This window comes from Centroberyx gerrardi, chromosome 15 (assembly GCF_048128805.1).
Source record: "Centroberyx gerrardi isolate f3 chromosome 15, fCenGer3.hap1.cur.20231027, whole genome shotgun sequence".
Lineage (NCBI taxonomy): Eukaryota > Metazoa > Chordata > Actinopteri > Beryciformes > Berycidae > Centroberyx > Centroberyx gerrardi.
The window spans coordinates 3,179,474-3,251,562 of NC_136011.1; the positions used below are offsets into that span (position 1 = coordinate 3,179,474).

At 40.2% G+C, this 72,089-nt stretch overlaps 2 protein-coding genes across 3 annotated transcripts in view; one reads left to right on the forward strand and one right to left on the reverse strand.

Moving 5' to 3' along the window:
- The first annotated feature begins 3,722 nt into the window (after positions 1–3,722).
- Positions 3,723–52,989, forward strand: hspa12a (heat shock protein 12A). 2 transcript variants are annotated; one of them, XM_071901922.1, is made up of 12 exons: positions 3,723–3,823; positions 22,543–22,619; positions 23,395–23,522; positions 29,612–29,798; positions 31,155–31,259; positions 32,780–32,896; positions 38,124–38,295; positions 44,564–44,650; positions 45,949–46,053; positions 47,309–47,567; positions 49,433–49,536; positions 52,358–52,989. In XM_071901922.1, the coding sequence occupies exons 1-12, from the start codon at positions 3,781–3,783 to the stop codon at positions 52,987–52,989; spliced, it is 2,016 nt and encodes a 671-aa protein (XP_071758023.1). In that variant the 5' UTR covers positions 3,723–3,780. The 2 variants fall into 2 exon arrangements, with proteins under 2 accessions (XP_071758023.1, XP_071758024.1); XM_071901923.1 differs by lacking the exon at positions 3,723–3,823 and adding an exon at positions 13,149–13,170 and having other exon boundaries at positions 22,540–22,619.
- A 16,080-nt stretch (positions 52,990–69,069) lies between these two features.
- The window catches only part of LOC139913795 (inactive pancreatic lipase-related protein 1-like), a 12,309-nt gene continuing 9,289 nt past the window's right edge, over positions 69,070–72,089 (reverse strand). The window contains exons 11-12 of the mRNA XM_071901925.2: positions 70,894–71,061; positions 69,070–69,139 (exon numbers count right to left, since the gene is read on the reverse strand). Of these exons, the coding sequence (XP_071758026.1) occupies positions 69,070–69,139; positions 70,894–71,061 (238 nt within the window). The remainder of the gene's footprint in view (positions 69,140–70,893; positions 71,062–72,089) is intronic.

Below are 72,089 nucleotides of genomic sequence, written 5' to 3' on the forward strand. Positions count from 1 at the left end.
GTTGTTCTGCACTGCCTATGCAACTTGACCTTTATTCTTTTTATGCATTTTAATTCTTTATTTAATCTCTCTCCTTATACACTTTATTTCTCTTATTCTGTATTAGCTAATGTCTTATATACCTTGTGTAAAGCACCTTGAATTGCCTTTGTGTACTAAATGTGCTATATAAATATATATTTGTCTTGCCTTGCCTTAAGGTAAGGTTATGCCCTAACTTTTAAAGGGATTTTGGTTGGCAGCATTGATCCAGTCACAACTTCACAACATAAATATATCCTTTCATCAATGCTGGGGATCAAACAAGTGACCTTCTGGCTTCTAATCCACTGTTATAAACTTAAACTGAACATAAACATGAAACCAGCCATTGCACCAGCTTGGCTTGATTTAAAACAGAAACAGAAGAGGATTCTTGCCTGGCTTGTACAATATACATTGTCTAAAGTCGCTACCATGCAGCATATTCTGTATAGTAGAAGGTCAGTCTCTTCTGTAGCTTTTGGGAAAGAGTTTTTCATGTTCAAAGTATTGATTTGACCATTCTAGAAAAAGTATATGAAGTCTTGCATGGGGTCATGAAACTGAAATTGAAAAAAATGAAACACCGCAGCGCAGTTGGTCAATTTCTACTAAGCATGTAATTGTATCCACTAGAAGTAATTATGTTGGTCAGTCTGTTTTTGCCTTTAGGCTGACCAGAGGCAGTGGGAAAGGCCAGATACTGAATAACCACTAGATGGGGTAAGACACTGATCAACTGGACACCATAGGGTGGAAAGGGGGAACTACAGTACATGACCTCATACATCCTCACCAGTTGCCAAGGTAATGGAGTATTTAGTCCCCCACCCAATATGACACTAGCATAGATTAACCAGTTCTTCAAGATATTATTGAATCCTAAAATAACATGAGCTAATTCCACTTGTTTCCATTTCAAATCAACCTGTTGGAAGAATTCTGCTGACATCACATGACATTTTCTTGAAACAAGTGGAGTGATCTGCCTTTTTCCATGGTATTGTTGTATTCTTGAAAAAAGTGGAACAGCAATGGAAAAGCAATGAAATTACCTCAACGCTGTTGGCAGATGTGTTTCACTTCTTTTAGGACAGCTAAGATTTTAATACTCAGTACTAGATGACATTTTTGGGCCTTTTCAGTGCACTTTCTGGCGGTAGGCAAGTTTTCCTTTGGTTTAGTTGACTGATCCTTGCTTCTCTGTGTGAAAAGATGAAAGTGAAGAGGTTTGGTAAAGGAGGACCTAAGCTGCCTGGCTCTGCCTTTCTGACACAGGCCTAGAAAAAGACAAAAAGGGATGGAAATTATAGAAGTTTTGCTGCCAAATTCTGATCAATTTGGTTTTGGCCGGTAAGTGTCAATTCTACCAGCCACTGTAGCGTGTAAAATTATGTGTTTTTTATACTCTAAAATATTCATTGGCTGGCCACTGTGGCTGTCCGACCGAAAAATTGTTTTCATGCCTTTGCCCTTTGGCTGCATGATACAACCTGCAGCAAATTTGAGGTCATTTCTGTTTATTAGACAGACTGAATCCTGTTCCTTTTGCTGCTGCAATGACCTAATTTCCCTAGAGAGATCAATAAAGTTTCCTCTTATCTTTATCTTATCGTGGGCTTGATTTGAAACCCACAACATTGTGACCGCATGGACACACGCCTCAGCCTGCCAAACCACCTGGATGCACCAACTAACACTTTTCTGTGACTGACTGAGCTTCCCTGCCACAAAGGAACTAATTTAATTAACTGAAAACTGCCAACCCAGCCGGCAACACCAGCCAAGCTGAGGCAAACACTCAAAGCAGCTGAAAGTATTTCTCCCACATTGGACCAGCAGTGTAGTCGAGGGTATATGAAGGGTATACTGACTATGCCAACTCCTTTTCTGGGTATTCACTAGGTATAAACCTAGTTGCTATTAAAACATATGGGCCGGTGGGATCACAATATACCTATCTCCTCCACTGCATTAGCTCTCTGACTGGAAAAAAAACATGGCCAGGCTCTAGTGGTCACCCAGTTTCACTTACAGTTACGTTTTTAGGCATTTAGCTGACGCTCTTATCCAGTCAGTACAACAGTAGAATGAGTTTGAACTTAACTACAAGCAGCCTCAGGTAAAAAATACAAGGGGCAAAGTGGGTGCCGGTTGCCTGGTAGTTGGCTACTAACAGTTGGTATTCCCTACAAAGAATAAATGTTGCTTCTAATGTCTTTCACTAGAGGAGAAATGTATTGCTGCTGTCGTGTGAAAACCTGGTAAAAACTAACATTTTTGGTGATTTTCATTTCAATTTATTGCATTGTCCTCAATGGGTTGAGAAAATTCTCCAACCTTTCGGAGATACAAGGTTTTCACCCGCCAGGGACAACATGTGACTTCATGAGAAGTTTGCTGGGCTGCAGGGTGAAGTTTGAGTTGGGTCAAAACCTATGAAGATCTGTTCAGATATTTGCCTCTAGTCTGGAGAAACCAGTTATCCATGATTTACATTTTCAGAGCCTTCGGTAAATTCTCTACAGCAGGAGTTCCCAAACTGTTTCATGTCCCTGGTCCCCTAGATAGACATGATGTAGACCATAGAATCCCATTACATAAAGGTCTTCTCCCCATCTCCCCGAAGATTTTTGTCGTCTGGCTATACTGTAGGTTGAGACCTCTGATCAAAATAGTCACTCTTATACATTCTGTCATTGTGCTAACTTCTAGAAATCACAGTGAAATTTAACTATTCATAAAAATTCCTATGTTACATGCAGTTTCACTGCATGTAACTGGGCTAGTACATTTTGCAGGAGCTTGGTAGTAACAACTAAATTAGTGTTATAGTGATTTTAATAGGTTATTACTTTTTTGTCATTTTGAGGTGTACACATGATTGATGACATTTTCTTACAAAGTAGTTTGAACTCCTTTTTCTAAGTAACTTTAGTTAACAAAACTGTATTTGTCTTGAGGGTAGCTTTAATGTAGTTCAACTTCATCCAATGTAAAGTGACTGGAAAACTTTCAAAGTAGCTCCCCCAACACTGCTGAGCTCTGGCCAAGTCCCTGCATTGAAAATCATTCACCGCCATAATATCCAAATCTGCCAATATTCATTACATTTCTGGGGACAAAGTGGAGCAACAACTGATGACTGACAAGATATCATTATGTGGTCAATGTGAGAAATTATTAGATCACCAAACTATCAGCTTAGAGGGAACATTCATCCTGATGTGACTTTCCCATTTTAGATATGGCTTCCAAATAAATGCCTGGCCATTTTTGCTTGATCTTTGAAATCTTTTGAAATTTGGACTCAGTCAAGGGTGCCCGTTAGACACCCATGTTTGAGTGGTGGAGACTGCAGCATCCCTATGTCCTGAGCAGAGAGAGCTGCAGAGGAATGGGCAGCATTCCTGGTCCGGACAGCCGTGGATGTGATGTGATGGGAGGGGCGGACGGAGCGGCAGTCTGGGGTCCAACATCCTCTCTGCTGAGGCACACACTGGCCCCCCTACTCCAAAAACCCTCCGGACCCCAAACCCTGTCAATGTGTTTTTTTGTAAACGCACCGTCCGCAGAAAGGATCTGGGCAGCGGGAGCTGAAGTTTAAGGGGATACCGAGTAAACGGTGACGAGGGTATTTTGGGTTTTTTTCTTCTTCATCTTCTTTTTCTGGTGGCCCGGTGTTCCCTGTAAACCAGGAAAATTGCTTGGTGTAGCTGTATAGGAGAGAAGGCTCGGGAGGAGGTGAAGCTGCGGGATATGATGACTGAGAAAGAATCGGCGACAGAGAACATAATATCAGGTAAATCGCCTCGTTTTGTAATACCTTAACAATTTGTTTCGGAGTTTTTACGCATTGATGTTCTCTGGTCGCAATTAATGCGTGGTGTGGTCGTCGGTGTGACGCGTTCATGTGCACTTTAGAGGGGGGCTAATGGGAATCATACATGTGGTGAGGAATGTTGCAACAACAGCTTATTAGTCCTATTATTCACTTTAAAAAATGACTTTGCACGACCTTTGCTGTGGCGCAGGGTTGTAGCATGAAAAGCCTTCGCTTTCCAAGGGCAACTGCGATGTAGCGGACCTCGCCTATCGCCCTGCAGTGAGCGAGTCTGCACTAGACGATACGACGGTAAATTAAACGTTTGCCTGTCTGTCTGATATGTTCCTCGCGCATTGCTGAGCTCGGTGTGTCAGGGGTGTTCACAGTAGGCTGGGAAACCAATCCTGGCAGCTCAGTTGGGTCCTCCATAACGGTGCAGAGTTTGGTCACATGGCCAGTCCCACCGGAGGTCTGACTCAATGCAGCAAAAAAGTCTGCACCATCTCCTCAGGTAACGCGGTGTTGATGTAGCCTCCCGCCCAGAGACTCGATTCTGTGCTTGTGTTCGGCCGAGCTAGCACACAGAGGTGCTATGCGTTTGAAATAACGTTTATTTTCCATAGATGTGTCTTTGCTTTTTGCATTATTAAGTTCTGGTTTTGTCCCCTCCTCGATGGATGCATTTTTTAACATACCGACGACACGCTGCGTTCTTCCCTGCATGTAAAGGACGCCTCGCCGATCTCCATTGAAAAATGTGGTAGTTTAAGTTTCCTTGCTTACCGGCAAACACACACACACCGCCTAGAACATTACTTAAGACCTTCGTGCAATCATTAGAAGCCACTGTTCAATTCGGCATACGTTCAAAACATCAAGCAGCACGTGGTTTAGTAAAAAAAAAGCAACTTTTAGAATTGGTTCGCCTGTTATTCCCATGATCTTTTCCCACCAAAATCCACAGCGGAGAGCTGTAGCGAGCAGTGTGAACCACTTCTAAAAGTTCAATTTATATTGAAGCCAAGTGCTGCTTGGTGAATCACTTGTATGCCGAATATTCCAGTGGCTCCTATTGATTAATAAAACGTCTTAAGTCTTGTTCTATGAGGTATGTACCATTGCCAATAAGCAAGGAAGTTTTAATTAGCATATTTTTGAATGGAGTTTGGTGTCAAATTCTTTCCATACAGGATAGAATGGAAGGTACAGGGGCTAATTTTATCAGGTCCTCGGCAGGGCTCCTAGGTTATTTAACATAAGTGATTAGCCTACTACATATAGAATACTATAGTTTGAGACTGCATCACAGTGACATCCTGCAGGGAAGTCCTGTACACTGTGTGCTTTGAACTCCTAAACCAAAAGAAAAGGGCATTTGTGGTAGAATGTCAAGTTGGTGAAAGGAGAATGCTTGTAAATTTCCCCTTTCCAACCTGGGGGCTCATGCTGCATTCAGTTCGTATGGGAAAGATGGTAGATAACCAGCTCTGTACCAGAAAATACCGTTCACCTCAGCTTTCAGATGGTAAATACTACTACAACTCTTAAAATGACATGGCAGGACTCACAGTGTCTTGCTGGATTTTTCACTTGTGGTTTGATATTGCAGTGTTTTGGATTGCTGTAAAACATGAATTAAAATGTATCATTCACAACCCAAAGTCTTCAGAAAACTTCAGTCACAGCTTCAAAAGAGTTCAAACACTTCAAGCCATTGCTTTGAGCCGTCAAGTCGTTCTGATTATTCCCACATGTCCTGAATGCAGCATCACTTTGCTAATGCCCTGCTGTGCTGCTCACCCCCCACTGGCAGTCAAACCAAGTCACATAATTTGATGCAGGATGTTGCACAAGCTTGTTATTTGTTAAATGAAGACGCCCACACCCTGTTACCATATGTTATCTGATGTGACAATGAACTTGATCGATTGGCTATTTGTCTGTCAAAACACTGAGTCTGGAGATTGCAGCACCTTTTATACTTGTACCTTTTCCTACACAAGGGCGTCAATTCACTAAAATCCCAAGCTATGGTAAAGTCCCTGCATCTAGTATAATTTACCACCAAAACTTGCAAACTCGCTTAGATCAACTACATTTCTGGGGACAAAGTGGAGCATTGAGTGGTGACTGACAAGATATTATTATTTGGTCAGTGTGATGAATTATTAGTCACCAAACTATTAGAGGGAACATTGGTCTTGAATGCTCCAAATAAATGTCTTGCAATTTGTGCTTGATCTTTGCTCTGCATCACAATGATAAAAACGACAAGATCAAATTTGGACTCACTTAGACTAAGTGCCTTGCCGTACCCAACTGACACCCCATGATCCCACACTGTTGTATATAGTTTTTATTATTGTAGGCGACTCGACAAACTATCTTTGGATCCAGTTCTAATTTGTGTTTGTCTTTGCATTCCCACGGTGGCACTGGGAGGTTACTGATAGAAGGGGCCCTTTGTTCAGGATTCATGCACGTTGTTGTGCCGGACAGCTGAACCCTCTGTGGGCCAACAAATGTCAGAATGAACGAAAAGCAGGCATGCTGTCAGATGTCAAACATGAAAAGGGTCAAATACTGGTGCTTCGTTCACATCTCACCATCCAGTTCTGTACTGAGTGGCTATGGGCCTGTAGCCATGTTGGGCTTAGGTTAGTCATGCAAAAGATACAAAAGCACATTTTTAAAGTGCCGAGGAGTGAGGAGTGATTGAGGAGAATTGGTCAACTTTCTTCATCAGATATAGGGAAGAGACATTGGAGTAAAGAGATGGTATGCTGTGATAGGTATGCTGTAGGGATGGGACAATATGGGACATATCTCACGATACGAGTCGATCCGCGATGTGGGGTTCACGATTCAATACAACCACGATACGATGTAATAAATAAAAGTTCTGTGACTGTGTTCAACAAAGTATGACTGTGCAGAATTCTGTTTATTTCTGAGCCACAAATCCTTCTAGCAATGGCACTGGCTAGATAGGATGTAAACAACAATTGTAAAATGTCATTACAAATCGCAAATAACATAATTTGGATGGCGAGATTTTGAAATTGTGATGTCCTTTGGGACAGCAGAGAAGGAGGGGTCTCATTGCTGCAGGAGAGTTAGAAAAAAGCCATCCAATGGAGGGATAGCAGCTAATTTCATTAGCATCCAAAGGCACAGGCGCTGGTGAATCGATCCATGCACACGGGAGCTGGCACAGCGCATCAGGACTCAAGTCCCCATACTGTGTAAGGCATGGCTCTAAGCTGCAAAGGCCTTTTCCTATTAGGCACCTGTCTTTTTCAGATTATTGATAGATTCTCCGATGGTATTAGGCGCTGCAGTTGGGCGTAGTGCAGGGAGTAAACATGGCAAATTGACGTCAATTGGAACACAACTCATCTGATTACCTGAACCATAAGGAACATTTCTCACCATGAGAGGTTATTATTGGCTGATCAATGACTCAAGTGCTCCATCGAGTGTGTTGATTACACATTGCAGGCATATCGAGATCTAGAGATCTTCACTAGAGCTTGTTGACACACCCAAATATAGTAGACACTGTTGAAATTATGAATACTTTTAATAATTGAGCTAGCAAGCCTACGTTGTTGTACCATTGGTGCGTCTCCTCAGCATTAACTCAGATGTGAAAAATGAGAGGCAGGGTTTTGGAATATTTCAGAGCAGAAACTGAGGCCAAATGGGAACACCCAATTACTAGAGAAACAGAGGGAGACTACATATGTTCCACACGTTTAAAGTCAGATTGGGGTTGAAAGTAATAGAGAGACCACTAAAAGGTTTACATTTTTTCAAAGATTAAGCATTTAAAATTCCAAATTACTGAGTAGTATCATCTAGTTTACATGTAAATATCCTCACACAACAAATTCTCATATCACACGAATGCAGCCGCCACATATCCTATCCAATTATTCCTAACATCCATTCAAAAGTAGCCTCATCAGTGTGTAGGTTGTTTCACACTAACTCTACAGCTCCTTAAATGCACGTATAATCCAACATGATACATCCCAAGCTTTTACCGTTGATCATCTTAGCTGTACAAGATGTTCTTCATCACTGCATCATGTTCTAGGCTCTCTGTCTAGCCAGCTGATCTGTATCCAAGTTTATGTTTACAGCCTCTACACATGGGTCTCTGGTCAAATTTTGTGTGTGTGTGTGTCTTGGTTTACTGTCCCAAAGCAATCAGAGAACAGTTGCAGAGTCATTTTGAGGTTTAGGGTAGTTGAAATGGAAGTCGGCCAACAGGTGACACTGAAATTTTAGAAACTTCAACCAGCTGCAGCGAGTTCGCAAGTCCTTACAAACATTTGCCAGTTTCATCCAATAAATGAATCACTGTGATTAAATCCACGTTCAACACTGCAATTTCACTCAGATAACACACAATCAGTATATTGAGTAGCATAAAATAGATGTCAGCACTCAAAGCTGGCATGTTTTAGTGCTTACAAATACTCTGCTACAGTAACTGTGGGCTCCAGTCAGTGTGGTCCACCTCTGATATGATGGAGGTTCCTCCCTGACCACAGCTAGCGAATGTTTTTAGTATTATTATTTTTTATATCAGATGTTATATCAGATTTTATTTATTCATTTAATCGTTAAATAAAGTTTGTTTCTGCAAATTAATTCTTGATTTAAAGGCCTAATGTATCCCAGAATTTCTACAACCATTGAATAGGTGGGGTGGGTCACCTGCCAACAAGAAGAAAAGAAAAGAATTTCATTACTATGGGTGTCACTGGAGAGTTTTAGTGTCCCATGATGGTCTAGATGCTGTTTCAGGGGCTTTACAATCCTGCCAAGACTGAAATTATGGGGGAAACACTGAATCCTTATAATTTTTGGAATTTCTGGCATGAAAATGGTCAAATGTAATCAGCACAAAACATTGGTTATGGGCAGCTTTAATGCAAAAATATCTGTATCCTTATGGCCTTCAAAAGCCCATATCGGCTAAACCCTGGCCACAACCTACAACCCCATTCCAAATGACTTTCTTGGTTGAAAATTCCTGACTACTGAACATTGCTGTACTTGCAACTGAAACAGTTGTAACGCCTCAATCAAATTACTCACAATCAACAACTTTCAATTTGAGTCCTTAGTGTAGACAACCAAAGGCTCTGTTGGCACTTCATTTACTTACCTGTGTTCAAGCAGATTCTCTCACTTGCATTCATGGTTGTCGTCTATCTGTGAAGTGTGGGGGGGTGGGTAGTGGTGTTAGATCTGGGGGGTTTGGTCGGTGGGGGGTGTCCAGGGGGTTGGGTGGGCTAGGTTGGTGATTTAAGGCCTTGGTCATTAACTTCTCTGTTTGAGGTCAACCCACTGACTCTGAGCTAGTCTTTATCAGAGGCTGAAAATACCACAGTATCCTACTTTAGTAGAAGTACTGCTACAGTGCTGAAGTTTTACTAAAGTAGACTAAAGTAAAAAACAGACATGATCTTTAAAAAAAATGCTAAATGGATTAGAGGACTGTTTTTTCAAATCAAAATCAACTTTAGGAAGTAAAGTGCATGAACAAAGTAACACATAACACAACAGTTTAGGGATGCGCTGCATTAGCAACTTTGATTACAGTCAACTTGACAAATGTACTATTGATATTGCACTTGCTTTTATGGATTGTGATAAGCATTCTAAAATGAGGAATTTGAAATTCATGTCATTATTCAATCTGTGATTAAAAACCCTGAATATACCCATTTGCATTATTCAGTAACATTACTATATTGATGTTTCTTTTGCTATCCAACTAGCTAACAAGGCTCGCAAACTAGCTAGACAACAACCAGGCTAACATAAACCAATAATACTTTAACTGGAGGGATTAACTAAGTTATTTTATGGATAAATTTGAAAATTTAATATTTCAGTTAGTTAAATTAGTTAAATTTGATGCAAGTACAATTACGAATAACCATTTTCTGAAGTACACAAAGCCATTCAGTTACAGAAGTGAGAGCGAAGGTAATTCATTACTTCCATCCTTGGTCTTTATAACTTGTCGTTCAGAGACCCTGTGTGTTTGTGTGTGTGTGTGTGCACGCGTGTGTGTGTGTGCAGGAAGTTGTCAGTCAACGCTGTAGCATCCCAGAGGTCACAGTTCAACCCTCCACAACTAGGAGACCACACCGAAATACAGGTCTGACCTGTCAATCCAAAGGACCGTTATCGTGCAAACTACCCTCGTGAAAAGCTCCAGTGTTGACTGAATCTCTTCTGAAAATTTGTTGCGCACAACCCTGACCTTCACCTCTAGTTTGACTCAGTATGTGATGAAATAAACTAGTATGGAACTATATGTACTTGTATACCTAAGTATTTATTTCTAATTATGTCACATGGAATATCACACTGAAATAACAGAGCATAGACTAGCATAGACCTCTGTTTTAAGAAGTCAGAAAAAGAATAGGGATTTCATTCTCATTGTTTGGCAGAAAAGTTTCAGTAATTAACTAGCTTAAATACACAATAAATGTACTCAGCTGCTTAAAATTGACTATGACATTGTTGCACAAATAACACTGTCAAACTTCTGCAATATGTAGTTAGATGTCTGCCATTTTTTATCTGTCAATTACATCTATACCCCAATTATGAAAACCTCATCTGGAGTGAATTTGGTGACGGTTTCCAAAAGCATTTTCTAATTCAGGTGTTGCATGAAGTCATTTGTGGGATTGAGAGGAATATGTGATGATTAATAACTAATCATAGAGGAACCACTGCTCTCAGACTTATTTTGTGAACATGATGACCTCACGGCACACGTTTAATCGTTTAAATTGGCCTGATCTCGGATCAGCCGTTCTATACTATTTCTATACTACTGATAGGCTACTCATAAATATTGACAGTGGCAGCTAAAGAGACTTTGTTTCAAACAAAATTTAATCAGGCAGGCACAGCAAAAAAAGATTAGTCTAAATTAGATGATTTTGTATGTGTGCAGTAACTTTAATTTTTTACAAAAAATTTTTAAAGCCTTTCCAGTGGCCCATAATTGGCAACTGCATGGGTTATGAGGGGGTTTTGGAAACTTCATGAGAGATTTCAAATTGTCTTTTTGTTATTTTTGGTGCTGCACTTTTTGCTCTCTTAGAAAGGAAAAGGTCGCATGGCCATCCCAGTCATCACCACCACATATGACCAATAGTCAGGAATACTCAAGCAGATGATGACAGAGCGAAATAATCCTCTCACTCCCTTAGAAATTAGATTTGTTGTTGAGGTTGTAGGGAAAAAAATGGGAGCCCAAGGCCCTTGGTCAGCATTATGTCATGTCTAAGATATTGGCTGTGTGGAGGAGGGTGGGTGGGTGGCGACCTGTGAAGGAGTGGGAGTTACAGGATGGGGGAGGAGCTGCTCACATGCCATCAGATAGGAGCTGCGAGCAAGGGAGGGAGGAAGGAAACAGGATTCATTTGGAAGACAAAAACAGCAGTCGGCAATCTGCGCTCTGACCAATTTCGGATCATTCTTCCTGTATATGTTGTAAACACCGTTGACTCATTAAACTTTTTTAACATTCTGTCCTGGCAAAATGTGCTGGTTTTGTTCTCACTCGCACCTTGTAAGTGTAGAGTTCAACAGCAACACTGCTGCGAGTCTTTTCAATGAGATGGTAATTGGTTTCATATGTTGCTGCGGTATTTCAAGTATGTAAATAAGCACAGTGTTTACTTTCTCATCCACATACTACTGCGATAATATGTGCAGTATGTCTACTTTTTGCACTGAACTTGACAGCCACATCAGAGGGTTGTAATACTTGAGTCCGGTCCCAGTCTCGAGACCACTTCTCTGACGTCTCGGACTTGTCTCGCGCCTATTTTGACTCGGCTCCTAGAGGGCGTTGACTCGACTTTTTCCTGCCTTCAAAGAGATTTTTTCTCCATCTGGTCCACCTTTGTTTATTTTCTCCCCTACAAGCAATGTAAGGGATCTGTGTATAGCATATAATGGTCGTCAAACTTCTATGCGGTGATTAGTCAAAATCTTGACGAGGTGATCCTTAAGAAACTCCTCAAACATTATTTTATTGCCTAGTTTGGTCTTGGTCTTAAATAGGACATTATTTACTCTGGTCACAGTTCTAACTTGGTCTCAACCTCCTTTGGACCTGGTCTTGACTTGAACTTGACTGGACTTGGTCCTGGACTCAACTAAGGTGGCCTTGGCTACAGCCATGACAATACATTAGTACTGTAACGGAATCTGTTAGTGTAATCTACAGCGAGGAGCAGCAACATGCTGGAGATTCAGTTATGAATATGAAGCAGAATTAGATGCTTCTGTTCTCTACTGTAAGTCAAGCCTGGACAGATTTGTACCCTTAAAAAAGCATGATAGTACCTTTTTGTAGGCCATGCTGTAAACTGGGATGCTCCGTTAAGCTCTGAATAATTCTTCCCTGTTAAATAATGCATAGCCCATTAAAAAAAAAAACCACATCTGAGGCCAAGAAAAGCATGGGTGTGGATGGAAAACACTGAAACTGTTTAGTATGAGATCGAATGACAGCACATTTGAAACATTGAATAGAATGATGTTAATCCAGAGTTTGGACTAGTACATAACCCATACACAGGTGTTGTCAAAGGATACTTAAGAACATGATGCGTTGACGTGGATGTCAACACAATGGTGATGTATTTTTGTCTAGTCTGGGTTGAAGTGAATCGCCTTTTACTATCAGAGACTATTTCAGTGCGGCTTTTGTTATCCGTTTTTTTCCATTGCAGACAGGCAGGAAGGAAAGCCATTGTTCAGCCGAGAGTATTAAGGCATTTCCTCAGTGTGTGACCAAAACGCTCTGCCCTCTCCAGGAACCTGCCTCACTCTTCCTTTCTTTCAGACACCTCTGTTCATTGTTTCATGTACGAGTCTTTGTTGCTTTGTTGTAGTGAGCCACGCTCCACCAGGATCCTTCGCACATCTGTGTTACCGCAGGTCAGGCTCGGTCTGGCTTCTTCAGTGTGGAAATGTGGAGCGAGGTTTGGAGGTGGGCGGTGTAAGGAACTGGGTGGCTTTGAGGCCAGTAGGTGGCAGATGGGAGTTTTAGTTCTACAAACGTCTCTCGGGAGCAGAAATAATCTCATTGGCAAAGAAGGAACTCTGGTGAAGATATAGAAGGGTTAGGCAATGACTTCTTTTCATTCATTCACTCAGATAGCATTCGAAAGTGTTGTAGGAATTGAATCCTGGACTCAGTTTCAAGTCTAACTTGAGTCCCAATTTTGATGACTTGGACTCAGACTTGCTCTCTGAGGACTTGAACTTGAACTTGGGACTCGATCACCTTAGACATGGGCAACACATCTTTTCAGCTTTACCCTAAATTTGTATCATCTGGTTGGTTAATGATATAGGCCTACATGTAGACATAGCCTATGAAAATCTATCTTACAAGACCACCACTGATAGGATGATGTAAGATATGGGTGAGCGTGCGGTGCCTGGGAGTGAGAACATCGCTAGTCAAGTGATAGATGATGATGGCTCCACCATGCACTGTGAGCTGCGCTTACATGGATTTTACATTAACTGGCGCGAAAAGTAGTGCCAAATGTAAAATATTTAATAGGACAATCGAGGAAAAGAGTGTTCTAGCATGTATTACTTGAACTCCAACTGGTTACTCAGATTCAAGTACTAAGGACTTGTGACTTGACTCAGATATGACCTTGGTGATTTGAATATTGAGGACTTGGGAGGGACACCACTTGGACGCAAGGTTTGGTGACTCGACTACAACACTGGCGCAAGGCTGGTATGGCTAGTTTGAACTTGGAAGGTAAGCTAGGCTAACTAGCTAACCTAGATAACTTAGTCTGGGTAGATGGCAAGTTTTCACTTAGTATCAAGAGCACTAGGCTTCATAATATTAGCTTTCTTCTCTTATACCTCTTTTTCACTGGGCTTCAGTCTAAGGTTACTTAGCCAGAAAAACTGTGGTTCTTTACCTCCGCCCACTGAGGTTTAACTCAGCCAATGAAATGATTTCTGCCTCCAGAGCAGCTCTGCCCCTGAGAAACAGGTGATGTATGTTGATAGTGTCTTCCCCCCCAAAAAAATGCTAGGAAATGGTGATGTAAGCTATGGTCATTGTGATGCAGTGCATCTGATAGCGAAGAAGAAAATGACTCATGAAGGAAGTGACAATAACACTTTACTTGAAACATACATAAGTGTATCATAATTGCATGTACTATTCTTAGGTTATAATCGGAGGTTTTCCCACATTGTAAAGCATTACAACATGCATGGTATATAGCATAGTAGTTATAATTCATAGTTATTAAAATTCACTCTAAACACTCAAAAAACTCTCATGGTGTGCTTGCTGTATGAGGCTGGGCCTTATTGTCCTACTTTTTGCCATCATGACAATTTGTTGTGTTCAGAATTTCATCACTTAGTTGGCTGTAGAGCTTTACACACCTCCAGTTTGTCAGGAGCGCTGCTCTCCAGTGCACTCAAAGGGCCAAAGCCATCTGCAACAGCCAAACCCAAAAAGCGATTAAAACATGTCCTTTACAGACAATAAAACCCACACTGCAATGGGACCTGCCTGCATCCAATTTCAGATTATCCAATGCCTGAAACTTGCATATATTGCGGTATTAGGCATGTTATTTTATGTTATCGGATTCTCACTAAATCCCACCGCCAAAACCCCACCGTCATTTACCAAGACATTCACAGCTGTTGCTTCCCTGGGCTGTTTGGTGAGCCAGTCAAAATCACAAAGTGCACATCCACCCTCCTCAGCATGTGCTTTAAAACCTCCTCAGGCAGCTGATGTGCTGCCGTCAATGTGTCACCTCGATTTATCTCCAATGGGCTCTGGAGCAGTCCAGAGGGAAGCCTGCAGAGGATTTCTTATTGATGTTAAAACACAACCGTGGAGCTGATGATCAGCATCAACTGATCTGATCTCTCTTTGTCCTCCCATGTTTTAAAGACATTCCAGGTTTCACATTTTCACATTACTTGTGGGGTGAAAATATAGTAAAAAGGTAGAAAGTTTAGCCAACCACAGTATTACAGTGAAATAGCTCAAAGCATGACTGTACAGTTGAGTTTTTCCTCCTGTATTCGTTCAGCAATAGTGGGCCACAGTTGGAGATTTTCCACTGAAAAAGAAAGCAACACTATAATGTATTTTCCCAGGGCCAGTGTTTTGAATGATAATTTTTATCCTAACAAAAATAGAGAACAAATATGAAATAAAAACAGTTTCAGCACTAGCCCCAGTATTATACCTAGGACAGAAACATGGGCAGATGTTTAACTAAAACCACAATTAAACCACAAACCACCATTTAAAAAGATTGGAAAGGAAACAGTGTTGGACTTGTTACACGCAGTTTCCCCCAGATAGATAAAGGTTAAAAATAAAAACATGCCAATTCCAGTCAGCTATGCTATGTTGGTGTATAAACCACCCCTGTCCTCTGTGGTAATCAGGTTATGCTTCACTCAGGGTGGTAGTAGGTGTATTTTCTGCCTGCTCTGCAGAATCTCCACAGGAGGAGGTATCATTTGACCGTGAGCTGCGCACGTAGATCTATAGATTTATAGATCTGCCAGGGTGTGCATCTGAGCCTCGGTGTTTTATTCTTAGGTCTGCAACCTGCAGGCAGAGGCCAATGTAGTCTCACTCATTTGATGTTGAATTCAATCCATCGCTAGTTTGTGTGTATTTGATTTACTGCACCGACTTGGTGTGCATTCACTGACAATGGTCTGTGTTTAATCAGAGGCAGCCATGTTGCTGCAGTGAATACAGTACATGTCAGTAATTTAGAGCCCTTTGTGCCAAACAGTAGAGGCTTTGCAGATGTGTCACAAATCTCCAAGCATCCACATGTTGCACCAGCATGGAGAGAGATTTAGCTATGTGCAAAAACTGCCTAAATATATAACAACCAGGCTAGAAAAAGAGATATATCTGAAAGAGAGAGATCCATTCAGTAACATCCTAAGTAAAAGTGAATAGTGTGATAAGGTGGATTTGTTCCCAAATGTAGGTTACTGTGACACAGTAAACTGTCATGTCTTGAATCTCTACTCCAAAACACTCTGAGTTGTAGCTTGAGAAGCTCAGTTAACCTGAACAATTACTTTTTTTTTTTTTTTTGCCATTCTAGCTTATTCTATCATAATACACCCATTTATGCCAAAAAACTGACAAAAAAAAATGTAATTGTATTTTTATATTAAAATCTCACTACTTTTAGGCTACTTCTTGGAAAACATCAAATCTTTAGTGGTACCAGGAGGCGTACATAAAAATTCCAACCAATAAAACCATCACAGAATTTTGAACAATCCGACACAGAGTGTTTAGAACAGCAAATGTACATGAATGGATACAGGTGAATCACTATTGTGTTACATCAATCAGTGATAGAGAGGAGCATTTATTTATCTGAAAATGTCGGCCATTATTACTTTAATTATCTGACGCTGGTTAGCATAATGGAACACAACGAGGTGTCTCGGCAATGAGATTACAAATATACATTTGACTTACTGACTTTCCTCGGATTTGGACATCTGCAGAACATCATGCAGCGTGACCTTGCACCTTAACCCACCCCGCCACCAGCACCGGCACCATTAGTCAGGCAACTGTACATTCCACTGGTAAGAGGGATGTGGGAGGGAAGCTGCTTTCTGCTTAGAGGATCGAGCCAAAGAGGAGTAAAACGCCGCTGTTTGAAATGCATACCTGGAACCACTGTGTTTGAACACAGTTCACGTTCCACCAGCTGCACTTATTAGATATTCGCCTTTCATTTATAATCGGATATCAGCCAGTCAGTGTCATCCACCTCCGATATGATGAATATGTTTTATTATTAGTATTTTTTATAGCAGATGTTTGACCAGAGAATTCATTCCGGTGTGGTGTGACTCCTGACACAATTTTACTCAACAGTCTGTAAAACCTGCAATGAAACCTGCCTCACTGTGCATTAAGGAGCTGCTAACCTAAACAATTTAATTAGTCTGGCTTTCAGTGGAGAGTTTTAAGTGTCCCATGATGGTCTAACTGCTGTTTCAGAGGCTTTTTACACCCTGACAAGAATAAAAATCTGGGGAGAAACTCATTTTTTAAGAATGTTTGGCTTGAAAATGGTTAAATCTAAAGGTATCGAATATCAGTGAGCTATTAGCAGCTTCAGTCCAAAAATATTATCGTATCCGTGTCCCCCTTCCAAAACCCGTATCAGTCGAACCCTAGTTTATAGTATATTTGTGCAGATCTCTGTGTGTTTGTACATGTGAGACAAAGTGTGTGTGTGTAGTGGCTGCAGCTGTTGTCAGGCTGTTTCTCTGCTCTGTGTGTCTGGGCTGACGGCCAGCTGGATGCAGTCAGCCGAGCCGAGGGGGGGGGGGGGGGGTAGTCTCTCTCTCTCTCTCTCTCTCTCACTCTCTCTCTCTCTCTCTCTCACTCTCTCCCCCAGTCTGGCTTCATGGCATGAATGAATGGGACCTCAGATGGGAAGAAGAAACAGGACATTCTCTCCAAAATAGAGCCGCCCCAAACTCATTTCGCCTTCATCCTCATGAATGTTGGCCTTTGATAGCTGATTTTTTTTGTGTGTGTGTGTGTGTGTGCCGCTCAGTTTGCCGCAGTGAATTTAATGAGGCTCCTCTTTTGCCATTGTAGGTGACGATTGGTGCCTCGCATTGTATCTGCTCTGTTTCTCGCCATCTTAGCCACCACTGTCTTCTGAAACAAACTGCTATTGTTACAGTCTATGAGGATCTCCCAAGATTCTCTGTGGGTTTATTAACTAGTTGCACTGCTGCATGCTACACCCAGTATACTCTAAATATCTACACTACATACAGTTTGAAGATGTATTGTAGCATAGTGGAACTTTATAGCTGTCAAGCCTTGGAGCAACACTGAGGTCAACTTGAAGAAAATATTTCCAGTGGAATTTGTGTTTGTTTGATGAACAGGCAAGGATGAGTGTACTGTAAAAGGTCATGGGATAGAATCAACCTGGACAACGCTAACCTACCAAAAATATTTTATGTACACAGACAACAACATCATTGGCCAAAAAAACATAATTGGGCAATAATATGATCGTTTATCATCTTTTAGTGCAATCATATTGTGATGATATGGTGATTTTGGGATATCATGACACACAAAACTACTTTTTAAACTGATAATAACAAGCAAATTGTATTTAAAAACTCCGACAAAATGAGGTGTGGTAGGAATATTATTTGAAAATGTCAGTTTTGTGTGACATCTCACCTAACATTACCATTCGGTTCAATGGGATGAACATTAATTTGATTATTTAACATTGATTACATAATCAATTGATTACATACTTGATAACGTTGATTTTTGCTGAGAACCGACCCCGACTCTCCAGCTTGTTGGAGTTGAGGAATCAACACTTTTGGGGTCGACACTTTAGCATTTTCACTTGATGAACAAGGATCAGTGTGGTGTTAAAGAACATTAGAGTAATTGTGCAAAGTTCTTGTTTTATTCTTCCTCACCTTCAACCACCACCATAATTGTCAGCTATCTCAACCTTTTTCATATCAAGGATCCTAATATAGTTCCCATTAGGGCAACGGACCCCCATTTGATGAGATTTTGTCTCTTAGACCCAAATCTGAGAATATTTTTATTGTTAGATATGATTTTGTCCAGAATCCCATGACTATCTGTATTGTAGGTAGAGAGATAACAGTGAAAATATGATCAAAACAGCCATTCTTCTACATTCTCTAATTGTGTTCTTCTTGTAATTGAAATAATGGTGAAGTTTAACAATTCATCAATTTGCTGGGGACCCCCTGGAACCCCCTCAAGGACCCCTGGTGGTCCCCGGACCCCACGTTGAGAACCACTGAGCTATTCCATTAAAGCATAAAAAGGCAAACATTTTTACATTGAATACATGTTGACCCACGTTGAAAACCCATGTAAATATAGTGCCAAAATAAAAGTTGAGATGACATCCATAGTCGTCCCAAGCTGCTATATAATTTTGTGAAATCAGGAGGTTTCAAAAGCTGTTTTAATGTGAATTTTTACCTCGCCATTATATCATATTGTGAAAATTTGACGTTGACGTTGAACTTGGCCACCTCCTGCAAGCCACCATCCGTCAAAAGCTCGTCGGGGTGTGAAGGACATGGCGGCCATTTTCTGTATCCCGGTGGTGTGAGCGTTGACGTCTGGGTCGCGGCGGCTGGAAGAGCCATCGGTGATGTAATCTCTCCCCGGAGCGCCTTGGGACCGCAGGTTAAAAGCATGGATTGGATTAGCTGCTTTTTTCATTGCCCAGACACTCAGTGAAAGTGGGCTTTAGCCATCGTACTGAAACGATGCAACGCAGTCATCAGGAAATTGAAGACCTTCATCACTTATTGATCCTTTTAAATTCTAAGGAACCTGTTTTCTGCAGTGCTTAGATTAATTGATTAATTGTTTTCATGGCGAAAAGTGCCTGATCATTTTACAAACATTCTCTCCTGGCTCAGGCTGCAGAGAGATTTCACAGTTGTTTGACCATCCATGTTGCATGTATATGGCTTATGATATTTTTTGTCTTTTGGGACAGAGTGTACAGCTTAAATGGTAGGCTGAATAGCAAGTAGAGGCCTTACTGCTTCATATAAGCTATGTCTGAGTGACATGCTGAACCATTAGTACTAGGGGAGAAGGACAGTTTGCTTCAACAATATCTATCTAATCTTCCTTTCTGGACCAAAATGTGTGCAAAATAGTGCTGTACCAAAAACCACACAAATTCCTTAGGAGATCCACAAAAAGAAGTAAAAGAATAAAAGGCAGCACATCCCCCAAAATAGTCAGGGTGGCCGTTTGACATGCTGAACCCTGCAGTCGTCTGGGGAAAAGATGGAATGCGAGGCCGACAGGAAGTCACTGCTCCTGCTGAGGAGAGAAAATTCCAGGGATCTTCACATCCTTTTCAGCTGCAAGATCAACACCAGTTCAGCAGGCTTTTCCAAGAAATGAAAAAGTTCCTGTTTAATTTCACCGATCCTAATTGACTCCCGTGAATCCCAGATGCTCTTGTTCCTTTGCCGTCTAGCCTGTTGAAACCCTTCTCCTCACTGTCAGACAGGGTTTCGAAGGTTCCTTTCAAAATGCAATTTGTTACATATTACCCATTACCTTCTCAAAAGTGTAATCCACCAGAATACTCAAGCTCATTCATGTATTTTGATTACTTCAGTATCCATGCAATTCATACTTTAATGGATTACTTTGTCTCCAAAATCTATACAATCATTAATGTTGTTAAATGTTATGTTCCCTTGAAACGTTTCAGTAATCCAACAAGTAATCAGTTTTTTGTCACAAGGGATTACAGTTACCATTTTTTTGTAATCAAATTAATTAAACTAAGGGTGCTATTCCACCTGTCCATTGCAAAATTCTTGTTTATTTCCTTGTTTCTTGATTGAAGCAGAAGAAATTAAGCCAGATCATAGACACAGTTCTGTTTAAGAACGCTTTTACGGCCAATAGAGTTTGGGGGTTTCAGTCAAAGGCCAACAAACCATCAATTGAAGGGGGTAAATATAATGATTTGCTTGCATGACTTTGAAAATCTAACCACACTGGTTTATACAGAAAAGTGGGTCAAGGAAAAGGCATGGAGGAACAATTTGAAAGATATTTAAAAAAGATATTTCACTTCCAAAATTATAAAGAACCATCGATCGACAATTTGTTTGTATGAAAAAAGAGGTGACCTTCATACAAATAAAAAGTCAATACCATCGGAAGTGACTATGCCATTATTTATTTGCTGTGTTTTCTTGGATTGTTCCACAAGTGCAAGGCTACACAGGCTTAAACTAGTGATTGTCATGGCTGCTCGATCAGTGACCTCTAGCCCGGGTATTGTTCACAGTCTTGTTCACAGTTGTTTACCATGACTTCACTTCATATCTCATGTTTTTGTGTTCTGTGAAAAGCAACAAGTAGGTTCAAAAGAATCCAATTTAAAAGTTGTATGTAGATAAACAGTTGGCATCGACTATTCACAACTGCCTGTTTAGAAACTCGGTAATGAAATTTCTCATTACATGCAGGTAAACAAACCGAGCCAATACAATGAAAAAGAATGGCCGAGCCAACTCTTAAATAACACTGCACTTGAAATATTATTTACCACAAGAGCAATCATTTTACTCCTCTAATCTTGATTTGATTTTTATCGCCATTGTTGGAAATGAAAAAACTCAAGGTTGTAAAGGTGATTTCGGGAGCGGGCAGGGGCTGGGGAGGGACGAGCCGGATAGTGGCTAGATGGAGTCTATCCACAGGTGGTCCGTAATTCCGCACCGTAATTGCCTGGCAAAGTGTATTATGGGTCTTCAGACCACTCATCCACTCTGTAGGGGTGGACGAGAGAAAAGGGTGAGTGAGGCGGAAAAACGGGACGGATAACGTGGTGTCCCGTTGCGAGACAATTCCCCCAGACACTTACAATACGTCGAGGGAGTATTATTATTGTGTACGTTGAAAGAACCACTTTCTGGGAAGGCTATTAAGCCAAACTAATGAAGATGATGGCGGAAAATGAGGCGACACATTCTCAAATTCAATTGAAATGTCATTGTGTGTTCTAAAAGGCAGGTGCAACAGACGTTTTCTCCTGTTTGAATGGACTAGAAGTTGTCAGATAGCCGGTAACATTGTACTTGGAAGGGAGGCATCTTTTCACTTCTAGGGCATTTATAGCCTCTGATTTCCCAGAGTGCACGGTCAACAGTAGGGCAGTGTCTCTGGAGTAATTTGCCGTTCAGAGCCTTGTTCAAGGGCACTTTGGCAGTTTTGCTGGGCGCTGTACTTTTAATACAAGCCACTGTCCATTTGCCACAAGTGGAAAACACCCTTCTGCTGCTGTCAGGGAACAAACCAAGAACCTTTTGACCAGTAGGCCAACCAGCCTCGAGAGCAACTTGTTCTGGGCTGTTTCGTCTCATGAATATTAGCAGTTTCTTAGGGTGCGTTCACACCGACCATGTGATGTCATTTACTCCTTTAGCTCAGTTCATTTTGGCTGGTGAGAACAATGCCATTTGAACTTGGGTGTCACCAAATAGCTGCACCGAGACGCCCGGAAATGCGAGTCTCAGTCCTCTAACAAGAGAGCTGCAGTGCAGTTCGTTAGCAGTGAGAACGGAAATGATTGGAAAGCCTAGCAGAGCAAAATGGACCGAGGGCAAACTGCAGTCTGGACTGATGCTCTTAATCAGCTATTTCTTCATGTTTTCTTAACTGGTATGAACACCAGAGAAGGTAAATTACATCAAACAGCACAGACAAGTCCATCATACTAAAGTTACATGAACTGGAATCGGATTTGTTTTGACTCCTTCCCACAGCCAAAATCTCTAACCTCATGGGATGGCACGTTACCTTGTCCAATAAACAAGCTACTTGTGAGTCCATGAGACTTTGTTTACAAGCCCTGTTTCACTTGTAATTGGACAGTGTGAACCTAAACGAACCAAACACAAAAATGCAACAAAGTTTTCTACCATGCTTCAGACTAAAGAAAACAATCTGTAGGTGTGATTGCACCATTCATGTCTTTATCTCTCTTTATCTGCAGATGCAATGGCAACTCCATCTCCAGCCAAGAGCATGGGTGACCCTGGAATCACCCCACTGTCTCCTTCACACACTCAGGTGAGGAACACTGATTATGACACTTGAACAAAGACAGTTTATTCCCACTCAATGTGTGCAATAGGACACAAAAAAGAGGAATAGAATATCATGTATAGAGCAAATGGGGGGTATTAAATACAACGCAACTGACAGTTTCAACGTTAAGAAAATATTAAGTAGAATTGTCTGAATAAAAGTATGAAATATAGCATTATGAGCAAAATAAAATTGTAAATATACCGAAACAACAAAACAATGACTGAAAATATGTAGGATATGAAAATATATGATCAAATTAAATATATTCAGTATGATGAAAGTGAAAAATTAAACAAAACAAAAATATCACAACATATGCAAGAATTTGAAGAAAACAATTATGTTTATTTACAGCATATATTATGCAAAATGTGCATCATATTTGTATTGCCAGGTCTACAGAAGGCACATACAGTATATGTACAGAAAGTATCCAGGCGTACATTGTAAAAATGAATTTAGTGTTGCTATATGTATGTTTTCATGTCTTTGTAAAGTGGTGATGTCTCGATACATTATTATTGATGTTACATTGTTATTATCCAATAGTATTGATATTACTGATCTTGATCCTACTGTTGCTGTTTGTTGGATGGCTGTTGTAACTTTTTTTTTTGCATGCACTGGAAAAAGAAATTCCCCTTGAGGACAATAAATTATTACAGTATTTGTTATTGTCATTCATTCAAACGATAGCTGATGCTCATATGTCCTGACCCTGACACACTCTATGTTATTCTCTTCTTCTCTATAGCAAAATGACACGGACCAAGTGCCGTCAGGGCCGTCCTTCGTGGTTGTGGTCGCCATTGACTTTGGCACCACGTCCAGCGGCTACGCTTACGCCTTCACTAAGGAGCCGGAGTGCATTCACACCATGAGGTGAGCCAGCGCTGCAATGCAGATGCTGACAGAGAAGTGTGTGGGAGCGGAGGGGGGGGGTGGGGGTGGGGGGGGAGTTAGATATTGGCCTTTTAATAAAAATAGGATATGGTCCAGTCACTGTCATCCCCCTCTAATATGATGGATGGATGACGCAGTTTGATTGATTACATATTTATTGTAGAATTGATCAATACACTGGTTGTCTATGGAAAGACCTTAATTGATTCTAATGAGACATTTCGATTATTACGGTATGTCGGGTTTCACTGGAGAGTTTTAGTGTCCTATATGATGGTCTAAATGCTGTTTCAGAGGCTTTTCCACCTTAAAGGGTAACTTCGGTATTTTTCAACCTGGACCCTATTTTCCCATCTTTTTGTGTCTAAGTGACTAAAGGGGACAACAATTTTTGAAATTGGTCCAGTATTGAGCGAGATTGCATTGCCGGCAGCCGCGAAACGAGCTGCAATGTAATCCGACGGGGCAAATCGCACCGTCAATGTACGTCCACTAAAAGTGCTTGTTTCTGCCACTGACAGGCTCAGATTGTTATTATAAGTGTCTGACAACATTATGGAAAGGACCCTACAGAGAAATGAAACGTTTCTCTTTACCTTTCGCTTGATTCGGTCTGTGTGTAACCAAGTCTCGCTCAAGTCTCGCAAGAGTTGAGTTGTTGCAGGAAGTTACACACAGACCGGATCAAGCGAAAGGTAAAGAAAAACTTTTAATTTCTCTGTAGAGTCCTTTCCATAATGTTGTCGGTTCACATTTGCCCCGTCGGATTACATTGCAGCCCGTTTCACGGCTGCCGGCTGACGCGATCTCGCTCAATACTGGACCAATTTCAAAAATTGTTGTTCCCATTAGCTACTTAGACACAAAAAGTTGGGAAAATAGGGTCCAGGTTGAAAAACACCGAAGTTACCCTTTAACAAGAATACAATTCTGGTTGGAAACATTGAATACTTGGAATTGTTTTGGAATTTTCTGGCATGAAAATGGTCAAATTTAAAGATTTATAAATGATATAAACTGTGGTTCTTTCAGTGAGATTATTTCTGCCTCCAGAGCAGCTCTGCCTCTGCTTGTGTGACTGAAACTCCAATCTGCCTCTTTTTCACTACTAATACATTCCTGTTTTTCCTGTTTCTATGGAAAGATGAACAAATCCATTACTTTGATTCAACGGTTCAATATGAGCACGACAAATTCAAATTTATACAATTCAAATACAACCTCCGCTGGCACTAATCTCTTTCAATACGTTTTACTCGTGCATTGCTCTGAGCGTATCTGTGTATATAAAGAGATTGATGGAGCCATCGTGGTTCCAAACAACATTTTATTGTCTTTGAAGTTCAGAGAGAGCTGTGCTTGTTTCTTCTCACCACCAATTATCTGCTTCATTGACTCTCATAAGGATATGACCCTTGGCTGGTCAGAGTAATGGTCCTGCTACTGGCTAATGGTGACAACAGCTGCTCCATTCCTTCATAGTGAAGGTCTTTAGGTCTATTTGCACAGAACTAATATTACCTGCGGACTTGTAATAACTACAGAAATCATGTCTGTAATTTGTAACAGTACAAATCCCAGCATAAATTACCTTAAATTGTTCAGCCATAATTTGTTTTTTGGTGCAAAATTTCTTCTTCTTCTTCAAGATTTCTATCTCCTCCTATACTCTGTCTTCACTATGCAGTAGTGGAATGTATACAGGAAGGTTTTGAATGCATTGTTGGTGCCAACTTCATCTTTTGCTTTGCTAAATGAGAAAGTGACAAATTATAGAATCTTGGCCTGATACAATTCTATCAGTGACACCGGTGATTTCAGTGAAGTTCATTTTGCAAAGCAAATGGGTTTTCACAAAACAGCAGAGTCACCATTCATGTCGTCCCTCACGCTAATCATTTGGCTACTTGCAGTAATGGTGACACTTAAATTTTGTGACAACTTATTTTACTGTTGCATTTATTGTAAACTGTGCTGCAGAAAGGCATCTGCCACATGGCCAATATGTAGGCCAAAATGGAAATGGAAATAAAGATAGTTGTGGCAAGCTCTTTTATGTCTTGGCAGGTCCAACATATAAAAAGGTTTGGGAACCCCAAATAGACACATTTTAGACCATAGATCCCCACAGAGACCCATAAGGGAAGATTTTTGTTGTTTGGAATTGAATTGTAGAACTGGCTACACTGTACATGTTGGAGATAAAAGTGATGAGAGTGAAACCTAGGATTACGATAGTCATTCTTATACATTCTCTAATTGGGATAATTTCTAGTGAATTAAATTATAGTGAAATGAAACTACTCTGCATTTTGTTGTCACTAGAGCCCCCTCAAGGACCCCTCAAGGTCCCCTTACCCCACTTTGACAACCCCTGGTGTAAAAAGCATTAGCAGCCAAAACCTCTGTCTCGTGCGAACATATGAAACATAGCTTGGTAGGTTAAAGTGTGGAAGTAGCTGGACTACGACCCTGAGAGTCTCGTGACCCCTCAGGTCAACGCTCCTGGCCTACGTAGCAGGCACCACAGGGGTTAACAGCTTCCATACCACCGCAGGCTGACAGGTGTTTCAGTCAGCCTGCTCATGTGTGATTCTCCAAATTCGTAGCATTGTTTACTAGAGCTGCACCACTAATATGTGCAATATCGGGATCCGTACTAGTACCAAGTACTAGTAATCGGATCATCCAAATGAAGCAATGTAGAACTTTTCTTGCAGGAGGAAGAATATCTCTGGACATGTGAAAATATATTTTTATCTGTTAACCTAGTCTAAATAAGCTGTTTTTATCTGTTAACCTATTCTGAATTAGCAGTTCTTTGTTAACCTAGTCTGAATAAAGTGTTTTTGAGAGTCTGACAATAACCTGTTTGACCATTGTAAAAAAGCATAAGAAGCAATCCTCTAGCCTAAGTTATGTAGCTTATTTTCTATTTTATTATTAGCATTTTTTTAAATTTGATTGGGGGTTATTATGGAATGGTCAGTCCATAATTTGATCAAATGAGTAAATAAACACAACTGATGCACAGGTTTTATAAAAGGCTAATACAAGGTGGCATGAATGACAGTAAATTGAGTGGTTCTTGGATCGCTACTTGGATTGGTATCGGCTGATCTGCTTAATAAAGTACTTGGTACTCATATTGGTTCTGGAAAAATTGGTATCGATGCAGCTCTACTGCTTACAATCTGTAGGTATTTTAAATGACAGCAAGTTTTTATGTTTGGTTTGGTTGGTTTGGCATGTTGAACGGCTTCACCGCAGCATGTAAGAGAGAGTGTTGTGTTTGTAGTGGCAGCTGTCAATCAAACTGCCACACTTTATTATAGAATTTTCACTCCAAACTTGGAAGACTTGTCATTGGATAAAAGGGTGCTCAAAATCCCATAGAATTATTGCCTTGCATTTGGGAGACTGCTAAACTGAAATGTGGAAAATCTATAATACAGCTAAAATGTTATGGTCCACACAGCATTCTAGCAGAACTATAGCGGCAACAACACCATTGAAATCCTGAAACAAGATGTGAAGGAGTTTATTCCAAAAGTAACACCCTATGGTGGCCATATTGGAGGTCCTCAGCTCAGTGGCTATGAACCGCTGATTGCGTTTCTAAATGTAAGCAGAATTAAATAGATTTCTGTGCTGTTTTTGACTGGGAACTGATCGATTTTGCGTTATCAGATACGAGCTATCCATAGTATCTGGTTAGCTAATCATCACTGTCTTGTTGTAAACACATCGGATTTGCACACTAGCTAACGTATCTAGTATAAACTAGCAATAGTAGTGGCTCGTAGTCGCATGCTAACATTAATATTTGCTTAGTTGCTTTGCTATATTAGCCTGCTGGCTAGTTAGCTAGTTAGCAAAGCCAAAAATCAACAGTTTCAGTTTAATTGAGCTGACACTTCTCAAACTACAACAACTCAGCAACAAGTGTTTTGGAGTAGAGACTAGGGCTTAAGACAAGATAGTTTACTGTGTAACAGTAACCTAGAATTGGAAACAAATCTACCGTATCAGACTATTCACTTTTATAACATTGTTGAATTAACCTACACCCACAACACAGCATTCTTTTCAAGGTTCTTTTTTTTTTTGTTCTGTCTTGTTTTAGTGTTGGATAACTTTTGAAATGAAATCTCTCGAAACACACCGGACACACAGCCAGACATAAGGGTATCAACTGGGGAATCCTCTCCTCACATGGGTCATTAACTCTGACCATCAGATAAAACTTAGCAAGATATTTTCACTTAGTGCTACTAGATTTGCAATGAAAACAGCCCCTGATCCCCCGGATTATTTAGTTTGGATTGAGCCTTCTTCTGCCTAAAGCCTTGCCCAAACAAAGTCTGCTAGGATACGCACTCAGAAAGGATGGGCAGAGGTTGCCTGTGTTGTGTCAAGGAGAAAGTTTTCAGTTTCTCACGAGGAATTCCTGAATAGCTGCATCTGAAGGGAGGGGAGGGTACTGGCATATTAGTGGCGGGTATCGGACATTCTTTTCCCTATAGACTTGGACATTAGCATTCATCAGCTGTCCTCACTGTCGCAGGGGGAACACAATGGCCCAGGAATCTGATTGCGTGGCTTAACACTCCCAACTATAGAAAACCGACCTGAGTTGCTGACAGCTTTTCAGAAAATGGCAGCCAGCTCCTCGTCTCATCACTCAAAATGTCCCTCAGACAGGAATCACGCTCAAAAACATTCTCTGTCAGAAAATGGGGATTATTTTAACATGAAAACTCACAACCAGTAGTAATATGAGTGTAGAACTGTCATGTGCTTTAAAGAATTTAGGCTGTGATTTTCACTGGGTTGAATAGATTGTCAGTCTTGTACCACTGCTGGCCTATTCACAGTAAAAAGACATCTATTATTGATAGCCCCATGCTATTCGGTGCATGTTTCCTTGAGCTTTAGCAGACTGTTCATATTGCATTCTGAGGTTATGTTAGGTCAGGCTCAAGTCACGCAATGGTAGTTTTCTGTCTTTTTAATCAAGGCTTGTTTTCAGCCTAGTGAGCCGATTTGCCATTAGCTGGCATGGCATTTTGTGATAATATAATTCATTAAAGGTGCAATAAGTCAGATTTTTTTACTGCCCCATAGCACAAGAGGACCATAATATATCTGTGGAGATTGATAGGGTTTTTGATCAATACCAATGACTCAGTGATTACTTTGCCAGCTGCTGAGATTTCTGGCTTTCAAAACTCACTTTCTGGCCCGTACTCTGTTTAGGAAACAAAAACTCCCCACCCATTGGAATTTAAAGAGTTTTGTATATACAGTATATGTAATTGTTACTACTTTAATATCACAGGCTTTCTTAGGGACAGCATAGTAAGGATGGCAACAGCCATGAAGACAGTGGCAACCAAATAGTAAAATCCTCCAGTGAAACTTTTCAGTTCAACTTGTGCTCCCAAAATCTGAGAGATAATCAAATCAAACAAATTATCTCCATCATAATTAAGATCAACGCAAAGCTCTTCCATCCAGTATTTCCCCAAATCTCCCAAATTAGTTCCTCTTCACTTCAGGTGTCCCCTAGTGAGACAACCTCCATTATCCCATCATGCTCTTGTCCCAAGGAACGGAGCAAATGCTAATAATAGCTGGCCTTCATTTGCCCAGAACTGAACTGGTATAGCTCAGTTAGCTTAGAGGCAAAGTTCAGAGAGAATTCTGAGAGAACTGAATGACTGGTTTGGTAAAAGCATGATAAGAGAGCTTTGTCTGTTTAGAATGAGCTTCTTTTCTCTTCCTTACAATGATTTGAAGCTTATAAAAGTAGACTCTATCCATATATTTTGTCATAAATGCATAACTGCATGTGCAATTGATGGAAAGTCCCCAATAGAGTGCTGCACAAACACAAACATTTCAACATTCTGTCTTTGATTCATGCAAAAGCAGAATTGTGGACACATTGTACTGACAAATGTCTCCTGACCAACAGGTAGGACAGTGTGGTACGGGCTTTCATACATGGTCCATGTCTGTACGTGAGAACTGACTCGTCTTTGGCTAATCTGTCTGCCACTCAGGCGCTGGGAGGGCGGGGACCCCGGCGTGTCCAATCAGAAGACTCCTACCACCATCCTGCTGACTCCGGATAGAAAGTTCCACAGCTTTGGCTACGCAGCGCGCGACTTCTACCACGACCTGGACCCCAGCGAGTCCAAACACTGGCTGTACCTGGAGAAATTCAAAATGAAACTGCACACCACCGCAGTAAGGACACACACACACACACACGCACGCACGCATAGACATTGTATAAATGCACACTTGCTATCCAGGATACTCACCTTGCAAGCACGCAAAAACACACAAGGACGGACACTTCAACTCATTACTCAGTGACTGTCTGTCCTTGAAGACGGCAGCTTGGCGAGTCTGAGCTGATACTGCAGCAAACTCCTGAGTTTCTCTGTTTCGCTGCCAAGCTGGAGGTGTTTCTGCCAGCGGCTGTTGGCTCAAGATGCTTTACTGCACTTAATTCACCGCCAGCGCATGATCTGGATGAGGCTACTAGCATCAGCAGTCTGCCTGCGTGTCTACTGTGGCGCTTCAATCAGAGACTTGTCAGTAGGGTTAGAATGATATGTCGCTTTGCCGATATTGGCCTTATATTAAAAATCAGATGTGGTCCAATCAGCGTCTTCCATCGCCAATATGATGGATATGATGCAGTTTGAGTGATTACATATTTTTTGTAGAATTTATCTATAATCTATCTATACTAGCTGTCTATGGGAAGACCTGAACCTCAATAGTAGTAAAGGAGACCAAGTGGTGTGACCAAGTCATCTTTGTTCGGGGCCTAAGACAGCCTCAAGTCTTGAGGCACAAGTCAAGTCTCAAGTCTAAATGTAGAACACCAAGTCAAGTCAGAACAAATCAAGAGTCCAGTATCAATTTAATATCTTAAAGAAAAGTAAATATCTAGGACTTTTCAATGCAATATCGTTTTAAAAACTTAATAAGAGCATCATGAGTTTGATTTCTATAATCAATTTCAACTTCAATAAATTCAATCATTCCATACAAATTCAGTTGCCTGGTGGAACAAATCTCATCACTTTCAATCTAAGTCATTTACACAGTAAAGATCTTTTGTCAAGACTTTAGAAACCTTTTCAAGTCATCAAAGTACAAGTCAAAGTCAAGTCCCAAGTCACCAGAACTCAAGTCAAGTCAAGTCTCAAGTCTTCTCTTCTTGCATCAAGTCAAATTTCGAGCAATTCAAATTGTGTCTCGAGACTGACTCAAGTCCAAGTCACGTGACTCGAGTCCCCACCTCTGGTAGAAATAGTAGTGGTGGTCGCAGCAGCAGTAGTATTATCCCAAGTTTCAATGGAGAGTTTTAGTGTCCCATAGTCGCTGTTTCAGAGGCTTTTCCACCCATAAAGATACTGATATCAGTATTGGTATTGTCCTTCAAAATCCCATATTGGGCGAACCCTGCTCAATCAGTATCAAGTAAAAATGTTAAAAAGTAAGAAATGATGTCAGGTCCAAACGTGGGGAAACACTGTCTGACAAGTCAAGTCAGCCTTTAACCTCTCCATCTTCTCGCCCAATCAGAATCTGTCCATCGACACAGACCTCCAGGCAGCCAATGGGAAGAGAGTGAAAGCTCTGGATATCTTTGCGTATGCCCTGGCCTTCTTTAAGGAGCAAGCACTAAAGGTAATGTACTACTTTTAGCACTCATTCATGTTCCATTGCATTACATACACATAATAACATAACAATGCATTAATGCGTAGTGGGAATTATGTATTAGCAGAAACTTAGCACTACATTCATTCCATGTTTAGAGAACTGGCATGCAATCAAAGAACAATATTCAACAAAGCTTTACTCAGGCATGATAAGGCATCACAAGCACATTATAAGAATTCCAAGAGCATAATGATAATTATAATCAGAACATGATCTCATCAACTATAATACATGCAATCTCTACATATTCAAGGGATTTAAATGCATTCTGGTTGCTGTTCCATTAATAACGATCTCATAATACTAGAATCATAATGTATTATTGTAGGTATCACAATGTATTACAATTTCTGATTTGCTTGTAAGGAGATATATATACAGCATATTTTTAATATTTAAACTTATTTTCACATAAATATATAGGTATATACATATATATATTTATTATGCACCCTTGATACCTTACAATGCACCTTTAAAGTGAAGTGTGATCCAAGGTTAATATTGTAAACTAAAAAACTAAGACCAAAACTGTGTTAAAAACAGTCATAAACTGAAATTGAAATAAAAACAAGACTTTGAAATTGAAATTGAAATAAAAACAAGACTTTGAAATTGAAATTGAAATAAAAATTGATGACTATATAAAAATAAAAACAATTCCAAACAAATTCCAAGCTATAATAACCCTGGAGTGATCTGTTCATAGTAACCACCAGACCTTTATCTGTGTTGGTTTTGGAGGTATTATATTGGATCTAAGGTGACAGCTAATGAAAATCAACATGTAAATTAAGTCACATATTTAACAGACACCGTGATTATCCAGGCCTGCATCCAAGTTGAGTGGATACATGCAGCATAAGGCAGAATTCCTACTGCTGCAATCACAATGTTTGCCATGAGCCTAGTCAAATTAGATGGAACTAGCCTTTAAAAGTACACTGGAATGTAAATTAAAGGAAAATTCCACCCTTGGATACTGTTACACTGTTATATACAATCTGTGATGTTGGATCTGTTTCAGTTATTTTCTGATGAAGTGTTGTGATTTAGTTACTAAGTAACTACAGCTGTAACTAAGCAGGTAAATACTTAGAAACAGCTGAAGTATTTAAGAAAAAATCTGATATTACTCATCATTTCAAGTAAATACATTGTAGTTGTCACAGGTTTAGGATGGTAGCAGTCTGAGAATCATGTGTTTCCAAAAGACAGACATGTTTTTAATATTTAAACTTAGTTTCACATACAACATTTATTTACAAACATACCGTCTGACTAGAGTAGGTGGTATTTTGTGTTTTTACGATTCCCATAAGAAACATGCACACGATCAGAATGAGGTGAGCGGTGCTGCAAAAACGCAAACAGAAAAACTTATGAATAATAAAACACTCTACCTCTGACCGTCTGAGCCCACAAGATCACGCTAAGAGTTTTCTGAATAACTCATTGGGTGCGTCTGGATTTGCGTCCCACAGGAGCTGAGTGACCAGACAGGCAGCGAGTTCGACAACGACGACGTGAGATGGGTGATCACCGTGCCCGCCATCTGGAAAATGCCTGCCAAGCAGTTCATGAGGGAGGCTGCCTATAAGGTAGGCTCAGACCCACACACACTTATACACATACTTGCTTCCAAACTCCTGCCTAGACCAGGAGGCAATCTTGACCATGTACCGTGTGTCACGAAGCGGCTGGTTGAAGACGGGATCTGATACGAAAAAAATAGACTTTCACAAGTTCAGTTTTGTTGTTAAAATTCACTTTGAGCATCACAGAAATAGAAAACTCAGTGTCTAAATCCAAAGACCAAATTTCAAAGTAAGATTGATACACAGACCAAACATGCAAATCCTAATATACAAGGCCACAATGCTGTATAGTAGGATTTGTATGTTTGGTCAATATGTCACTCTTATTTTGAAATTTGGTCTTCGTTGGTCTTGGATGCTGAGAACAGCTCTTGTGCAGTCGGGCGAATGATGGACTTGGACACAGGGTTTTCCGTTTCTGAGACGTTAAGTGGATTTTAATAACAAAGTTCACGTCTATCTGATTTTTTGTATACTCAAGGAGGAAACTCAAGATGCAAGTCATTTCAAATGAACGACAGCAGCATCTTGAGGCTGTTCGGTCCACCTGCCGCCCTCCTGCGTCATCGTGCCTATTTTTGCCTTTCTAGGGGCTTTCCACTTTCCTTTCAGCACTGACTAATACCTAATAACTCCATTTGATCAAAGTGCCAGAAATTCTTGGAGTGTTTAGACGATACTCTACTGTAGGAGAGGCCCCAGTTAGACAAGCAGACTGCAGGTGAGATCACAGAGAGAGAAGAGAGAGTGAGAGAGACATAGAGATAGAAATAGAGAGAGAGAGAGAGAGAGAGAGAGGAGGGTGGATGCTCATGGCTGCAGTGCTACACCGTAATCAAGACTCTCAGTCATGCATAACCCTCATATTTATGTGCGCACACATACGCACACACTGACCTACAGACAGTGGTAGAGGACATGGGGAGGGACTCTGGAGGGAATAAAAAAAATCATCTGTATAGAGAAAGAAAGGGAAAGGAAGGAAGGGGGGAATGGAGAAGATGAAATACAGACGGCAACAGTACACTTGTCGTCTCCCACGAATAATGCAGTTACCCTTGGGGCCAACACATGTAACAAGTTATACAAATGTGAAAAAAATGCTGCAAGTTTCAAGTCTGGAGCAATGCAAATACATTATGTAGGGCCATTTGCATTGTCTGGTAATGCAGTCACCTCCTCAATCAGTGAAAAAGCCTTATGGGGGGAAACTGTTTTTCAAGAAACTCAGAATGGTGGACACTGATAGTCCTGGAGGAAAATCTATTGAGCAAGGATAGCTGGATATGTGCAACAAGTTTCATATTATTCTTGTGGTGTGGGAGGCATGACTGGTTATTACATTTTTTAAAGGAATAGGAAAAATGAAAATGTGGTCATTATCTACTCACCCGATCAACACAGCGACTTAGCTAGCGCAGCTCCATGTCAGCCTTCTCCAAGACAACTGAAGTGGACATGTCCTGGTTCTTTAGAGCAGTGGTTCTCAACGTGGGGTCCGGGAACCACCAGGGGTCCTTGAGGAGGTTCCAGGGGGTCCCCAGCAAATTGATGAAAAAGTTGTTGTATAAAGTGAAAAGTGTGAGAATGTCACATCTTGGCATCGTGGGTATCATGTAAAATACAACTTTCCCATTTGCATTTACCACTTTGTCTTCCAAGCGCGCTCTACCTGTAAATACAATATTTCCGACAGCATTTGAAGGCAGCATCTGGTTGCTACTGTAGTAACTGTGTGGCGGTGTAGAACAAGTGCGGAAAATCTAGGAGATAATGACATAAATATTGGACTTATGGACTCACAGTCCAATTGTTTGGCTTCAGAACACTTATTATGATGACTGATTGGTGCAAGAGCTGTTTTTGCCCTTTTTGGAACTCTAAAGATTAAAGCCCCGGCCACTTCAGTTGTTTTGGAGAAAGCTGACATGGATTTGCACTAGTTAACTTGCTGTATGTTATGTGGACATACAAACTTCACCGGTGTTTCGACTGACATGAGGATGACTAGATAATGACCACAATTTCATTTTTGGGTTGACTATTCCTTTAATTTTGACCTGTAATTGTAGTGCTCCCCTTGGGACAATCTGTGTAATTGTGAACAGAAACTGGTCCATAGTCCCCCTTTCGTCATGGTTAAGGTTAGGGATAGGGGTTAAAGAATGGAATGTAGTCAATGGAAGGTCCTCACAAGTACAGTAATACATACGTTTGTGTTTGTGTGCGTGTGCGTGTGTGTGTGTGCCAAGGCTCTCCAGTCCATTAGTGTGTGTTGGTCACTTGGGTGTGGCTGTCCGCCTCACATCTCTGCAGTGAACAAAGAGGGGGGAGGGAGAGGAGAGGCAGAGGACAGATGTGATGCGGAGGGGGAACCACTGTGTGTGTGTGGGTGGGTGGGGGGGGGGGTTCTGCAAATGTTTGTAATATATAAATATTTGTTCGGCCACCCATCACACACCATATTTTTTGACAGATTTTAGTGAAACAGGTGGGAATGATGCATCTCACCACTGCATTCTAGCATTTTTAAAATGGCGCTGATTGACCCAAGGGGGGCGCTAAAATTACATGTCAAAGTCAAAAATTAGAATAACCAGTCATATCTCCCTCACCGCAAGTTGGAACAACATGAAATTTGGTGCACATATCCTACCCTTGCTCTACAAGTTTCTTCCAAGACATCAATATCCGCCCTACTGACTTTTCCACCATTTTGAATTTCACCCATAAGGCTTTTTTGTTTTCTTACCGATTGGCCCGAGGGGTGACTGCATCATTTGTGTAATCAACCCATATGGGGCGCCACAAATGCCTAAAAGAATGCAAATGGCTCAAAATGTATTTGCGTTGTTACAAAAAACTTTGACCTTTTTCACATTTGTATAACTTGTTCCTAATTGGCCCAAAGGGGAACAGGATCATTGGTGGAGAACAACATACTTACTGTTACTACTTAAATTTAAGGCCTTAAAAAATATTAAAATATCTTAAATCCAGTAGAAGTCTTATTTTTTCACCATGCAATGACCAGTTTCTTTATACTGCATGTCCAAGGTTAGATAAATACAGAACAGGGTTAGTAGTACAAAATGCATCCTATCTGCTTTACCAAACACAATTTATGTGTTTAATTTCGTGGTGTCTTTTTTCTTATAGTTTCCATATATAGTTTCGTTGTTGTATTTCTTTATTTTGTTTTTTAAATTCACTTAAATTTCAGTTGCAGGCAGCTTTTAAACGGTCTTCCAGAGTCTTAAATTTGGCTTTCTGAAATCTGAAGATAGCCTGTTCATCTGATCTCTGATCTCTCATCTCCAATTTATTTTCATGTTTCCCTGCTGTCTTCCCCCCAATTATATCCTGCGTTTGCCCTGATCACATCCCTGGTGTGCATGAGAGAGAGAGAGAGGGAGGGAGGGGGGGGGAGAGAGAGGGGCAGAACTGGAGGAGGGTAGAAACAGAGAGGAGGATAAGGGCATTTAGTCGGCCTGGTCACCTGATATCTGCAGTGGGACTAAAGGCAGGGATGGGCGGAGAGAGAGAGAGAGAGAGAGAGAGATAGAGGGAGGAGGAGATTAAGAGAGAGAGAGACATAGTGAGAGGAGGTAGAGGGAGGGAGGGAGGGATGCCGGGCATCCACAGTGACTCAGCATGAGGCAGTCTGGACCATTCAATAGGCTATTCACGGCGAACGGAGGGAGGGAGTGATTGAACGGCGGCCCACCCTGTAACCACTGCTCCTCCTCCTCCTCCTCCTCTGACCACATCATGTTATAGTTCTCCAGGGGCCATGACGCAATCCACAGCCCTTTCCTTCTACCCTCTCTATCCCTTCTCTCTTTTTATGTTACTGCTCTCACCCTCCTTCCATCTCATCACAAATTCAAACAGCTGTCAAACAGCAAAAGCACTAGTTCTTCATTTGATTTGATTGTTATTTAGGTGCGTTCTGGCCCAACAAGGGCTGGTCATCTAAGAAATCTGGGATTTCGACTATTTATATTGGTGGAATATGATTTAAAACTGCTGCAATTTCCTGTTGGATTTTGTGGCCTTGCCCTGTGTCTCATACTCCTCCAAAACCTATTAGTCATTTAGTAATACATCAAATTATGGTTGGAATTAATGGTTGATGTAATGGTTGGTTCTCCTGCAGTTGTCTGTGGTTCTCGTGACATATGTTTTATTGTAATGATAGAGAGATGTGCAGTATTTTTCTGATTACCACATAAATTCAAGTGTAAATCAAGGTTTATTAGGATAGCCTATATGTCACAAGGAACAAAGTCACTTTCTGTTTCACCAGCAATGTAAATGACAGAATTTGAAAATATCTTGTTTTAAACAAATAGATAAGATTTCATTACATTAAGCTGAAAAAACAAAACTAGAAACTACAAAAGTAAGACTCCAACCTGTAAAGTCTGAACCTGCTGCCTAGACAACGAATAAAAGAATGATTGAATGCATGTTTGTGTGGATTTTTACACCTAAATAAACTGGATGCTATGGTTGTATTGTCATCTTTGAACAGGAAAATATATCATTATTTTCAGAAACTGCCTCTTGATGCTCGCTTTTACCATCTTTCTCTGTTCATTCTCCAGAATTTATATGTTGATGTTATTACAGATTTATGAAGCAAGTTGTTGATGTTGAAAAATTGCCTTTGCATTGCATTTGACTGTTCTAGAAAATAATTCTAACATGTAATATTTCTTAAATTGCGTGGTGTTCCCAATTAATTTGTAGATTTTGGTAGATTGTTCCGCTGGTCAATTTAGCCGTTAACTGTTGAGAACAGAGACACCAAAATCATCCACAGGTCCCCGGTAGATCATTAGCTCTGGTGCTCCATGCTAACACTTTAGCATAAACTGTGTAGAGTGATAGTAGGCTCCATGCTAACACTTTAGCATACACTATGTTGAGTGATAGTAGGCTCCATGCTAACACTTTAGCATACACTGTGCTAACACTATGCTAAAGTGTTAGCATGGAGCCTACTATCACTCAACATAGTGTATGCTAACGTGTTAGCATGGAGAACTGGAGCCAATGATCTATCAAAGACACATGGTTGATTTTGGTGTCTGTGTTCGCATCACCTAACAGCTAAGTTGACCAACTGGCCAATCTACCAAAAGCTCACTGTATTCCTTTAAGACTTGAAGTCACTCTAAATATCCCTGTCTCTATTTCCTGTTTGTGCTCTGCCCTCGGTTAGTCTGGCCTGGTTCCCCGTGAAAACCCAGAGCAGCTGATCATCGCCTTGGAACCCGAGGCGGCTTCAATCTATTGCCGTAAACTCCGCCTCCACCAGATGATTGACTTGGGCAGCCGGACCACCCAGAACGGCTTCAACCCCACTGAGAACGTAGGGGCTGGGATGACCCAGGGTAGGCCCCGCCCACTCAAGATTATAGACTAGCCTACTGATGTTAAATTATGCTAGTTTACTCTTCTCATACCATAATAACGCTTTCATACAAAATGTTTCACCACCAATCTCAGGCTTCATTGATTACTAATTTAAAATCATTCACACCATTACGCTTGTCTTGAGCAGCTTAATGCAACTACAGCTCATACTACAGGAATAATAGTGCATAGTTTGCAAAGTGCTCATATTTATGTTTTGAGTTCATCACATCGATCATAGAGTGTTTCAATAACTTGTCTGTATTTTACAATTTCTCTGTCAAGACTTTTGATTGCAGTATTTATGTTGACATTTTAACACACTGTTTTCCCTCCTTTTGAATGTTGGTTGTTGGGTAGTTTCCCCAGGTCATGGTAAACTTACTTTCAATTTCAATTCAGACACCAAATGCATGGGAGTCAAAGGAATCACCACTTTTTATTCACTCCCTAATATCACATTTCACCTTGCTTTTGCTTCTTTTTCATAAAATATTCCACAATCGTTTTCAGATATATTGCTATGCAAAAATGTCATATATATATATATATTATATTTATATATATATATATAAAGTATCTTGATTGATAACAGGCAAATGAATTGTTTATACCAATTCATTTTTATCAAGAGTACAGTAATACAAATTATCATTATTATCCTAACAGAATTATCAATTGTTACTACTACTAATGTAATAACTTCCCATTAACGTAATAAACGTTAACATCATAACAATGTGTAATAATCCTGCTAATGTAATATTTCCCATTAATTGTTAAAAGTTACCATTATTGAGGAAGTTTACATTTTCAGTTTTAAAAAATGTAGTAACTCAACTGATAATCCAGTTGCATTCACAATGGAAAAGGTCTTTAGCAGTCACTGCAAAATTTCAACCTTCTTGTTAATGTAGCCTAATAAAACCCAATGATGTAATAATTATTATGTTAATAGGAAATACGTTAGTATATTAATATTAAGTAAGGTTTATTACATTAATGGGAATGTTATTACGTTAACAGGGTTATTACTGTATGAGTTTTTATTATGTTAATGGTTTATGACATTAATGGAACAGTTGTAATGTCAATATTAGCATTATTATTGTAATTGAGAAAGCACACATTTTTGGCAATGCTAATACATAGAAAAAGAGATGCTTTTGAAACTGAAACTGTCCATTCTGAACTCGCCGGCATGTGAAGCAGCAACAGCAAATCACTTACCCATCTCACCCCTCCTTTTTTCCATGTCTCCTTCAATTTTATTTGGGCCAGAGATTATTTTGTTCCACATCGGTCTTCTAAAGTGAAGATTGAGAAGGTTGTTGCTTTCAGTCTCGCCTCTCATCTGCTCTGTGGAGGTCTACCACAATTCAGCATTCACTTGCAGGCAGAAAGAACTTATTTGTTCTTTTCTAAGGCCCAGGTTGAACAGCTCTTTGTCAAGATGGGCATTGAAGGCATCAAACATTGGCTCAATACCATTTGCTTATTGCTCTGAGGTCCTAGCGAAGCAAAAGGCCCCCACACAATGCAGCCAATATAGGTGAATTTTTGTTCATCCAAAACAGACAGCCATTTCAAAAGCAATATAACCTTGCTTAAAATTTCCATTTACAAAAGATAAAGTGCATTCATTATTTCTATTTTGTCTCCTGAAATGTGAATGTGTTACCTCTTTTCAAAAGCACTTCAAGGTGCTTCCTTGGAAAAGCACTTTCATGTGAGTCTTATGGACATGTGTGCACTCACAGATTCAAAAGATGTATTAAGACATTCATATCTCTGAGACATTGCAACGACACACAGTTCAATAGATGCATTGATCTCATGTGTGGGGAAATGTGTCTGACAATTGTCACATTTCCCTGTGCCCTTTCAGAAAATAAATGCCATATATCTAAGGTGCCACAGGTTCAAAACCAGGCAACCGCTTCTACACATTCAGAGACAAAACAGACTTGACCTTGAATGGAAATTGATTTTTTTTTTTTTGTGCAGTAGCTCATAGGATTTTGGTGATTTTGCAAAAGCTCACAGGATTTACGTTTTTGCAATAGATCATAGGATTCAGATGGGCCTGAATACCCGTCTGGTTCCCCTCAAGGTATCAAAGCAAATTCATTGAAATGGACAGCAGAGTGGAGTTGCTAAAGGTTTGGTGACCTCTCCCTCAGGGGCAGAGTATAGATTACACTACTGTTGAGAGAAAGTGGAGATAGCAAAATATAGAAAAGTCCTGTAACATCATAACTGGCTGAACTAAAATATAAAATGTTTAGATTTGGTTCGCCAACAATCGAAAAATGTGTTTGTGAATATCACGATATTCACAAAATACCTCGATGTTCGATAATATTGAATATCGGCCCAAGCCTAGTATCGGCAAACCGACATATAGGTCTAACCCTTGTTGTAACTGTAGGAGATGAAACAATTACTGTTGCTGTTAACACTGGACGCTTCCCCTAGTTGTATACCAACAGCCTTACTTAATGGATTGGTTTTGCCTTATAGACATGAGATGAAAGCAAACACTAATTACCCCCCTTCCATGTTAACCGGATGTCCAACTAGAGCTACAGGCTATGAGCGTGTTTTTAAAGCAAATGCCATCTTATGTTTTTACTTTGCAGACTTGGTAATGACCTGTTTTAGCTGTACACTGATTGGAAGATGCAGCTTTAGGCACAGAGTAAGGAGTGTGAGGACAGCTTTTTAGACAGGCAAAGATGTTTGAATGCTGAATTTAAGAATTTATATATGTTAAGTCTCTCCCAAAGCTAGCAACAAGAGAACATAAACCTGAACCTTTGATCTCAAACTAAGATAATGAATGAAAGGTTGATTTTGTGGACTCAAAGTTTTTAAATGAAAATAGCCAGAAAATATACCATTGTCCTCAGAAACTACCCCTAGGTGCTGTAATGGTAATTTGTATTAATGGTCTATTCATTCTCTGTGTAGCTTTTCCACATTTTACGTGACATCGCAGGTATAAGGCTTAGTCCAATAGTCTTGTTTTACTGTCTTAAACCATAGCAATAAGTATATTATTTCTTAAATGGAGTGGTGTTGCAGTCAATTCTTCTCAAATTTGAAGTGACTCTGAAAATTCCTCGACTCTTAAGAGGTGACATGATGCAGTCCTATCACCTGCAAAGCTGTTTGAATACTCCATTTCAGAATTCAGGTTGTTGTAGGTCAATGTTATTCCAACAATCCAAGACAACCCAATCAGTTTGTGAACAGCCACAACACTCTCCTACAGCCAGAAACCAGAGAATTTAGACTAATGTTGGTATCAAGTTGTTTATCAATCTATCAGCATGATGTTTTCCAGCTGAAATGAACACTGTGGCATGCTACATGAGCAAAATGTGAAAATGTTTCAAATACAACCTACTCTACAATGAATCATCAAAAGGTTCCTAGTTCTCTGCCATGCCCAATTTCAAAGTGAGGACATGAGTCAAACTCCCTCCCTCCATGTCCAGTGATGTTTCAGGATGTTACAAGACTTTTTTCCAACTGAGGTCTTTTGGTGTTATGAGGGAATTCAACAGGAAAACTCAACTTTCAACCCTACTGTTGCTGTTTCCACCTGACACTAACATTTCCACAATGGCCATTCCCACCCAAGCAACCTCTACCAAAAATGTTTCATTGCAAAATTATATATACACCATTTAATGCCTCCTTTTACAAAATGACTTATTGCTTGATGTTAAAATTTACTGTAAATTATTATCAAAAGTAGTAACTATTTTTAGACCTTTGCAATCAAATAAGATTTGAGTATACAACTCAGTATATATCAGGTTCAGATTTTACATAAAACATGTTAGAACTAAACTGCTCCATTGCAAATGATCCTTCAATTATTTCTTGGATAGTTAATTTTCTCTGTTTCTACAATGTTGCTGGAGCATTTGACTGACGTAATGTTGACCTCTCTCATGCCCTCCCCAACGCTAACGACAGTCGGAAAGTCCTCTTTCCTTCTCTGCATTGTTTCCTCTGTGTAGGAGGAAATGTCCATCTGACATCTTTGTCAATGCAGTCATGCTCACTACTACCATGTCTTCCTGCTGTTAGTCAGTAAATATGAAGTCGCAGGTCGTCACAGTCCTAGAGGTTATATAAGCGGACTTGTGACCTGGAGGTTGTAGTTCAAATCCCCCGGAACCGGCCCCAGTCCTCCGCCTGTGTTTACATTTGTAATTCCTCGGTTTCGTTCGTTTGAATTTTTTGGCGCTCCGCAGGTCAGGTGGAATTGTCCATCTAGGGGCTTTCTCTGACATTAGTACAGAGGCGGGTACATGAGCTGTGATTGGATTGCCCCAGTGTAATTCCTGACCGATCAAAGGAAGGAAGGTGATGACGTTATTGCAAAGTGCCACTTGCCTCACAAACATGCTGGCTACTGCAAATCAAAACGATCATCTAATACTTTCTTCACGATTGCTACTGAAAAATATGTCAGGAATTGTGTTTTTCTGATGATCAAGTTAGTTTGATGCATTGGATCTGACCAATTTTCGGCCCCTGTCAAGAGGAAATCTGACCTTTTACATTGCCTTAGAAAGTTATTTGTGTCAATATCACTGCACAAACAAGAAAATATGTATTTACCATTTATATGTAATGTGGACCTCAGCCACTGCGATGCCACACAGTCTGTTCCTGTACGTCTCGGAATGTAGCATCTTCCTCCACTTAAACACCAGTGAACAATGTCCATTGAAAATACCATAATCATAACAATAGGCCCACCCATCTTTTCATGTACTAGAGGGGTTAGATTAGGGGTTATTAACAAATGCTTTTAAAGCGTATATTGCTTGGGTTTTAGTGCAGGTATAGCTGTATTCTGTTTCTTTAGTCTGCTTCAATCGCAAGATCAGTGCTGACATTTACATTTGCCATTGTCCAATTAAAATGCCAAAAGATCCCAGATCTCTTCATGGAATTCAAAATGATTTTAAGCTATACGAGACTGAATAAGCAGTGATTTGTTTCATCACAATTTCAAAAGGGTTTGATCCTATGAACCTGCTGGGTTGAGTGGACTTTGGAGCACTTATACAGAAGATTTTTACTTTTCTGTCGCTATGTGATTTTTTATTGTTTTTTGATTTTATACATTGTTTTATCTTGCTCTTTATGTGAATTTGACTGTATTCTGATTTTGCAAATTGTTGTATATTGTTGGTCTACAACTTTGATGTTTGTCTTGGTGCTGCCTTCTTGGCAAGGTCTCCCTTGAAAAAGAGATTCATAATCTCAATGGGACTAAAAAAAAAAAAAAGATTTCTGCACAGATTTACAAATGTAAGAGGTTATTATAGGGTAGGTTCTTGAATGTTCACAGTGGCAGCACCTGCCAATACACTATATGGCCTGTTTTAGAGTCTTGCTGTTCTGCATTACGGCCCTAAACCCACCACTCTGACTGCTTGTACACACTGTGAGCAACTTGGTTGATGTGTCGCTCTATTCTGACCGATTGAAAGAGGCTTCGATTGCATCTATGCAGCGGTCTGCAGCTACAAAGTTTACAACAGGCAAGCACTAATTAGGTAGCTTTAATAGAAAATAGAAGAAACTCAATAAAATTTCTTATGAGCTTACCATTGTCCCCAACAATGGATGTAACTGTTCTCCAAGCTTTGTTTTTGAGTTTATTCCTGTAGTCTTTCAAATAAAAGCTGTAGAGAACTGGGAAGCTTTGAATGAGTTCCATTTTGCACTTGCCAGGCAAAACTATTCATGAAAAAAAACACGTTGGTCAGGAGACAAGGAAGCACGGAAATCTGATTGGCTGTTGATAGCCGATGACCATGAGAAGTTCTGGCGACAAGCTTGTTGACCGTCCACATATTGGCCGAGTTTCCCTGGTTACTCAGCTCTATAGAGGGCAAGAAATCTATCACAACCTTTAATCAAAACAAACCAAAGACATGAAAAGAATTCAGCTACTCTTGGAAAATAAATGACCAAGCTATAATATTAGAAACCAGCGTGTTTCAGCCGCAAAAGCCTTCATCAGGGTCTATAGGAAATGAGGACTTCAGTGACTTGCTGATGTGTTGCTCGCAGTGTGGACACACGTGGAGCACCATGTAGCTCTATCAGCCTGCTGCTTGCTTTACATGATATGACCCACACTGCTTCACACAGCAGCGCTTCAGCCCTTCATCACACTCACAAGGACATTCTCTCTCTGTCAATAACCAGCTAAGGAGCATGTTCGGCGCAACCGGCAGAGCCGCACCTTTTTGGTGGAAAATGTCATAGGGGAGCTTTGGTCGGAGCTGGAAGAAGGTAGAGTCTTTCTCTTCTTTTACTCCTCTGTTTCGCCTTCCCTTTTCCTCTTCCTGTAGGGTAACTGCTCTTGCTGTTTCCTATGCTGCCAACCGTCATACTAGATAGATTTTTTTTTTTTTTGCATTTTCGCATTTCTTATATAGTTCACAGTAGAAAGAGGCAGAAACACCAGAGAGAGAGAGGGGGATGACATGTGACAAAGATATTTTTGAGTGATTTTTTACATTTAAGGCAAAGCACCAAAGGTGAAAATGGTGATTTTGGCTGGGTTGGTGAAGTTTGAGATATTATAATTTGCTTCTGTAACTACTGCGGTTTCATAACATACACCAAACAATCATCAAAAACAACTATTAATAGTGAATTTCTATGTTTTAATACCAGCTGGGTCAAGTCCACCAAGCACAAAATTAGCTTTAAAAAAGGCCTTTCTCTCAAAATGACATTCCCTGTATGCAAAATACTTTTTATTTTTCAGCTTAACTTGTGGATATGGCCACCAAATTTAGTTAGCTGATAATTTACACAGGATATCTTTTGTCATTTCTATTTTATGGGCCAAAAAATAGTGAAATTTTGCTATACACATAGTTTTCTCCATCCACCTGTGGTGCCTTGCCTTAAGATGTAAACTATGGTACAAATATATGAATCGATTACTTATTTTTTAACCTGTTGGTCAGTGTTACTCTGATGCCAGCACAATGCAAGTCAAACCCATTACACTTTTGTCCCCATTAAGCCATCTTGTAGAAAAGTTAACTTAATTGAAGAATTACCTAGGGAAGGAATTGGTGTCCTTTGAATTGCGCTCCCATACGAACTGTTTCTAGACATGGAGTTGGGCGGTTGTAAAGAAATGTTCAAAATGTCATGGAAATATTGTGAAATTGTCGATCAATTGGCCTCCACCATCTTGCCTTCCCCCAAAAACAAAACCTAACCCACTGAGTTCCAGTCTCTCCCTCATCCCATTTGTCTTCTTTTCACTGCTTCGCCTCTGTGCCGTCGAAACCTCAAAGATAGAGAATCTAGGTCGCCAGTACCCTCTCTGGCCTGGTTGAAGAGTCGTTTCTAGGGTATTGTGTCACAACGAGTCGCGTCAAACCTCCCTTGAGCGTGGTCCTAAAAACAGCAGCAGTGTTTTGGTCGATAAACGCCAGTAGTCGGATGTCAGAGTCAGGAATTCTACTGGGAAGAATGCTGTAACTTCACTCATATCCTGTTACATTTTGGAAGGCATGATCCCGAGCTCACTGCACGTTCTGTGACGTTCTTGTTGTGTGTGTGTGTAGGTGACCGTTACGTGGTGGTCGACTGCGGCGGAGGGACGGTGGACCTGACCGTCCACCAGATCCGTCTTCCAGAGGGACATCTGAAGGAGCTCTATAAGGCTTCAGGTAAAAGGACTGCTGGTGATCCCGTTACACCAGCAATGATTTTTTCCTCTGCTTTCTCAAGATGCCGCAGTGCTCTTCTGCTGTTACTTAGTTAATGAGCTAGTTTAATTCAGTTGAGGTCACAACAACCCATTGGAATCGTACTTTCACAAAAGGTTTGCTTCTAATCTACGCATTTACGCATTCCCATTCCCACCCAGAGTCCTTTTACAACACGCTTAGACACTTTTCTGTAGATATGTATGGCCTTTGTTTTCTCCATACGCTCACATCCTTCTCATTTGTTAATATTTTTAAAGAGTTCCACATATTGCCTATTTTTTGTTAAGTTTTCATATAGTACATAGTCACACTATTTTTTGCACACCCTCTTAATGGTGTAATTCATACTTTTTCTAATACTTTTCATTCATACACTACGCAGTCAAAAGTTTGGACACACCTGATTGAATGTACCATTTATCATTTTATGTACCAGTTTTTCATGATCTTAAAGCCATTTTAAAGGCTTATGCTTAAATGCTTGAAATTTGTTTCTTAGACAAATATAAATAGTGAAGTTGATGCCTATGTTTGAATTTCTTTCCAAAGTCTTTGCCTTTCCATCAAGGCAAACGGCGGCTACTTTAAAGAAAATAAAATATAAGATCGCTGCATAATTCCATTTGTGTTATTTCATAGTTTTGATGTCTTTACTGTTATTCTAAAATGTGGAAAATAGTAAAAATAAAGAAAAATGTGGTGTGTCCAAACTTTTGACTGGTAGTGTACATTTCTACTTAACATGTTCTAGTGTTAAAATTGTGCTGGGTATGTTTATATAACCATCATTTGCTATATTCTTATTCTAGAATATATAAAATAGATTCTGTTCATATTTACTGTGGCAAAGACCCAATTTCCCCACGGTGCACATTAACGGGGCAGTAAATCATTACCACATTTTGAGATATTAGTAATTAAACAAGACCATGAGAAGATTGGCAGCCTCTACACTGAATTTTACATTGTGTGCCACCTTGTCGGTTTTGGCGGGAAATCTGCTGGACTGCTTTACAGCACAAAACAGGAACCATTTTATTTTGCATGTAATGGGGCGGGCAAGCAGCAAGATCCTCTTTGAAACAGGAAGCAACAGGGTTTATGGGTAATGCGCTCTTCATTTAGAGAAACAAAAAATCCTACCCGTAGCACCTTTAAAGTTTCATTTTATCTTTATTCCCAATCCCTACCGTCATTCCCATCCTTTCCCTAGGTGGTCCCTATGGCTCTATTGGGATTGACTATGAATTTGAGAAGCTTCTGTGTAAGATCTTCGGCCAGGATTTCATCGACCAGTTCAAGATCAAGAGGCCGGCCGCCTGGGTGGACCTGATGATCGCGTTTGAGTCGCGGAAGAGGGCAGCGGCCCCCGACAGGACCAACCCCCTCAACATTAACCTGCCCTTTTCCTTCATCGACTACTACAAGAAGTTCAGGGGCCACAGTGTTGAACACGCCCTGCGCAAGAGCAAGTGAGTACATAAGACACACTGCAAGGCCAAGATCCAGAAACAAACATGTTGAACCAACCCCCCATAACCAGGATTCCATACATATACTGTAGATATACACCCGGACACCAAATTTTTCTTTATTTTTACTATTTTCCACATTTTAGAATAATAGTAAAGTGGAACTATGCAGTGACCAAAAAAGTAATAAACAAATCAAAACTATCTTATATTTTAGATTCATTAAAGTAGCCGCACTTGGCCTTGATGGAAAGGCAAAGGCTTTGGGAAGAAATTCATACATAGGCATCAACTTCACTATTTATATTTGTAAAGAAACAAATTTCAAGCATTTAAGCCTTTGAGCCTTTAGATCAAAATGGCTTTAAGAGAATGAAAAACATAGAACATTCAATCAGGTGTATCCAAACTTTTGACGGGCAATGTACATATTTGTATACAGATTGATGCTAGGTGATATGTGACAAAAAGAAAACATTCTCATTTATTGGTGTGGGTCAACTCCAATCCTTGCAGATTCACACTGAGTGATAGATAGAGCATATATCCAAAAAAGCGAGGGTCTACCACTCCTTGATACACATGTAAATGGCAGTTGGTGCCTTTACTGAGGAGCACTTTGGCAATGTCTTTACTGGGGATGACACCATGATCAATTTCACTACCAGTTGGCCTCCCTCACCAATCTGCCATCCTGCCAGCTTCAACTCGGCCCACACAAATGATCTCGGTGCCCCGCCCAACGAGATTTCGTCTTACTGCACTTTGTCTGTTTTGTCTGAGCCAATCACAAATGTTCCTCGGAGGGGCTTGCTTCAAATGATCCAAGATCCAACACTACTCGTTTAAAACATTGAATTTTGTCTTAACCCCCTGACTTGATAAGATAATTTAGTATTAAGGACTCACTAAAGCTGTCCCGCTGTTATTAGACAGTAGATATTAATTTCTACTTCCAGCCATTATAGACATTTTACTATTGACTTGTGGAACTGCCCTGGAGTCTAGCTTTTAATGGCACTGTCTCGTGTCTGTGTGGATTTTCATCATCCTGTAGTGAGGGGCACTTAAAGACATTTATATGGTGGAAACTGGAGCCTCCAGTGGTCCCCGGGCTCCTCTGACTACTGACTGGAAATGGCTCATCTGTCTCAGTGTGCTGCGAAGCCCAGGGAGGGACCATTAGACTCGTGCACGAGCACAGTCACACTCTTGCATGCACATTCACACGCACACACATGAATCACACACTGGGGATCATAGCAGATGGATACTGTGGATTCTTTCAGGATTTATGATTGAGCACACAGACAGCAGTACCTAGAAGGATATAGGCCTCGAGAGACTGGTATGAAAGAAATACCAAAAAATCTATTGTACTACTCCTTACATGTGTTCCAAGCAGTACAGTCAGTGTAGTGTATCAATGCTCTGCATATGGAGAATTAGATATGTTTCCATCCACTGGGTTGAGCAGATTAAATCGCCTTCCTGAATGACAAAAACACATCCACCAGAAAAATGGAAAGAATCTCTGAGGAATTGATCAGTATTGAGCAAGTTGTTCTTGTCACCAAACCTCGAGTCTTAAGTCAGAGTCACCAAGGTCATGTCTGAGTCGAGTCTCAGGTCCTCAGTATTCGAGTCCAAGTCTGAGTCTAAGTAACCAGTTTGAGAGCAAATTAAAAAGAACATTCAAATTCACATCTGTCACTTTTAAAAGCTAGTTTACTGGTTATAATCGTGATGATGATTTCGGTCATTTCATTAAAATAATCTCATCTCATCCTACTCCCTACTGCCTCCCCTTTCTCCCCTATCCTCTCCCCTCCTCCTCTCCTCCTCTCTTCTCTTCTCCTCTCCAGTGTGGATTTTGTCAAATGGTCTTCCCAGGGGATGCTGAGGATGAATCCAGATGCCATGAATGCCCTCTTCAAGCCCACCATAGACCACATCATCCAGCACCTCAGTAAGTTGCATTCACATCCTCAACATGTCACAACACCACGCACCTCACACAGTGTCATCCAGGTTCCCCTTCCTCTCTTACTTCAGGCGTTAGACAACATACAGTTATTTGCAGTTAATAATAATAATAATTCTGCTGCTACTACTACTACTGCTATCACAACTACTACTATGACTATTACTACTACTAATAATAATAATCTTTATTTATGTAGCGCTTTTCAAAGCACTGTTGAAATGTGCTTTACAAATGAGGAAGATGAAGAAGAAGGAGATGGAAAAAAAAACTAAAAACTAAAAACAGCAGCATAACTAAATAAAACAAGGTAAGAAATATAAAAGCAAGGCGAGAAATACAGGTAAATCATGAAAGGGAGGTCAAAGACTACTATTAAAATATTACATAAAAGTAAGTCTATAATAGTGAATTTTAAAAGATGATAGTTAAGAGTCAGCCCTACATCATCATCTTCATTGTGCCTCCTGGTGCTTTGGATTAACCACTGGCAGAAGTCTCTCTCTCTCTCTCTCTCTCTCTCTCTCTCTCTCTCTCTCTCTCTCTCTCTCTCTCTCTCTCTCTCTCTCTCTCTCCCAGAAGCAGAATCTGTCAAATTGTACCTTAAATGCATATAGACTACACAGGAAATTATGGTCAGAAATTTGTCTCATTCTTAGTTTTTCATTCTCAGACTGTATCAAAGAATTGTCTTGTCTTATCAGTGAATGTCATTATACTATTAGACAAACCTTATAATATACAAAGGCTGACTTTACATTCAAACGTCATCTTCAAACATGAACGTTCAAAAGACCTTAATTGAGAGTGAATACTTCCTTATGAGTCAAAACAGTTTGTCATTTTGTGGACTGTATATCAGATGCAGCCTTTTCCTGCAGGAATAGGGTCAGTCCCTCCCCAAAACCAGCCAACCTCCATAATTCATAGTGTTTTCAGCCTAAGGAAAGTGGGTCACATTACTTTAGCATGGATTGGTCTGCTTGAATTCTGAGGAGCAGTCTGATAATGCTTGGGCCAACATGGGGAACACGGTTTGGTTCCCTCTTATTAGAATACATAATTTGTTTGTTTTTGCCTCATGAGCCTATTAATTGAATAATTGAGCCAAGTTTCTAATTTGCGGTTTGGGTTTTTTGGAAGAAATGTTGCCTGAGCTCTTAGTTTGTGGCAAAAACATCTTGCAGGAAAAAGTACATCAATATCATTTGATTTAGAATAGAGGATAAATTGGTACAATTTTCCATTTGTTCATTAGCCAGGGCTCCTAACTTTGTCTCACTCCGTAAATTCTCCCAACTGTTACCAGTAATAAAGTATTTCTTGTAGCTTCACTGCCTTTTCTCTGCCATAAAACACATGCATATGCAACTCAGTAGATGTGCATACATTTTCAGCATGGGTGGCCCTAGTGGGAATCAAACTCCTAACCCTGGCAGTCAGGGCTTGACATTAACTTTTTTGCTCACCAGCCACTGTGGCTAGTGGTTTTCCAAAGTTACTAGCCACTCAGCATTTTCAATAGCCACAATTTTGTTGTTGGGAAATTACGTTTTATTTGATTAAAGTTGACTATGGTGTGTGGGCATCATACTCAGTGTTTCCCACACATACTTTACTTGGGCGGGCCGCCCAGGTATATTAACAGCCGCCAAAGTATATTTGGCGACCCATTTTAGCATTTATTATTATTTTTTTTTTATCCGTCCGAGAGAACGATGCCATCCGCGATCGATTAACTAGTACCCCTCCCGTACCTGTTCATTCTACCAGGGTCTACCAGGGTTTCCCACATATAGAAAACTTTGTGGCGGCCCGCCACAAGATCAGCACTGACCACCACAATATATTTTTTTCCACTATTTAATTGTAGAACTGCGTGTAGCGCATTGATTCGCTCAGCCCCTAATTGCTCTGCGCGCTCTCTCTCTCGCTCTCTTTCACTGTATCTCGCTCTCTTTCACTGTATCTCGCTCGCTCTCTCTCTCTCTGTATCTCGCTCTCTCGCTCGCTCTCTCTCTCTCTCTCTCTCGCTCACTCACCAGACCCGTCTGTTCGCCTCCCATTACACACGCGGGCATGAGGGATATTTTGCTACCCGCCAAAGTGGCTAGTAAGAGTGACTGTTACACGCCACTGCCGAACTCTACCCACATTTGGCGGGTGGGCGGGTGCAAATGTCAAGCCCTGCTGGCAGTGTTAGTGTCATGCTCTATCCATTCAGGACCTACATCATGTATTGTCTGCAAAAAGTAGTGGTGAAAAATAGTACATACTTAAAGGTGCTACCTGTTGCAGTTTACCATCAATAAATCATCAGCACATTAATTTTGAGATATTAGTATAATTACGGTGACCAAACGAAACCATCACAGAGAAGATTGGCAGCCTCTACACTGTATTTTACATTGTGAGCCAATAGGTCAGATTTGGAGGGAAATCTGCTGGATTGCTTTACGGCACAAAACAGTTTGAGGGCGCTGTTCTTCCAGAGCAAGTTCAGAGTTTCTGGCAACGGCAGATGGTGGAAGGAGTGAAAGAAAGATGGAAAAATCACTTCCAACATGTTGATCCTCTTCAGTGAGGGGGAGGGGGACAGGAAACAACGGGGTTTATGGGAAATGTGGTCTTAATTTGAGAGTGGTGTGAGATAGAGGCTGCCAATCATATTCACCATGGTCTCATTTGTTTACTGTAATTATACTAAGGTATCACAATTAATTTGACAATATATCATACATCGATATATGATATATTGATGTTTATTCAAACCTTTGTTCATACAAATTCCTCTTTTCACTTGCAGCTGAGCTGTTTGAGAAGCCGGAGGTGAGCGATATTAAGTTCCTGTTCCTGGTGGGGGGGTTCGCCGAGTCGCCCCTGCTGCAGCAGGCGGTCGAGAACATGCTCCAGGGCCGCAGCCGCATCATCATCCCGCACGACGTGGGCCTCACCATCCTGAAGGGCGCCGTGCTGTTCGGCCTGGACCCGGGCATCATCAAAGTCCGCCGCTCACCCCTCACCTATGGCGTGGGCGTCCTCAACCGCTTCGTGGAGGGCAAGCACCCGCCGGAGAAGCTGCTGGTGAAGGACGGCACGCGCTGGTGCACCGACGTCTTCGACACCTTCATCGCTGCCGACCAGTCGGTGGCGCTGGGCGAGCTGGTGAAGCGCAGCTACACCCCGGCCAAGCCGTCCCAGCAGATCATCGTCATCCACGTCTACTGCGCCGAGAAGGAGGGCGTGGGGTTCATCAGCGAGCCCGGCGTCCGGAAGTGCGGGACGCTCCGCCTGGACGTGAGCGGCACGGAAAGCACGGCGCCGCGCCGCGAGATCCAGACGCTCATGCAGTTCGGCGACACGGAGATCCGCGCCATGGCGGTGGACGTGGCGACCGCGCGCACCGTCAAAGCTAGCATCGACTTCCTCAGCCATTAGATTAGAGAACGAGAGAGCCGATGTTAGGGAATCGTAGGAAGTGATGGAGATGGAAACTTACAGCTTACACAGTACAAACACATACTCACACACACATACAATGAGCCGGGGATATTTCCTGGAATATGGTTGAAGTTATTGATTCTCAAGGCTTGGTCACTCTCCATTTTTAGCATGGGTGGTGCACAGTTTCTGTGTTAGCATGAAACTTAAACTAGCACTCAGGCTGACTTTCCAGTGTAGTATCGATGTTATGAGCGAGAAAAGAACTGATTTGGATGATTTCTGGTCTTCAGCGTGTTCTAGGTCGGCCGATTCACCATGTCCACGTTGTTTGTGTACTGAGATGCTCCATGGAGGCAGATACTCCCCATGTAAATTCACTGTAAGGACCAGCTCCACTATGGTTCACCCATGGTTGTGTGCTTTAACTGTTTCCAGTGCAAGACAGACTGATACTGTAGTGGATACTGTAGCACTCTGTCTTGTCTGACACAGTTATATGACACAGTGCTCTGAAAACCTTGGCATCCTCTCAAACTTTGACTCATGGCACGTTGTTTTCATAAATGGTCACACCAAGACTTGATATTTATAGCTTCAGTACCTTGGGCTTCCATAAACGTCATTCATATACTCTTCATTTCATTTTCATGAGGCCAGAGCTTTGTTTGAGAGCTCCTGACGGGGAAGATGAAGGAACGGCAGCGGTTATTCATTTCTCAGCTGTAACGTGTTGCAGGAAAGCTTTTCAAAGTCTGTATTTATCTGTAGGCATTCCAGAGAAAAGGCATGAAACGGCAGAGAAGGGAGGCATATTACTATTACAACACAATCATGGTGCATACGCATTCAGAACACATCTTTAAACACTTGAATTTCATTGATATTTTTCGGTCAAATTACAGCAAATCATCCTATATCGTCGATGATATCTGATTTATGCAATGGCTGGCTGCTAGATGTGGTATATTGTGCACTACAAAACATTTTTGTGTCATTAAAAAAAAAAAGTATAAAAAAGGTTGAGTAATACTAACATCAAGGTTTGTTGGCAATGTGTCTTTTCTCACCAAATTGCATACCAGTCCACTTCACTACAGGTTAAGATGCTCCACAGTGAAATATGAATCCGAGAATGTGAAACGTTTCATAACAAAAGCAGAGCCGAGTGCGCTGCTAGCTGAATCTGAAAAGTGAGTATTGCCATCAAATGTGCTTAATTGTTGCCTTTATTCATTTGCGCTTCTGATAAACCACGGACAAAAAGCCACTGAGTTTTCCCACTTGAATATTTTGAATCCAGGTGATGTGCTGCACAGAAACAAATGTGCAGGCCAGTCGGGACGAACGAAGTAATGAAAATATGTTTATTTCTGTAAATACAGTATTTAAATATTGTACAGATTTTTAGCGTTATTATTTCAGCAGCTTTAGAGCCGAGAGTATGTGTGCATGTGTGTGTGTGTGTGTGTGTGTGTGTGTGTGTGCGCTTTCACATGGACATCTTTCTCCGTTTTTTTTTCACCAGCCATAGCATGAGAGGCCAAGGCAGGTTTGATTGTTGTGTTCCTTCACAGCGAGTGATTGGATGCGTCGCCTGTGTGTCGCTTTGTGTTGCAATTAATCAAAACAGAAACTTGAATACCTCCGTCCTTAAAAAGCATTTCGACGAACACGTCTGTCTACTGTCAATTAGTTTTGAATTGGAAGCAGTCGTGTTTTTTTTGTTGTTTTTTTTTGGAATAAAATAGTCCAGTCGCCTTTTAAAAACATCAACCCTGCAATACAAATTCTATAGGCATTACAACCGATCAACTAGCCTTTATAGTAACTTCTTGTCCAAAGACAGTAAATCTCCAAAATATGACTCATATTTAAACGACCCAATATTACATATTCGTCGAAAATATGTGTTGTTCCTACAACTTTTTACGTTTTTGAAGTTTGTAAGACACTGATATTTGTTTCCACTCTACTGCTGAAACCGTAAGGCCAAAAAAAAAAAAGTACAACAAGCATAGTAAAACTTTTTTTGTATGAAGACTTGGGTATAGTCAGCAATAACTGTACAACGACCTAAGATATCAAATTTCCAGATGAGCAGGAAAGGCTTATATGTCTTAAAGTTTTCACGAAAGGAGTGCCTAATACGTATACAATGAGATGTCAAGATCGATTCACCACAGTCAGAACGTACAGTACATTCCTATTTTGAGTTTCGAAACTCTCAAATTGATTTGGCATTTGATTTCAGTGTGGCTTCAGAAGTAATCACTGAGGATCACATGAGTGAATTCATGACATAATTCACGACTTCCACCCGAGCGCTCATCATGTTCGTCTAACATCCCGACTTCGCACATTGAGTTAAAGGGGCATTAAGTAATCTATTACCTTTATCGACCTCTATTGGTGAGCAGTAGGAACTGCAACAACATTGATAGAACTTCTCTCCTCCCAACCTCTACCAGGGTCTCTAACGCAAGCGTGAAGATCCTGTCGAACTTCTCTAGACAAAAGGGGGTGGAGAAAACAAAAAGAAAAGGTTGACGAATCAAAATCTAGCATGAGGCAGTCTTGCGGTCTAAAATTGAAATATCCATCTTCTATTTTGAGTAGAAACATGCTGCGGAAAACAAAATCTAGCCCCAACCCCTCCTGTCCCCTTGAGTTACGGTGGCCTGTAATTGACACAAACAATAAAGTCACATTTCCACAATAGAGAGGAGTAAGCTAGCTAATTAGAGCAGAGATCCAACAGAAACAACTAGTGAAGAGCTAATATATCACCATGCTAACTACTGGAATGATAAACCTGCTTTGTCATTTGCTTTTTTGGCTTGAGAACAAGGTTTTTGAGGGTTTGGGAGAATCTTGAAACTCCAATGGGAGGGGAGATTTTGTTCCGAAACAGAGTCCAGGTCGGAAAGTGAGTTTTGAAAGCCAGAAATCTCAGCAGCTGGCCAAGTAATCACAGAGTCATTGGCATTGATCATACCCTATCACCCCTCCGCAGATATATTATGGTCATTTTGCGCTGTGGGACAATAAAAATCGTACTTATTGCCCCTTTAAAACATTTTTTAAGCTATTTTCTAAGCTCGATTCTCTTTTTGAACTGTGAATCAAGGCCGCCTCGCTTTTTCCGTGTCGATGTACAAAGTTGCACAAGCTTCGATCCGTTATGCTGTCCTTGGCACTCTTCTTGCAATGCACGTTTCGCATGAGCAACATAGGAATGACAAACAAAAAAAAGTCGATTGCTATCGCTACTACACAAAATCAAGGTTTACCACTGATAATACTGTTTTGCGGAGGGCGGCGTGTCCTCGGCGGCTTCGTCTACCGAGACAAAAAGGTATGTGAAAAGTGTCTGAGACTCACTGTGCTGTCTGTAAATGCCCTCTTGCTTTTCTGAGCTGATGGAGTCGATGTCAGCTTCGCATAGGGAACTCAGCATTCCCAGAAACTCATAATTAACATTACGGAAGGCAGCACTCCACCTACCTTTCCTATACTGATAACTAACCTAATTAACCTTTCATTCCTTCTCCCAACCGCTGTACTCACAAAGGATGAATATCGAGTGGAAGGAATTAATATAACACCATGTTTTTTTATTGTATTGTTTAGATAGATAATTACGATGTATTTTGTGCAGCCTTTAAGTATTACGCAATGCACAGGATACTCATGTAGCGGCTTTATACTCAAAGCTATGTTGAAAATGAAACGAAGACGTGTCTAGCGTTATATTCTCTGTGTGTAAGGCGGCGTTTGACGTTTCGGAGGAGAGGTCAAACGAATATTTGGTTGATGAATCTGAAGTCAAATGAGTCAATGGGTGTGATTTGGGGGTAGCAGTCTAGCTAGCTAGCTTGCATCATGAAAAAGTAACCGCTTAACACTTTTATCTAGAAAATACAGTAATTCAGAACTTGAAAATTTCACAGCTAACCTTGATTGAGCTTGCAGTAATGTTCATCTCAGCCAAGATTGCGAACTCTCGAACTCATCACGAATCTCACATTGTTCCTTCAGTCTCTGGGTTGATGATGCAACTGTGTTTTTTTTGTTTTTTTTCTAAATCTTGAGTTACTGAAGTGTCTTGTTCTGTTCGCAGTTTTCACATAGTATTGGTTGTACTTTGATCAATGCCAGGTATTCACCGTCAGACTTTCACCAATAAAAAGTATGTGTATTTCAAAGAACATTAATTTGCCTCGTGTTGTTTTTCACTTGTTCTCATGTGCCGTGTGTTCATAAAAGTAAATTCCAAGCAACATTTTATTATGCTCACAAGGATAATAGCGAAATAAATAACTTGTTTGCTCAGAGGGTTCAGATTTTCAGAGACTGTAGTTCAAAATTTGAGGAATCACTGGAATCTTTGGAGTCTTTTTCAGGCATTCCCAACCTTCCGTACTCACCCCATATTAGGTCCCTTCATATGAAAGTGGGGTGCCTGGAAAAATTCATTTTCAACCTAAAATGACAGCAATATATAATATAATATAATATAATATATAATAAAAGTGTAGCCAACAGCATTTTCTTTACTTTACAAAACCCACTGAGAAAGCCACACAGCCTCAATAGACATTGTCAATGAGTAAAGTCTGTAATTCAAGTTGGTAACTTGAATTACAGACTTTACTCATGTGTCTTTTAAGTCTGGGCTCTCAGGAATCTCTCAACTTGAACATAAGGTCACTTCCAAGAAAAAATGTGTCTTGGTTCTGTTGATTGAGATTGGAAAATGAGCTGGGTAGGGGAGAGTTTGTGAGGCAACACTGCCTCCAAGTGGATAGAAGTGAGTCAGAATCAGTTTTATTGGCCTAGTAAGTTTGCACATACTGTACAAGGAATTCAACTTGGTGGGTTTCTCATGTAACAACACAAAATTAGGATAGTAGCATACAAATTTAAGAAATTGGTAGTAGGGGAGAGCGGGGCAAGTTGTCACGTGAGTAAGTTGTCTCAGTGGCTTTATTTATAAGTGACTAAGAAGCCATTTTACATAAAACATCAAATTAAACGTGTATATATTACATGTACATTAATATATTATACTGTTGGAAATTGTATCAGAATTTATGTTTGTCTGAGCGTCCAAGGATAAGTGAGGGAGGGGTTATTTTACCTGGTGTGTGGTGGGTGTTGATTTCTGAGATGAAGTATGTTGTTTTCAATACAAGAATATGTCTTTCATGTTATTATTGTATATATACTTAAGAGGAAATGGAATTGTGTGCACAAACACAGCACACTTGTCTATGTGACAACAGGCCCGGCATGTGTGACAACATGCCCTGGTCTCCCTTATATAAAAGAAACTATATTGGTATAAGCAGTATATAAAAAAGTATAACATTTAGGAAATATCTCTTTTCTCTACAATATGCACATTGCTCCCTGTTGTAACCTGACAGATTACACTGACAGGAACCTATGGAAGTCAGGAACAAAACAAAAAAGTAAACAGAAATATATTCAGGTTTGGGTTATGAACATTTCTGAGTTGAGCAAGATTGGGGATTTTCAGTACAGTATATCAGTACAGTATATTATAAAAACAGCATACATGGATGCAGATTAGGGTTCAACCCATATCAGGGTTTTTTATGCCAATACTGATACAGATATGTTTGGATTGAAGCTGACGATTGCCGATATTCCATATCTTTAAATTAGACGAATTTCATGCCAGACAATTTTTTAAATTACAGTATTCAGTGTTTCCCCCAGAATTTTAAACCTCTGAAACTTCATAGATTATCATGGGACATTAAAACCCAGAGTAAATAATTATAATAATGATAATATCTTTAAGGGCTTCCCATAGACAATAAGTGTCAATCAATCAAAATCAAAATCAATCAAACTACATCATATCCATCACATCAGAGGTGGTTGATACTGAGTGGACCAGATCCAAAAGGCCCAAAATATCATCATGCAGAACTTTTTGGTAAACATTTCAAGAGAACATGACTAAAAGCTATTTATGAAACCAAGTGATGTTTCTATGAAGTATTTCACTGCAACATTTCTGTGTTGAAATGAGTGGGACACTTTGTTTGGGAGAGTGGGACAGACATTCATACCTTATAAAAAAAAAGAAAAAAAAAAGAACTCCTCTTTAATGTAAAAGCCTTTGTTCAACAATTTTGTTTGTACAATAATAATGCAATATCAATATATATTATATATATAATACATACAGTATATCTCCCAATCTTTCCTGTCTATCTCTACTTTGAATTAGCCTAGGTAATAAAGGTGAAAATACAAAAAAACAAAACCAAAAAATAAATAAATAAATAAAATGAACCCACCAATGTAACAACTGAAGGCAAAATTAACTAGTGAAGACTAAACAACCTAAAGTCATTTGATTAAATTACCATTCATAACAGACTATTAAAAGGTTAAAAAGGCAAATTAATTAATCAACATTCACTCAACAACTGCTTAATGTTGCACTGTTTTTAGCAGAAGGAAGTGTCCATTCCAACTACAGTTATCAGGTAGAGTGGGACAGTGCCAAAAATGTAACAAAGTCTTGTGACAATTTTGCTATTTTAAATACAGCTAAATTCATTTCATTGAAGTATGTTTAACTGAAACTGAGCCATAGAAAGCCTTATGATTTAGACATTTTTTCTCAGAGTAGCCTTCCATATGCCAGCATACTTACCATGTCCTTCATCTGCACAGTCGATTTGAAGAGTGAGACCACACCCAGTGTGATGATGTGACCCCTGGTAGCTACATGTCAGTAAGGCGTTCAGGTGATGTATTGATCAAATTTAATAGACATGGTTCATTTCTGTACTGTTTTTAACTGGGAATTTGCACACTAGCTAACATTAGTGCCTGAAGCTAGTATTAGTATGGGGTAGTTGTGTGAACATTAAAAACAGTTGTTTTACTAAATTAGCCTGCTGGCTAGTTAGTTAGCTAACAAAGCCAAAAAACAATTGTTTGTTGAAGTTAACTGAGTTGACTCTTCTCAAGCCACAACTCAGTGTTTCAGTGTAGAGGCTAAGCCAAAGACAAGACAATTTACTGTCTCAGTACATTTGGAAACAAAGCTACCTATTCACTTTTACTTATAACGTCATTGAATTGAACCGATCCACATCTTTTTCAGGTATCTCTCCCGCCTTGTTTTTATAAATGTAAACATATTTTCACACAGCCAATTCTCCAGTGAACCTCCATGGAGCCAGACTTGGTTGCTAGTAGATTTGTGACACAACTGCAAAGCCTCTATAAAGCCAATCTGGCCATTAACTCACTATCAAGAGTTATATTATCATGTGTGTCACTTTCCAGTTACCACACTCAGGTATCTTTTCCTAGTTTTGCATCTGGTTCTTCTTAAAAAATAAACAACAACAAAAAAGCACCTGCCATACAAAAACAATTTCCCATCAAATCCTCGGCTTCATTTTAGTTAGCCTCAAGCACCCCCACTGGTGATTCAGCCAGTGGAATATGAAACTAAACACAGGCACTTATTATTCAATAACCAGCATACATTTAGGGAGCGAGTGTGTTATTCTTACAGAAGTGGTGATAGAGTGCCACTCAACCCCTTATAGGGCAAGGTTGTTTTTAGCTTGGTGCTGCATGTGTGTGTGTGTGTGTGTGTGTGTGTGTGTGTGTGTGTGTGTGATGTGTGATGGAGGATGAGAGGGGTGGATAGGTGTGCTGGATTTCCACCAAATGGCTTTAAAGTAGGGCAGTTGCTACAGCAATCTGGAGAGACAAAACTCTCCAAGTGGCCCTCCCACATGCTCTCTTCCAGTAAGTGGTGGGGTTCAAAACTGCCAGGCTCACCAATGAAATCATGCGGAGAAGAGGGAGCTTGACACGTATTGGTTCCCTGTTTGTGCTCGTTAAGGCTCAGCTTGGTTGAAAACACACAAAACGTTTCATTAGAATTTGTTTACCTCTCTGTCAAACCGTTGCCACGGAACGGTAATGTTTGTGTAACCTTCACAAGTGTGCAAGTGTAGAGATGAGCCCCTACTCCCAACCCCCCCACCTCCAAACACACACACACACACACACACACACACACACACACACATGCAGAGGCGGTATTACCATTAGGCAAGTAATATACGTTTATTTTACAGTAATTTAAAAGAAATCTAATTATTGAAAATAAGTACTCGCGTTACGGTAAAAAATTACTTGAGTCATGCAACCCCACACACACACACCTACTCAGTCAGGCACTATTCCACTTGACTAGTAACATAGAGCTGGTTACGTGGTACCGTGGTTCAACAAGTGATTTTCCCATGTTAGCCACCCATCCAACTGTATCAAGTCGGCTGATTATCTTCTACAGTGTGAAGCAAGGCTCCATTATGTGATTGCTATCGTCAATGATTGTGAATGTTTCAACCTCCGTGTGAAAAATACACTTTTGTTATCATCAGACACATAGTAGTTTATCTACTACAATGTGTGTCAATTTATGCGGAAATATGTCAAACTGGAGAAAAAGTGGATTAAAACAACCCAGTTCTGACCCAGCCACCACCAAGGAGAAAAGCTGGAGAAAAGCCCGACCTGACCTGATGTGTTCTGTGCAAATGAAAGCTGGAGAATAGCAGGAGCAAATATGGTAACCACTGTAACCATTTCACACCGCATGTGTTCCATCACATGTGCATAAGGTGCGTGTGGAGGTTGGGCTATCAGTGGGAAACTTTGGCAACCAGTCAATTGCCGTCTACTTGAGGTGAGAGAGAACCGCAAAAAAATCAAAGCTAGGTTAATGGAGACTTTGTTTCAATTCAAGCACTTTAGCTGGCAAAACTAAAAATGTTAATGGAAACATCTTGAATCTACTGGACATATAAACGGCCTAGTTTTGAAAAGATATCACACAATATTCCTCATAAAGTTTATTGCTGCATGCGATACAGTGGTTCCTGAGGATCCACCTTCCACAGTGTAAAGATCATACCGGATAAAAAGTAGATAAATAAACTATTTTTCTTTACAGTTATCCACCAATATACATTTCTCTATTTATTAAGGTGGATTCTGGTGGGTTTGAAGCAGAGTGGAGCAGTTGCAATTTGTGCTCATTGGTCAAAGCATATTGTAATGTTATGTAGCTTTATTTGTATGGTGGTTGGTTGTTTTAGATAAATTTGTCTATTCATAATAAAATAATAATAAATTTAACACTATGCTGCCATCCACGCATTTCTCTGGCCCACCCCAGATTGGAACTACTGCTGGTACCAATTATTCTTTTCCTAATTTTTCTCCATTTTAAAAATGCAAATCCAATTTAGTTATCCATTAATCTTATCAGCACAAGATATCAGCTATCAGCAGCTGCAATCCCAAAATATCAGTATTGGAATTCAAAAACCCACATCAGTTGAACTCAGACCCTAATTTCAAGTGGTAAGCTTCATAAATGACTTGCTGCCTGAGGAGAGCAGGTTGAACTGAGTGAAGGAGCAGCTATTGACAACATGTAAAGTTGGCACAGAGTTGTTAATTGGCTGAAGCACTCTCTCTCTCTGGGTATTTTCACACTGTCTGAATAAAGTGAACTCAACTGAACTGTGCCAGCCTGGTTTGCTGTTCATCACAGCTGCTGTAACCAGTGCACTACACTGGTTATTAGGAAACACTTGACCTGAATTAATTTTAATGTGACATTTTGATCAGATTCCACACAAGCACTCATAAATATGCTTTACAATTACTATTATTATTTTTATTATTATTTTCCAGGGTTTTTGTATCCCACGGTCTAAATGCTGTTTCAGCGGCTTTTCAAGTCTGACAAGAATACAATACCGGGGGAAACACTGAATACTTGAAATACATGAAAACAGTCAAAATTAAAATAATAATCTGACATCTCCATATAAATAAATATCCGTTTTGCTACCCGATTGATATAATACAATACTGATTCCAGTTCAGGAAAACTTTTTCATTTGCTGTTCTCTGGTAGCTCTTTCCTGGGAAAAATCCTGAGCGCTGAGCACCATCAAATTCTGTGTATTGGTAAATGCTTCAGCTTGTCCTGACTAGTGACTGCTGTAAACAACGGAAAGTAGCTGACAACAGTAGCTGACAACAACGGAAAGACCACAGTCTCGAGGAGGCAGCTGACAGGAGGAAATAGACCCCACGGGGACCCCACCGGGACAGTCATTGGGTAGCAGCCCATGGCAGCAGTATCCTGAGCCACGTGTATATACCGTTAGTAGCTATGAACAAACAAAGAAGTCTGCGAGAACAGGCTATGGGGTCAAAGACGACTCACAGGCAGGATGCACCGCTATAGACCTTGGAATGGACTTGACTATGGGTAAGGAGGACACTTCAATGGAAGCCACATAGTTCAGATATAGAGGGAAAGAAGTTACAGGTGTGCTCCTGTGGCTGGGAAAAGATTACAATCCTTAAGGGCCTCAGAATAGACCAAGGGAGGAAGAGATGCTTGAGTGTGTTCAGGGACCCCGCATTGACCAATATTTCTTAAGGAGTCAGACAAGTCAGTCGGGTGAAGTCCAGCAGCAGGCAACAAGCCAAAGTTTGCAGGATATCAGTACCTAATGCAGGGCTGGGAGGTCAATGAAGTCAGCCAGCCAAGAAAGGAAAAGCTCACTGGGCAAAACCCTAGAGTAAAATAGCCAAGGGCTACTGAGAGGAATGAATGGGAAGCTGTTAATACAGATTTGATAAGGGTGCTTGATAGGCTTAAAGGAACAGTTGAAAAAAAGCTAGAGAAAATGGGTGACATTATTTATGATTATAGGGTAGAGAGGTTGGGAGTGTATGAGAAAGGGAAGAAAATAGGCTCAGAATCAGTCAAGTCTAGGCGACAACAGGAGATTGACAGACTCGTCCAAGAAGGAAGGCAGCTTAGGAAGCAGTGGAGGAAAACGATAGAGTGTGAGAAAGAAGGTATCAATGCTTTCTACAAAGATTTGTTAAATTTGTTAAGGCTCATGTAGTAAAGAGAAAAGTGGCAGCCTGACAACAACAAACAGGAACTAGAAGACCACTTAGAAAAGGTGCATACAGACATGGAAAGGTACAGGGAGTAAGTTAAGTAAAACTTTATTTTATAGCACCTTTCAAAACTGTAGTTACAAAGTGCTTCACAAAGAGAGAAAGAGAAAAGATACAATAAACAAAACAGTAAAATATATATAAATACATATGAGCATCACTGTCATACAATGATAAATAGCAATAAAACACTACAAACATACAACCGTCCTCATTATTCAATAAAGGCCAGAGTAAAAGATTAAATGAGTTTCAAGACGTTGTTTAAAACTTTCAACTGAGGTAGCAGTTCTTACAGAAATGAGGAGCTTGTTACAGAGTTTAGGCAGAAAATGTACAAAAGACACCTCTGGATTTCAATTTGGTCCTTTTGGGGCAGCAAGAATCCCTTGATCAGAAGACCTAAGAGGTCTTGCTGGTGTTAGTGACATCAATAGTTCACTGATATAACTAGGAGTCAGACCATGCAGAGCCTTATAGGTAATTAAAAGAATCTTAAAGTCAATTCAAATTTAATGGGTAACCAATGCAAAGAGGCCAGTACAGGATTTATGTGAGAACGACGTGCAGTCTTAGTCAGTACCCTTGCAGCTGCATTTTAAACTGCAAGTGAGCAAAGGAAGTTTGACTAAGGCATGTTACAATAGTCCAGGCGAGTGTAGACAAAAGCATGAAGCAGTCTTTCCATGTCTTGGGAGGAAAGAGGAGGGAAATGTTGTTAATCAATTGAAAGTAGCACACCTGAACTAAGGATTGTACATTTTTATCAAATTTTAACACCCAGGTGTTTAGATGATGATTTGACATTGCTGGCTAAAGGACCAAGGTGCTGACTGAGCTGGATTGGTGATCAGGGCCTATGATAAGTACCTCCGTTTTGTGCGAGTTCAGTTGGAGGAAGTTGTGAGCCATCCAGACTTTTATAGCAGTGAGGCAATCCTGCAGTGAAATGAGATTGCTAAAGTCATTTGTCTTAACTGATATGTACAATTGAGTGTCGCCTGTGTAACAATGGTATGAAATGCAGCCAAATCCGTGAATAATGTGATCCAGGGGAAGCATATATAAATAAAATAGGCACCAAAATTGACCCCTGGGGAACTCCACAAGTAAATGGGGCACATGAAGACGCATGCTCTCCAATAGAGACTGTGAATTTTCTGTTTGACAGATATGAGGGCTGAGCCAGAGATACCAACAAAATGCTTGAGCCCATCAATCATAATGGCATGGTCACTTCTGTTGAGGTGACCATTCACCATCATCGCTGTAGCATGCTAGCTGATTGTTTGCCAATAGCATAGTTGCTATGGCTGTTCATTAGTTGCATGTTTGCTGGAATATTGATTTTATGTTGGCTTGTTAGCTTGTGCTAGCATTCTAAGTGGTGTAGCATAGTTGCTGGTTGGTAGCATGGTTGCTAGTGTATTGATACTAGGTTGCTGTGGCTGTTTGTTAGTTGCATAATTGCTGGTATTATTCTTTAGAGTGTTGATGTGTTGGTTTGCTGATAGAATTCGGTTTGTGATCTGCTGAGTGGGCTGTCTCAAGCCAGCAGAATCAGCTGTCCCTTTAGCCTATAATTGTTGATACAATTCGGTTTCTGAACTGCTGAGCAGGCCATATTCCAAGCCACCTGAATTGGGCTTCTCTATGAATGCTCACCATAGATTATCCCACCAAGGACTGCAACATCAAATCCTGTGTATTGAAAAAACAAAAAACAATAACACAAATCTTGCAGATTACATTTAAAAATATTAAATATCTGCTAACGGCAGCTTCAATACAAAAAATATCAGTATATGTGCCTTCAAAAGCCATATCAGTCAACCAATAGTCTGCACCATCTGTCTCTATTCTACCTCACTTAAGTTCAGTGTAGTAGATTCCTTTGTGCGCTCTTCCATTACTACTGAGTGGCTTTATTATGGAGAGCCATAAAGGTTAAAATGGTTAGGCTTACCCATTCATCATATGACAGCTTCATCATGGAAGGCATTGAACAATCAAAATACTTTGGCATTTTTATATTTAACATTATGCAACAAGAAAGTCCACATTGTTGGACATTATTTCCTTGAGATTGCCTTGATTTTTTCTAATATTCTTCCCCTCTCTGTCCATGCTGAATTATTCAGAGTCATTAGAGAATTATGTCTGTCAATACAACATAGTTAATGGCCAGGGGTTAACTTTGTTGTACAACCATTCCCCAGGGGACCTATTTTTCTCTTGCCACCTACATCTATCTGGAAGTATACCTCGCTAATTCATGACCTGTCTATGAATGCTTTGTTAGCAACAAAGCCGCCCCCAAAGCTACCGGCTCAAAGATCAGAAAGAAGCGCTGTCATTGGCAAATTCCCTCCGACAAACAGACATAATTACAGGAATTAGCCTGCTATTTTGTCATTAGCCTTCACTTTCAATGAGCCAATAATGAAAAAAGAAACAAGAGTGAGAGACAAAGACTGATGTCTTTAGAGGATTTCAAGACACTTTCTCCCCCCACTTCTTAGCCCACACATTCAATTTGGTGTTTTATTAATACTATTAATGTAGTCGAGCTTGAAGCTTTGAAGCTAAGAGAGGTTTTCTTCTGATTGGTATTGTGTGAACACTGATGGCTTGGCTCAGGAGAAGTCAGAGTGAATTCAAATGCACTTTGTTAGCACCATGATGAAAATGGCAGCTTGCCTTTTAAAGCCATATTTTTGCAAGCGTGATTATGGGGTGTGTATTCAAATAAATGAAGCCAAAACAATGACACACAATCAGGATTTCATAAACTGGTGAAAGGCCACGGACAGATTAATAAGTGCTCTGCAGACACACACACACTCACACACACTCACACACACTCACACAGACACACACACACACACACACACACACACACACGCAGAGGCCTGATGGAATTACAGATATATGTGACACATTAGACAAGATTTTGTGCGGGTGCATTCTGTATCCAAATGAGGAAGAGAAAGCAGTGATCTCACCATGTAATTTACTGTTGATTTGTGTTTGCACAGATGGAGCCTGATGTCTTTCAATGTTAATAAGGGTAATATTTACCCTCTCCTTCCCCTGACAAGCCTTGGCAGCGAGGAAGAGTTGGCTTTGTGAAGACAGAAAGAAAGACAAGGGAAATCAACAGCTGGACGTGTGAAGTATCCGTTGTGCTTTTGCTCTTGTTGAACCTATGAAAGCAACAGTAATAACACTTCAGTAATGGGAGGCTATAAATAGTAATGAAGTTGTCAAGGATGACTTTTGTACGTGTGAATTCTCAGCCTTATACAAAGGCTGATAACTACTAGAGTGAATGTAATGTGCCGTTTTCTGACTTTAAAGCTACAATCTGCAACTTTTTCAACATTAAAATAGCAATGAATAACTAGGATATATTCTATATTATCAGTCTCTGTCTTGTCTATGACCCTGTGTGTTCATGCTTAAATCCCCCCATTTGCCTGAAATTGGCTTTTGAATGATGTTGGGTTGTTTTGGGGTGTATGGTAAGCGGTTAGCTAGTTGTGGCTATCAAGGTGAGGCTAGCAGCCACAGAGCAGGGAAGTCACAGCAACAATGGAGGAAAGCAGGAAGAAACAACAATGAAGCTAAACGTTCAAAAACACAGTGAACATCAGCATTGCTCTTTATATTGCAGATTGGCTGCCCTCACTGTCTGCTTCTTCAACGCCTGTGAAGGCTTTACAGATGGCAGTTACCTTAGTCTCAGGCTAGCTGTTGTTTCAAGGTAGACAGCCAGTGTTTAAAATTAACAACAAAGAAAAAATTGCCTGCCTAATTTTTACTGGCCAAAATAATTGATAGGTATACATAGGCTACCCCTTTTCATGCCATTTCATATATAGAGTCAGGTTCTGCGTGTTAATTTAAAACTTGCTCACTCACTGGATAAAGTTTGTAATTCAAATGCAACAGAACTCAATATAGCCAATTCAAATGTTATCATCTCAAAATGTTAGCGGCCAGTGTGGCCGGTGACTCTTATTGATCTACCTGCCATAGACAACATTTACAGGAATTTGGTGCTTATCAACATGAGTGACAAGTGTTAGGGTGGGAACTTGACCAACTGAGGGAGAAGAGGGCGGGACTAACAATAAACTTCCTTTCAGTAGTAAATGGGAAAAACTATCAGTTGTAAAGGCATAGGATATTGAGTTTTGATGAGGTATGTTCTATTTGTTTTTGTATTCTTTTGCTGTTTTCCACTTTTTCTGTCTTTTTTATTGGCCTTTATTTATAAAGAGTGTAAATGGAGCATATAGTATAGTTTATTTTCTGTTATGTAACTTTATGTATGTTTATATATATATATACATATATATATATATATGCATATATGATTATACCTGCATTTGCGCATATCGGTCAGACTTTATCTAGCTTTTTTTTGTGTTTTTGTTTGTTTTTTGTTCATAACTGGGCTGTGATCTCGATTCTGTCTAGTTAATATACTTTGTTCTACAGTTGCTATGTTTACAGTATTTTTACTGTCTTTTCTGATGTTTCTACATGTTTATGTTTCTGTCAGTTCTGTGTGTTTTGTGTTGTATTGTTATTTTTGTCTATTAATAAAAATAAATAAATAAATACACTTCCTGCCTCAAGGCAAAAGTTTCATATTAAAGCATTAAAAGTTTAGTTCTTTCATAACTCCTAATCTTTCAGGTCATTAATAAAGACATACCCTAAGGCTGGTAGTTCAAACTGTGTATTATATCAATTCATCACACACCTCATCTATTCTATTTCATACCTTTTATAATCTCCTTTATCTTTGTCAACCGACTTGACCTACTCCAGTCCTCTGCCCTTTCATCCTGCTGACTTCATTGTCTGGCCATAGCATGCCGCTGCTGCATCCTGCACACCGGCACAAAGGGTCAAATGAAAGGGACCCAAGGGAGTTTAAATGCTTAAAATCTTTATTGAAAGGCTCTGAGCGACGTCTCCGATTGTGGCCAACTAAGCTTGGCATGGAAGCACGGACTGGATAGCATTCTCCGCCACGTTTTCTGTTCCACAGAAGTGGTAGCTGTAACAGAAAAGAAAGGAGATTAAAAAAAGAGTGAAAGAGAGGGGGAGTGAGACATGAGGCGAGGGATGTCGAAAAGATTCAAAATGCTGGATTCTTACAACAAGAGCTCAAATTCTATTTTAGTTTATTAGTATTTTTATTGAGGTGTGCTTTGATTATTTGATACTGCTTTTTAATCCTTTTTGGGGATCTCCTATAGAATTAATGTGTTTTTTTGTCCTGCACAAACACAACCTCTTTCTCCCCTAGTGCTGTTTTCATTCGATTTTGAGAAGATATCTTGTACTAATATTACAGAGAAAATAATCTACTCTTTCATTTACTTTCATTTAACAAAGAACAGTGCTGAGAAATATTTTCTGAAGTATGGGAACTAGTGTCGGTATCATCAAATTTTCCAATGATTCCCAACCATTGCAATGTCATCATGGATGTGGATATTTCATTCTTCATGTGCTGAATTTTTCTGTCCACAGCATCCACTATTCCTTCTGGAAACATTGCACTGATATCTCCTATAGGGGTCCAGTGTGAAATAGTCAGACCGCTCTTCTAAATCCCATTTCATCTGACTGTACTTTATCAACATAGTCCTTCTATTTCCCAATTGATGTACATTGAGCTCTGTCTCACTCCAGTCCCTCTTCAGTCGTGTTCGACCAAGAAAGTTTCTCACCACACAGAGGTTCCATGGTGCCCTCTAGTGGCCATAGCTAATCCATGTCTCTTTCTCTCTAGTTGAGTACAGAATAGAGCAAAGCAAATCTATCAATTCTCACAAACTTCTAGATTTTCCCTATAAATGAAATCTAATCTCTATGACATCCTCAACAAAGTCTATTATTAAATGATATCCTGGTCCAAAGCATGATCCTTTCAGAAAGACATCTATGTCTCTTCATATTGCCACTAGGAGGCATCCAGTCAACATCAGCTCAATGCCTTTGCCTTTTTTTTTGCCTTTGCATTTGCCTTTTGCCTGGGGACATGAACAACTGACTGACAAGTGTAGGACAGACAAACTGGCAATGAGTAGCAGATGGAGAGAAAGTGGAAAATTATCAGTGGGGAAATTATGAGTAGGAAATTAATACCAGCCACTGGCCAAATGAGTTTGTTTTACCAGAAACTTCGACAGGTTATAGGTGGTTATTTGTATGCATTTTTAAAATAAAACAAATTTTACAATCCATTCCAAAGTAGTTTCTAACCCGGGTGATATTCAGACACAGGCAGCAACAGAGTTAATGAGGACAGACTCACTAGAATACAGGTTATTGTTTTAAGGCATTTAAAGGTATCAAAAACTATTTTATCATAGTCTACAATAATATTATATACTAGTCTATTTAGAATAGAAATTGGCATGTATTGAAACAAAAAACTATCCTGTCTTTCATTCAGCATGAAAAGTTATGCAAAAATATGAAGAGTTCCAAAATCCTCACACACAGGGGCATCGGTTCACTAAATCCTAAGCTATGGTAAAGCCACTGCACCTAATATCATTTGCCACCAAAATGTCCACTTATATCTACTAAATTTTGGGGATAAAGAGAAGCAATGACTGATGACTGGCCACATATTATTTGGTTCATGTGAGAAATTATTAGGCCACCAAACCATCAGCTTAGAGGGAACATTGATCCTCATGTCTTCTTTAGAAATAGATTTCTGCCGTTTTTTTTGCTTGATCTTTGCTCTCCGTCATAACGATAAAAACTACAAGATTAAATTTGTGACAGACTTACATCTTCTTGTCGTTTCCTCTCTGCAGCTCGATCCTGGACGCACCATACTTGGGGTTCAGGATGTTGATCATGTGATTGTTCCAGCGAAACTTCACTTCCGTCACCTCGCTCACATCCGTCTCAGCGTCGATGAGGATCTCGTAGATCGACCCAGGAGTCAGCGCACCCCTTCAGACATGAAGTGGGGAAGCATCACACATAGCTCATAAAATGTACAGATGTATTTTATGAATGACTAACTTGACGATTTGAATTTTAGTCGACTATTTTTCTTTACCAGACACTTTTTTTTTTACCATTGTCCTTGGTCAGGTTGGAAAATGAACGACACCTGAACACCGTTAACAGATTTGGTTGGTGATGCGCTATTCAGTAATGTGTTGCAGGCATGTTGTACTTTTACCAGTAACAAGTGTACTGAATTACTATTTCAGTTATTATGGTATATGGAGCTGCCAATCAAAAAGATAAGTTTACTTTGTGATCATTCACTCTAAATAACAGACCAAACATGGAAATCTTAATAGGCTACAAAAGGCCATAATGCTGTATTATACAAGGCTTTTCATTGGTTCCTTTTTTCTTTTCTTTTTTTTGGATCTGCTTATTACTGCTATTATGACATTTGTTTTATGCATGCTAGAGGATGTGGAGGACTTGCCCTTGTGCACGAGGGCAAGAGGTGGACATGGATATGGAGTTTTCCCATTTCTGAGACATTCAAAGTTGATTTTAACAACAAAATCAAACTTTTGAATGCCTTATTTCCACATCTGTCTGTTTTGTATTAACTCAAGGAGGAAACCATCGCATCACCTTCACCCTGGCAGCAGCATACCCTTTCCCTTGGGGGCCGTCCTGCCCCCAAGGGGCCCAGCACCCGAGGCTGAATAACTAAGTGGCACTATCTCCACCCTATGTACAAAGAGAGGAGATCACTCTTCTCGACACAGGTGTCACGACTGCCAGCGAATCATGGGTGCCCCCTAGTGAGAAAACGCCATGCTATCAGAGAACTGGAGTTGCGTTCATAACATAAAGTTTGATTCTTGTAATTAAAAAGCCTGTTCATTGGTTCCACCATCAGCTCTGTTCTCTTGGGTTACAGTACTGGTGGAGTTGCTACAGTCTTCAGTTTCCCTAAAAATGGCTTGTTTGTATTGTTAGCATTCCTTATTGAAACCAAGGGGCTAGCT

Coding starts and splice junctions, on each gene's coding strand:
- hspa12a (XM_071901922.1), top strand. CDS start 3,781: ATGATGACTGAGAAAGAATCGGCGACAGAGAACATAATATCAG. Junction 44,651..45,948: donor TTGGTCGGAGCTGGAAGAAG/GTAGAGTCTTTC, acceptor GTGTGTGTGTAG/GTGACCGTTACGTGGTGGTC. Junction 46,054..47,308: donor GGAGCTCTATAAGGCTTCAG/GTAAAAGGACTG, acceptor TCCTTTCCCTAG/GTGGTCCCTATGGCTCTATT.